Source organism: Sinohyriopsis cumingii, chromosome 8, assembly GCF_028554795.1.
Source record: "Sinohyriopsis cumingii isolate HCF-2022 chromosome 8, ASM2855479v2, whole genome shotgun sequence".
Lineage (NCBI taxonomy): Eukaryota > Metazoa > Mollusca > Bivalvia > Unionida > Unionidae > Sinohyriopsis > Sinohyriopsis cumingii.
The window spans coordinates 120,114,649-120,186,737 of NC_142968.1; the positions used below are offsets into that span (position 1 = coordinate 120,114,649).

The following is a 72,089-nucleotide window of genomic DNA, read 5'->3' on the forward strand; positions in this document are numbered from 1 at the left end:
TCGGCTGGTAAACGAAATCCCAGAAAACAAGTCACTAAGACACACACCACTTGTCGACCCAAATTGAATGGATACAGTTCTTGTAATAATCGATGGTAATGATCCACGGTTTGAATATGGTCATTGAGTTTCTTCCACGGAATCTGTTCAATCACTTGTGACATAAGCCGTGGCATGGATTCCTGTTTTTATGCTCTCTTTTTTTCGGAAGCAATACACGTACATTCTACCCAGACATCTTCGTTCTCCAGTAGGAAATCTAGATACTGTAACCTACAGTTCAAACTTCGATTAGAAGTTTTCTCTTCTACTAAGCAGATTCCACGTAACATATGTTGGTAATCCTTTAACTCGTCTTCCTCAATGCGTTGCTCTAGGTGAATCTCGAAGTAACCAAAATGATGAACATTTCGTTCATTCACTAACTCACTAACAAGGTCTGACCACTGAAACAATTTCTGACGAATCAGTTCTCTTATACCATTCAGGTACCAGTGGTTAAAGATCTGGTGACGTAACGGATGCAATTGTTCTTTACGTTTAACTTGTATTTTCACCAGCTCTCGGTAAATCCTTTCTCTCAACTCCTCAGGCAAGCCCAAAATGTTCTCTTGTAAAGTATCCATAAGTATATACACTGTTTTTGGAATCCTTGGGTGGTGGCCAATAGCCTCGTTTACCTTTGTGCCTGATGTAATATCCACTCATAATCAGTCTTCTTATACTTTGGAACAGAGCATAATTTAAAAACGGTTCAATAACTTTGCGTTTGCGTTTCACTTGTATTTTGATCAGTTCTCGGTAAATGCGTTCTCTCAACTCCACAGGCAAAGCACGAATGTTCTCGTGTAAAGTATCCATGAACAGATTATGGTAAGTTACTTCAGTGTCTCGGTCCCACTAAGGGTAAGTAATGACAATTCGGTGACCATCGAGCATGTTCTACGTAGGCCGAATCTTGCGATTCCCAGTGGTGAAGTGACACACCGCAACTGAAGCACTTGACTTTATCTCCTTCGCCCAAGTAGAAAAATCCGGCTCTGGCTAATTCTTCGGGGGTCGGTCCTCCCAGATACTTAGGCCATTTTCCTTTGAACGATTGAAGACGATTTTCAAAGTCGCAGTATTCCGACAAACGCACAGGAAACGAATATTTGTCTTTCACAGGTTCGTTTCGATGAGGGTTGGGTGACATGAACAGGAGTTTGCTCAGGGCTGGATGACATCCGTAGGGGGGTAGACGTGAAGGTGAACATTCCCCTTTAAAACGAAACCCAGCAAAATGTCCAAGAGGACGAGCGGCATCACTTTCGCATCCCTCCGGTTTGACACGCACAGCATCACTTTCCATGATAGGGGTAGTGACACTAAAGTTCCCATGATGCTTTACGGCATCGCTAAGGTCACAACGTACAGCATCGTACCCATCGCAAGGCTCACAATCGCATTCCACTTCAGAAGCCCCACACTTGAATTGTGCCTTTCTAAACAACTTGTTTTGTGTTTCTCTGAAAATATTCATCTTGTTCGCTCGGTCTTGGTAGTCACAATGAACTATCAATCTTGTCTAGGGTTCCTTTTTATATACAGACCAATACCGACGTGTCCATACGATAAGGTGAAATGATTGGGAAGTCGAACTCGCTTCTGGTACACAATTTGATAGACTTTTTCCAAGGGCCGACTGACGATGTGGTGAGTGGGTAAACGTACAATCTTGTTCGGTTGATAGGTGGTCACTTTAAAGTTTCCATCCTCTCCCGATTGCAAGGCTTCTTTCAATACCCCAAAGTTCACCACACGACTGGTACGATAATTCAGAGTCAATCCTTTCACTTTACACTTAGTGTGCACTTCTCCTTGTTTGTCCCGGTATTCGTAGCCGTAATTTTTGGGACCGCCACTGACGAAACTTAGAATCTTGTCGTCGGGATGCTCGTCTGTCCAGGCTCCTAAACGGTCTCCTTCGATGTCAGGGTGATGTTGACTCGGGTGATGGATGTAAATGCAACTGTCCGTGTCAAAGTACAGGACGCGTTCCCTTAACAGTTCTAAAGCTTCGTACAATTTTAAGCGAGCATGAGCTGTCACGTAAGCCGCAATGATGACATTTCCAAAAGGGTCGTCTTGTACAAAGTCCAGATCTTCTTCTTAATTGACCAAGATCAAATCCTCGCGAACGACGTGCACGTGTTTCATGTATTTGGTTTTGTTGTGAATCATCTGAAAGTAGCGGGAAGGTTCTGTCAAATATTCCGTCTTGGGTACACACGGTCGTTGTGCCATTTTACCCCACAAGCAATTTAACATCACTTTGGCAAACGATCGCCTGCCTTCGTTTTTCTCGATGTGGTCTAAAGACATGCCTTCTTGTTCATAGTAGTTCTCTTTGAATTGTATTTGGTCTTCGGGAGTGTGACACCAGGAAGGATAGCCGCTGGCTTCTTGCTTCAGTTTCAAAAAGGCATCCACGTAGTCGGCGAAAATGCCTTTCTGACTGAGGTCACCCTTGTGGTATTGTTCTGTCTTGGGAAAGTGGCAAATTTCGTACACTTCTAACAGCTGGTATCCCATGTGCAGAGCTTTGAACAATTCTACGCTGACCCAGGTTCCCGTCAAGGCACGTTCTTCTTGGCTGTGCTGACAAGGCTGGTCTTGGTTGCACGTTTCGGCACAAGTACGGCACAATGGAAACATCAGTTTGCCTTGACAATGTTGAGGTAAGACGGGATGGTACAAGTTCGTGGGAGGCAAAACTTTACACTTGATCAAGCCTTCGTAATGTCGAATGTTTTTCAGGTCGATGTGTTCCGTGAACAATTGCGGGTGCCCTACAGGAAAGCGACAATATTTGCACACGTAGGGATACAGCGAACACACGTCCAAGTATTTGATTTCTTCTCCTTTCTCTTCGTCGGCTTGGTACAGCAAACAGGTGGCATTGGTCCTTCCTCCGTACAAACTATCCCTCGGGTTCAGTGGGTCCATGAACTGGTAACTTTCCACGAGGCGTTTAAACTCGGGATCGGTTTTCATACGGTGATCGTACTCGTGTTCCCACATTTCCACCACTTGGTATCCTTGCTGTTCTAACTTTAGGCGTCGCTGACAAGTGTCCTGGTACAAGTCTTACATGGTTCGTTGTAAAAACTGATTTTTAGTGCCACGGTCAGGGTAACAGACGGGACATCCGTGAAATAAGCAACCGTTAAACTCGTACACGATCTTGGGGTTTTCTAAGTCCCAGCCATCTACCGAATACGTTCCGATGGTCTTTTCACCCCCTCCGTTGCGGGCATGCTGAATCCACTTGTCTTCCTTGTCGCACAAGTAATGTAGCCAACGTAGGGCTTTCACCGAGTATTGACGTTTGACATAGTGGGTCGTTTGATGGCTGATGACAGCCATGGTGTTTTCAGGCATGAATCGTTGTCGATACACTAAGGAACACGCTTTGGCAATGGTGCAAGCTTCTTTCAAAGGATCGACCCCTCCGTGTTCCATGAACAGTTCTCGAAATTTTTCACAGCAACGTTGTAAAATGTCCACGTCGGAACGACAATACTTTAGCATTTCTTCCTGAAAGTCGAAAGGGTCCGAGGCGTGAGCCTGGTACCAAGCGTAGAAAGCTTCTCGTTGTTCGGTACGCATGTTGTCGGGGTCGTAATAGTGAGCCTCAGGTAAATGGGGTAGAACAGCGTGTTGATTGGCTTCCGTATTGAAAAAGTGTGGAAAGTACCCTTTAGCCATTTCTGTCATTCCAAACGTTTTAGGCATTCGACTCAAAGGCATGGCCAAGTAACTCATCGAATCTTTAAACTGTACTTGTCCCACTTGCATGAAAATGATTTTGGCTCCGTTCAAAGTCACTTTAGGACGCTCGGTGCCTTGTTCCGTATAGTATCTGAGAAGAGCCTGTCCATCGTATCCGGAGAAATTGTGAGCCATCACCGTGGCGTGACGATGACAATCTCCGTAACGTTCGATGTCCTCTTGGTTCCACGTCTTGTCGACGGGGTCTAAGACCCATTGGGCAAAATCGGCTAACGTGTTCGGTCCCCGAAAGATTTTTTCACGCCCTCCAGGAATCTTGCTGAAGTGAGGGCAATGACTGAAGATAGGTTCTTGAATGCACTTCTCGCACGCTCGATGAGCCATGCAGAAATTAGGAATGTGAATACCGGTCTCTTGCATGCATTCGAAATCGAAAAAGATGAAATTGCCTTTCTTCTTGTGACCGTCCTCTTTCTCTGGTGGAGGTTGGTATTTTTGCACGTAGCATTGGTGTTTCAAGTCCACGATGTGGTGACAAATGTGACATTTTTTCTTTCCTGAACATACGTGTGCCTTGGTACTATTGGTACGCATGCCTTGTCCACAGGTAGGGCACAATCTCAGGAGTTGACAAGCACATTTCTTCTGCGAACCTTGTGTTTTCAAATGTTGTTGGTAACAGGTAGGGCTGACAAACGTGCGCAAACAAGTTGAACAAGGCACTGGTTCTTCGCTCAGACAGGGTGGAGAGGCCAAACATCCTGGGCATTTCATTCCACAATGCTTATGTTGCTCTCGATTGTTATAACCATAATCACATTTCTCACAATAATAACCGTATCCCAGGAATCCGGTGATAGTGGTAATGGTATCGAAATGGTCATCGTGATAATAAACATGAATGTATTTTCCGTCCTTAAAATCTTGGCCTCGAAACAACAGAGGCCCACGCTTTTCTTGAGGGTGCACTTTCAAGGTGTAGCGTGGAGCTAGGACATCTTGCAATTTTTGCATCTCAGGAATGCCACAGGGTGTGTCTTTGGACAGGCCAGCTTGTTGCAACAGGAGTTCTGCTTCGTTTCGTTGTTTGGCTCGATAGGAACGTTGAATAGTGTTCCAGGCTCTTTTCCATTCTGTCGTGTCGTTCTTGTTGGCATAGGTTCGTCCCACCACGATGGCACGGGCTAAACACATCTGGTCTTGAGGGTTGTGAATTTGGACGAGGCTACGCTTAATGCTGCGAAGCTCGTTCACCAATAACATCTTTCTGCGTCCAGTCCCTTGAGGAGGAGAGACGTGGGTCATGTCCAGTGTGGCTTTTCCATCGGTGATGTCAAACTGATCATTAGATTGTTGTACGTGTTGAATTTTGTCCATGACTTTGGAAGTGGTCAATTCTGCAGGGGTGCTAAACTCGATACAAACAGGGGATTTCAAACCGTCATGTTGTATGGAAAGTCTCAAGCGATCGTCTTCTTTGGGTTGACATTGTCGCTTGAGTGTGGTGAGCAAAGAATCCCAAACTCCGGTGATGAACCCTTCTGCTTTCTCTAATGGTACTTCAGCCATGAAATCTTTAGACTTCACCGTGTATTTGTAAGCCGTGGTTCTAAATTTTCTAGAGGAGCACTTTTCCATCTCTCGAATGGAATAGTATTTTTCAGGGTTGACTAAGGGTGGCGAACTTGGTTTAGATGGTTCGGATTCTGGTTCACTCATATCCTCTTCAAAATCACTGGCATGAATCTGTGCCAAGACTTCAGCTATGGTACGAGGCGATAGATCACGTTTCTGCCTCTTACTTTCTTCTTCTTTCTTCTCAAATGAATAGGATCGTTTCATCTTGAGTGCAAAACGTCAAATGACTCAAGTTTAAACACCATAGACTAATTTATAGTCATGACAGACCAGCGTATATAAAAGGATGTGTGTCTTGTCCTTTCACTATTCATTTCACTCTCAAACCGAGCACAACGATGGAAGAGACTACCCAGATGGAACGTTTCATCAGAGCTTTGCGAGGGGTCATTAGAAAATTCTCTTCAGACCAGCCGACGGACTACTCTCCTTCCTTTCGAGATAAAAGTCAAGATACTTGCTATATCTGTCAGAAGAAAGGGCATTGGTCTTCAGAGTGTCCAAACCGTCAAAAAAGAAAAACAACAGGGGCTAAAAAAGACAAAAGTCAAGATACCTGTTATTATTGTCGAGAAAAAGGACATTGGTCTCCAGATTGCCCAAAAAAGAAACAAGAGGAGTCAGAAGAAAAGATGGATTCTTCAGAAGAAGAGAGAGATTCTTCAGAAGAAGAGAGGGATTCTTCAGACGAAGAAAGCAGACAGGTGAAGAAAAAGAAACAGGAGAAAAAAAGAAGAAGGGAAGAAAGTGAGGAGGAAGAAGAGGAAAAGCCTGTGACGGTGAAGAAATTTAAAAAACAGAGAGACTAAACAAGGAGACAGAAGAAGTCTATGAACTTTTTAAAGTGCTCAGTTGTAAATTGTGAATTGGATTGTAACTATGGATAAAAGAATAAATTAATTATATAAGGTAAGTGTCTTTGAGTTTTGATTTTAAAATAAGAAGCTACACTCACGCACTCATATACACGTCCTATAGGGGTAAAATGTTTTTTTTTTGTTGATTTTTGAGTTATTGGCAAATTGAAAGGCTATTTCTTTTCGAGAAATGTGGGTGGCCCTGACAAGGGCCTTTTTTTGATGTAGGCGTGAGTTTAAGCAATCAACTTTAACTACCTTAAGCCTTTGCCACGGCCGAGGCCTACTTCTGATGATGATGATTGGGTTGAAATCACTAAGGGTGGTACGATAGGCTTAGTCACAGGGTTGGCGTGTTTAGCTCGGGAAGGTCGTATTCTCTTCGGTCGTGATACAGAAGTCTGATACATTTGTTTCAGACTCCTTAACTCCGCTAAAATGTCCAACAGTACCGTGACCGTTTGATTTTCACCCTCTTGTTTCTTTGCTGCTACTTCTTCTTGTTGTTGTTTTTTTCTTACCTCTTCTTCTTGCTGCTGTTGCTGTAAGAGAAAAGCTTGTTCCGCTTCCTTTTGTCGTTGTATAAATTTCTCCAATTCTTCTTTCTGTCTCTGTCTAAAATTCTCCACTTGCGGTAATGAAGAAGGTAACGAAGGTTCCGGAACAAATTCTTGCGAGGTAAGAAAATCCACAAAATCCCAATTTACCTCTTCTGAAAGTAATTCCGGGTTCCCTTGGGCGGTCTCCACTGCTGGTGCACCCCAATGGATCGTTTTCTGAGTTTCCGACATGTTGAATCACTGTCGCATAGATTGACTGCACACAGGCGCTAGCGAATCTATATAGACCACGTGACGTCACAGACTGCTCTCTTCGGATTGGATGCGGGCTGACTGAATTTTGTAACGCGTGTTCGGATTGGTGAATGAACTCAATCCGTTTCAATCCTTCCTCTACCTATAAATAAGCGCAGTTCACTGCATTGATTCACCTGTTCTCGTCGCTTCACGATGTGGACCACAGTTGAATCATCCACCCTTGTGTCTTCAATGATGTTCAGGACGGACATGCTCATGTATGTCCCGTCCAAGTGGACTGTTGTTGATAGGATAGATACTAGTCTATGGATGAGAAGAGTTTACATAGAAAGACAAGGATGTCTGAAGAGGGTACTTGTGTATGGACCTGCAGTTTGAAGGAGTTTAAGAAGAAGAAGATGTGACAGATGCCATCTATGTTAATATTAACATAAACCCAAAGGCCCTTTTTAGGGCCACCCACATTTTTCGAAAAGAGAATGACTTTCCATTGCCTACCCTTTTTTTTAAAAAAATTTAAAAAAAAAAAACCCCATTTTCAATTTCCCTTGACACTATACAGTCCCACCCTGTTTAAATTCCTTTGACGCTACACAGTCCCTATTCCCATGTTCAATTCCCCTTGACTCTCAACAGTCCCACGATTTTTCTCCATGTTAATTTCCCTTGACGCTATATGTTCCCACGATTTTTCTCCAAGGTAAATTTCCCTTGACGCTATATGTTCCCAGGGGGTGTTTTTAATGCTAAGTCCCATTGACGCTCTAGTATCCCCATATACTACTGTCGCACCGCCCGCACCCCAGCCATAACACACCTACCACAGTGGCGGCATAACAACCCGGAACGTCACACACACACACACACACACACACACACACACACACACACACACACGCCCATTTGTTGTTGTTGTTGTTGTTGTAGGGTTTAACGCCATTTTTCAGCGCACTATAGACTGTACATGGCGGCCAGGATTAATGGTGGAGGAAGAACCCGGGAAAACCACAGAAAGAACCACCGACCCACGAGAAGCTACTGGGAAGCTTTCTCACATACCCACGCCCATTTTGTAGACACCAAATCTTTCTTCCATGACCTAGGCGAGATCCCTTCTTTCTTATTAACTCCAGACATTTGGGGGTCTTCTCCAAATCTGTTCCCGCCACTCTTCTATTGGGGTTGTGATGTAACGGGTGGTGGGTGAGACGTGGTGTTCGACATAATTCCTTGTATTAGAATTGAAGAAGAGAAACTATACCTGGAATTGTAATTATCAACAATACTGAATCGGCTGGTTTTTTTTTTACTCTTTATTATAGACTTGTGTACCAAATGCACCATTAACCAACCAGTTACAAAGCAGAGATGACGATGGTGAAATTTCATACGTTTTGTCTTGGCTAAATATCAGTTCGGTGTAGGGTAGATTAAATCATTTTGTTTGTTGTTTATTTGGTCCAGTAAAGCGTAGGAATGGCTGAGTCTTAATATAGGTGTGTCTTTCTTTTATATATATTACATCCATATCGTTTCAGCGCGAATTCATTTTGAGAATCCTGCCCTAAAATTCTGAAGTGAGTTTGTGTACTGATGTTAATATTTACACATTCATTCTATATCCGTCTATAGCATGTCAACAGAAAATCAGAACGTTTTAATACTTTTGTATGTTCTTTATGTAGGTGCGTTAAATATTTTACTTTTAAAATACGATGGACCTAAACGAACAGCATTCATACGGTGATGCGAAAGCAATAACATAAAGAAGAAGAGTGTGAACAAATAAATTAAATATAAATTCAGTATACGGTCCGACACATGGATTTTAAATTAAACAAAAATAATATATACCCGGGGTATATGTTATAGGTATTTGCATTTACGCCTCCGTTCATGGTCTTGTTAGATTTGTTTGATTATTTGAGTATTTGATCAGTATTACGTTTTGGCGTTAAGAAGATATTCATAAGACCAAGTTATTAGCCGGTTAATAGGAGGTTACGTCATAATGTACAGTATTGACGAAAATGCTACCATGCACTGGTTTCGGAATGTGGACCCTAGCTAAGTTCGTATCTTCAGGAGTCATAGGGATGTCAAAAGTTAAGGTGTTCTGTAAGTTAGAAATAATTCTTGTATTATGTGTGTGGTGCTTTGTGTAAAATACCAATCGGCTTGGAAAGGCTTACAGATGAATCATACACACATGAACCAAGGAAAACATGAAAGTGTAAGATCTGTGTTTCTTTTTGACACTAGGTCATTGGACGAAAATTAATGTGTAACATTTGCGTGTTTAAAAACCTTTTATTTGATAAAGTATATAGTCTTGAGGGCATTGGAAATAGGTGCGTTGGTTGATGTGCTACGTAGTGAAACACCACACACACACACACACACACACACACACACACACACACATAGTGACTTGCAAAGGTGCGTACATAAAGTAATATTGATAGTTTGGCGACGCATCATCATATTTGCTTTTCATGCTTCTGTTTTGTGTGTATCTTTTACGAAAGATTTTCCGCCAGCTTTTATGAGAAGGCAGAGAGAGAGAAGAGAAAAAAGGAAGAGAAGTTCAAGTCACTTGATGGAGGTGTCACTCGATGATGAAGATGTGGCTACATTCTTGGGGAATTGAAGGTACTCGGGATCGAGCTGCAAAGACAAAAGTCTGTTTGAGCTTCTGGCCAGCAAAAACTTTATTGAAATACTCAACATATAAACTTACATTTCACTATCAAACTACAACAAGCTCAGTTTTCGGATATAAGAAATACATATAAAACTACGATATTCTTTCACTTACCAACATCATACTTGTACAACAACTGCCGTTTTAGAATGTAATACAGATAATTAAATATCGAATAAATTCACGATAGCAAAAGAATCTAAAATTCAATATTTCAGACTAATACCGTAATTGAAATATATTTTACTGAATTTATTCTAAAAAGTCAGCATATTAAACTCTATTATTTAAAGAGTATTTTATTTCTAAATTAACTATTACTGAGTATGAAGTTGGTAGCGAACGTTGCTTTTACTATAATCAATAATATAGTTATAAGTAAATATAAGTTCTTCAAACAATTAAACTTTCCGATACATTATATTAAAGAATAGCAAGAAAATATTAACATAATCTAATGTTTAAACATACTGATGTTAGGTCAACATCTTAACACTAAAAATTCTTATGCTATGAAAAATTGTACACAGATCATAATCTTACCTGTAAAGACAAAAGTCTGTTTGAGCTTCTGGCCAGCAAAACTGGTGTCGGCCCGTGGCTGGGGCTTTTATACCAGTTTCTTAAGACAACACCAAATATGGCGCGCTCCTAGCTCTTTGCCATGGCCAGAACCTCAAGTGAAGCTTCGTAGTCTCTTACAGGCTATCGTCTGGATCTATGTACGCCATTAGACAGATAATTCTACAACGTCAGCGCGATTAGTAATAGCTTATTGTTTATAGACGGTTCGTACTTGATCATAAGGGCGCAATCTGTATTAAGTAGTATATAATTGTAATACCGAAATAAATGGATTCAATCTCAATATATTTTAATAGAAATTTACTTTCAATATAATTTATCAACTTACTTTTAATGCCATTTAGAGAAAATTTCAATCTTGTTACTTGTACTAAAAAATTCTGTCCTAATATATCTACGCCCTATAAATCTGGCGCATACCTATAAGAAAAATGGGAAACAAAGATCCCCTTTATGACATAAAGCATAGTTAGAGAATGACAAAGCCTTGTCAGGGACTTTACCCATAGCCTACCTACGTTGTCGCTTTTCTCTACACTTTTTGCTCAGAGGATAATATGCATCAGAATCCCAAATCAGTTCAAATTTGGCCTTTGTGTAAGCACCAACTACCACGTGACATGTCACGGTAGTCGACGAGTTTATTTATAACAGGACCATCTGAATCTCAATACGGGCATACAAACCAAAACAGTTGAGTTAAGAAGGTGGAGATACTCTTACAGTCCCAACGCGTTCCCCATTTAAACACGGACAGTATCATAAAGAAACAGCATTTACTTATGAGAATAAATCGACCAACAAATCATCAGTTGATCTGAACGTTTGAGCACGATGCATACATTTACAATGATTCGACACTTACTAGAACAACTCATTTACAGTTTGGTTTTAATGTAGGACAGTTACTTTACTCGGTAAAACACATGTCAGGAATACCGTTGATTCATCAACTTTTATAAATATCATTCATTATTCTCCTGTTCCACTTTCCGCCGTGTTTCCAAGGTCTCTAAGTTGTCTGAGCTCTTCTAAACCATCGCTGTTTTGCTGGCTCCATTATGGTCGTACGCAGTCTGCATGCCTATCTCCATACAGTGATCTTTTGAGCGCAGAGTAGCTACACTATGTTGTATGGTAGATAATTTGTCAAGTTTTGTTTATTGTTTTGTACGTACCAAAAAAGAAAAGCGAAAGATTTCTTTATGAGCAATATTTTCCCGTAAGTAGCAGATAAAGTTTACTGCTAAGATTTTCAATATATTCTTTTTCATGCTATTTCAGAATTTAGGACGAACTTTCAGCGTGCAATAGGCGCAACAGTTAGGTCACTGTAAATATGATGTCGATGATTGCAACTGGAACTTCTGCTTCACACACAATGAGATTAAGGGATCTGGACGAGCTACCTTGGCCAGCATATGCCACCATATACATCGACCGCTAGAAGGTAATTCAGCTTTTATGATAGGTTCCAAGGAAGTTACAAAGGTTGTATAGAACCAAGCATTTAGATTCTTATCCTATCATATTATAGTTTTATTTAAAAGGAAATGTTGGGTGCGATTCAAATCATGCATTTGAGGCATGATCAGTGTGTACAAGGTAAACAGTCATTTGTGCCATGACAGGCGCTCATGAAAGACCGACAGAGTGTGGGAAGCATTGTAAGCCTCATTTAGATTCAGATAGGTGTCAAGATCGCAGAAACGCCTAATTGTGCTTGTGAAAATAATGGGGTCCTCTTAAAACAGAATGTCATCATTTACTGATTGTTACAAATCTTTCAATCAAAACAATATAATGCAGGCGCATTGCCAAGTGTGTCGACCTAATTCAGATGGTACGGATAGTTACATTCTCTGTTAGGGTCAGTTGGTAATTCAGAACTCTGTGTTCGGTATCTTGATCGCATTTTCTCTTTCACTAATGTATGTACAGTACATTTGAAATATATTTCCTACCGTTCTGGTGTATCATGAACACATTTCATTCCTGACAAATTTGAATACGATAAAGCAGTGAAATTGTATTTATAGAAGATTCTCACTTAGATACGTCATAAAATTGTCTAACATAAGTTAAAATCTTGATAAAAACTCATTGGTTTTATGAACTCTCAGTGAGGTGTTAGTTTTAAAAAATCAAATTTATGTTTTCCATAGATACTGTGCATATAGTGTAGAAATTCCTTTTACACTTTTTACATGAATATTATTTCTGTAAAATATATAACTGGGTAACTGTATCTTGCCATCCAGTACTTTTGTTTACGTATAGCATGTTGTGATACTAGCATTGGAACTCTGTGCGATAGGTTTGACATTTGCTGTTTTGCAAACTGTACTAAATTTAGCTAGACCCTTTGACTACCATTTCACAACGAAAATAAAAACTTTGATGTTTGAAAGTTTAGAAGAGGTAATAAATTACAAACCACTGTTGCTTGATTTACCACCTCCGTTACGCAAGTCTCCACGTTAAAGCTAACACATACCATCCTGTATTTAGTACGGACTGTTCTAGAACATTGTAACAGAGCACAGTCTCAGTCTGACGCTTTTTTGGGGGGCAATTGTACATGGTAGCTGTATGCATGCATATTGACCAGGCGCAAATTTGCCATAATTTCGATTTTTAAAAAGCATTTTGGCATTTCAGATAAATGTGTGTGATGACTGTGTGTTCATCACATTGGACCTGACTATCACTAAATGTTAACCACGGTCTTTTTGGTGAAATTGTGTTGTTTTCTGCCCACTGGTGATCAAGTGCTTCTTTAATAGTTTGTTTTTACTCTTTGTTCCTCTGAATGGATCACAAACCCTTTTTAATTCCAGATTTTGATTGTTCATATAGAAATTCTTTTTCAGAAAATATTTCCATAAGTTTTCTCATTTAAAACCAATGTCCCGGGGGGGGGGGGCATAAGATGGGCCCCTATGGAATCTCAGACCACATGCTGAGCATGCACTGCATGCGCGCGCACGGATGGATAATATATCTGTTCTCTTTGGAGCGACGAATTGTGGGACCTGGCAGAATGTTTCTGTACATACATGGAAAGGGAGAAAGGCCCTTGTATCTCTTCGTCTTCTTTGCACGACACCATAAGGGAGAACAATTAAGATGTGTGATGTGATTTGGATTTTTAACGTAGCTTTAACAATTGTTCAGTCATATCGCTACGATGTCTGCAATGTGGCAGTTTATAGTGATGTCTAGCACTGGGGCATCATGCCATAGACATGTAGCATGATGTCCCACCCAGTCACATTATCCTGACACCGGGCCGACCAGTCCTAACACTAACCTCTTAATGCTGAGCGCCAATCGAGGCAGCTGTTAGTACCGTTTATGTAAGTCTTTGGTATGACTCGGCCGGGGATCGAACCCACGACCTCCCGCATCCGAGGCGGACGCTCTAACCACTAGGCCACCGGAGCGGTCGAACAATTAAGATAATAATAATAATAATAATAATAATAATAATGCTTCAGTGGTTCGGAGATTTTATAAGGCCGAATGGCCTCTGACGCCAATTAGGGTTCGATCCTTAGTGGGACCTGACAGAATGTTTTTGTACATATATGGAAAGGGAGAAAGGCCGTTGTATCTTTTCGTCTTCTTTGCACGACACCATAAGGGAGAACAATTAAGATAATAATAATAATAATAATAATAATAAACGCCAATTAGGTTTCGATCCTTAGTCCTTCCCAAGGGAGAAAGAATGTTAAAGAATGAATCGCTCTCCCTCTCTTTTCCCCTTCCTACTTTTAGAGAAGATCAATGGCAATTTACTGATATTTATGTAAGAGTTGCGTCTTCCTGGGAAAAGAGTGCGAAGCTTTTACTCACATATATCTAAAATGAAGTGGACATCAGACTGTTTTTACAGAATCTGCCTTAATCTGGTAACCGGTCACTGTCTTCGAGATCAGGCAACCAATTACTGGTGTTCCATTGTTAGTCCAAAACAGAGATCTTGTCAATAACTCCCCTGTATCCAAGCTTCCAACCAACACTGACTCTTCCTACTAGGAAAGGGAATCGGATGGACCCCATCCATCTCTATCTTTCTTTTCCGTTCCTTCAGAATGGCGGACACCCCGTTCCAGGAAGTAACTCTTCCTTCGTTTTCATTGCACCATGGATGTCATTGCATTCGCTATCTCAAGCAAAACAAATGTGGTGTCTATTTTTTTCACCTAGATCAGTGCTGTCCAACCAGCGGCCCGCCAGAGCTCGAGCAGCTATATAGTCTTTGCTTTTCAGTTTTCTGCTGCGGCCCTAGCCTTCAAGAAAAAAACAGTTTTCAGTGGCCAGTGGTGTCAACAAGGTTGGACAGCACTGACCTAGATGATCTTGAAATGATGAATGTTTTTCTCATTCTTCTGGAAGGCCTCCTAGTAAGAAGATTTCTTTTTTCCCCCTATGAAAAGCTGCGAAACAGGACTATCCCGTTGCTTCCGTCTCTCCGCAGTAGAGCGACAATGAGAGGAGAACCTCCGCCCTTCTTTAGGTGCGAGTTTAGGACTAAAGCGTTAATTCTGTGTTGGTGGAGAAACGGACGGAGACTGGTCCTCCTTCTCCCTTTGGCACCCCAGTCTCCTCCCCCATGTCGGACAATATCTTTGAAGAGGAAGTGTGTACGTTTGATACGATTGTGAACACAACTTCTCTACTAATTACTCCTTTCCCTGGCGTCTTGTAGGGGTGAGGGTCATGCCTTATCAGCGCAGACAGGTTATTTAATATTCAAAATTATGACTCGATTTGTATTCTTTGCCAACCTGTGTTGCCTGCTGGGAACTTCCATGGTGACATTCCCAGTCTCAGTTGAATCTATATTGATGATGATCAAGACACGCTACTATGCTCAGTTAGGGCTTTAAGATTGTAATTGACTATTCTGAAGGATGAACAAAAGTGCAGGATTTGTCTCCTCCTAATAATGAAGCATCCCCCCTAACGATAATTCTGCATCCATCATTTCAAAGCAGATTGTTATCACTATAAAGACAGCTTATCAGTTCTTCGCCGACAGATCTTTCCGTCAGCAGAATCAAAGCCCGCCAAGAGTGAAGACATTTTTTGCTGGACCCTCTAGAAACGGCACAAAAAGTGGCCCATCTCTCTACCAGCTGACAATAGTGAACACTCCTACCGCAAGTTCGATATTTGTTACTTGCATGCCAGTTTTTTGAGTCCTTTAGCCTTCATCAAAACAGGTAATTCAGCAATGGAATAGTGGTAGGTAATGCATTACTGCTTTAAAATATAATTTCTCGGGTGGGGTGGGGTTGAAACTAATTTAAAATATGAAATACTTAACCTGTACCTATTGCAGAGATTGCCCTCCCCCTCAACTCTGCTGTCCTAAGAGTACTCGAGGTCCAAATAGAAGTAGAAGAGTATTACATGCATTATATACTCATTATTCCCACTACAAAAACGAATTCATATGGATAGCGTTCTTTTGCATATCAGGGCCCAGCAACGTGGAATGAACTGCCACTGAACTTACACACAAAAACACAGCGATCCCATTCAAGAGTGCTCTTAAAACTCACTTATTTCGACTGCAAGAACAAACTTAAAGACCTAATAATGTTCCCTACTTTAAATATTTTCAGCATGTTTTTTTATGTTTTCTAATTTCATGGTGTTTGTTTTTGTAATAATATCATCGTATATGTTTTTTTTATGTTATATGTGTTGTCTAATGTTTTAAAGCGCTTACAGCTTCTAAAGATTAGGCGCCATACAAAGTCCTCATTATTATTATTATTATTATTATTATACAGGCTTATGACGTAAGAGTCAGACGATGATTCTGTTCCGTTAGTTCTATTGTGCTAGACTATTTGGTACTAATTGGAGGACGGATTCTATTTTGCTTTTTCGGATTTAATGCTGCTCGTGGTATATGTGATGTATTAGTGTGTTGGATTAAATGTATTTAACTCCATGTGATATTTGTTCCTGCTTACGAGGAGTTATGTTTATGCTGTACATAAACGTAGGAGATTTTTGACACCAAGGGCGAGGTTGTCCAGGGAACAACCTAAGCATATTGTAGCCAATGTACATCGACACTTATATCTATTACACATGTAATGGAAATTTATTCGTAATTCGCTTGATTATCAGAAAAGTTGTTTAATATTATAAAGTACATGTACTTCTCTAATGGAATTCCTTCTCTAATGTTATCTAATCCTCAATCATTTGATTTCCAATTCTAATTTCATCTAGCACTCATCTATTTTATTTGGAATTCTAATTATATCTAGCATTTTCCTATTGGAATTCCATCTCTAATTTTATCGTCAATAACTCCATAAAGATCTAACAAATTGAACTGATGGATGCTTCCAGTATTTTACATAATGGTCTTTGGAAGTCTCTCGCACTGAGTTTACTGAAATTTAGAAAAAGATCGCTAACGTGTTTGGAAACGTCGTCTAATAGGTTTGTGTTGGTCGTCACAGCTTCCCCAATCCTGATGTTTTTGTACTGTTGGCTGAAGCTCTATGTAAGGAAAACAGAAAAATATCGGTATTCATGATAATTTGATTCATAAAAGCGGCCCGTCATTCGTAATAAATAGTGAGTCCTTATCAAGGAAATTGGCTGTTTCCTCCTGTTAGTCACTGCAAATAGTAGAACACGGTGGGTGATTTTCTCTGCCATAATTTTCTTAGACCAGAACGTGTACCCATCTTTCGCTTTGGACGCTAGGTTCATTAACACAGGCTTTGCGTTTATTGCTTGATAATTCTTAAATTCAAGGGGCTGTAGAATCATGAAAATGTATATCGATGTACCATTTTTGTTTTTTTGAAAAGTCCTAAATATTCCTCTTACTAAATGTCTTTGTCACAAATATTAATACTATTTGCGTGAAGACACTTCATCTTTCAATTATTGTAACGTGATTAACTTTATTACTAGATTCACTAGACATGCCATACACGAAGTTACACAGACACCTCTGCCTTGAAGAATAACAGGATATTTTAGGAAGGCTGAATGAGTACACTCTGCTGAATATTGTACGGTATATGTATGTTGTTACAGTTACCATTTGTATCATCCAGCATGCACTCCAAATTTATGAGGACCTATGTGGCTGCAGCGGTGTTGGCGTTCGCAAATGTACGCCTGTTGTGTGTATTTTAATACATATACAAGCAAACCTTTCTGTGTTATTACAGCTATATTTCTTGCGACCCATAATTTTGTTTAAGAAAAGCATTGGAAATATGAGTATGGCTATTTGTGTTCAATATAAATACTTCATTCCAGCATGTAAGAAATAGAACTAGAGAGGTAAATGTACAAACAAGACCCCAAACTATAGAAATTCAGACTCGTGGATAATAAAGACAATTCAGACTCGTGGATAATAAACACAAACACATATTTTCATGCACACACACACACACACACACACACACACACACACACATAATTATCAACTTAATGATAATGGGATTTAACACAGTAGTCGGTATATTTTGTATCATTCATGGTAAGTCTTACCGTATTTAACGGGAGATAATCCAATTTGACAGTTAGTCTACCTCACAACAGTTGTTGCGCTGTATATTCATGTGCTTAGATGACCTTGGTAAGATAGATGAGTGTGTGTGTAGGATTTTTAACGTAGCTTTAACAGTTTTTCAGTCTGTGGTAGTTTATATTGATGTCTAGCACTGGGACATCATGCCGCAGACATGTAGCATGATGTCCCACCCAGTCACATTATTCTGACACCAGGCCGACCAGTCCTAACACTAACCTCTTAATGCTGAGCGCCAAGCGAGGCAGCTGCTAGTACCATTTTTGTAAATCATTTGGTATGACTCAGCCGGGGATTGAACCCACGACCTCTCGCTTCGGAGGAGGACGCTCTATCCACTAGACCACCGGAGCGGTAGGATATATGAAATAATCAGCATAGCGATATAGAAGGTATATAATGTACATATAATGCACATTTAATTCCTGTACCTATCTATTTCAATACAGATTTGCAACATACAGATATGTATATATTTATTATTGTTGCATAACACCCACTTCTACATACATCGTGGCATTAGTGCCCGCAGCATAGGTCAAGGGCGTCAAGTGCCCCACCCCAAATCATGCTGCATATGCATATATATATATATATATATATATATATATATATATATATATATATATATATATATATATATATATATTCCGACAAGTTTAATCATGCAAATGAAGCTGAAAATATGTCACAAGATTATGTTCAAAACGCTTAGTAAATATTAGCTCTGTGTTTCAGATTACTTACGCACGGAATTACGCAACTAACTCTCCTGGCCGTGACTGAATGACACCCCACCACCACCACCTGCAAAAAATCCTGCGGGCGCCCATGCATCGTGGTGTCATATGATAAAATAAAATGACGCTACGCTATAACGTAACACATTGTTGCATCACACGGCAACCTCATGGATTGAAGTAATGAATAGAATCATACAATATGTTCGTCTGACATAGCATGTTCTAATCCTGTATAATATGTCACACTGTGTAGCAGTTCGAGATAATATTATTCCACTCAGGAACATGCATTCAAGCCTCATTCTATCTATATCCCTACACAGCTCCACAAGTGAATAGACATGTATTGCGAATTCATCCGTAACGAGATTATTTATGCAGCGCCGCTAGTCATACCGGTTACTATTCAGGGCTCGACCGGAGGGGTGGGGGTGGGGGTGGGTGGCAACCGGGGATATAGCCCGGGGCCCGAAAAGTGGCCCAGTCCGAACAATACTTTTTAATTTTGTAAAAGAAAATTTTCTGGTTGAACAATAACTTGGAAAGGTCCGAGTGTTTCTTACCCCAGGGCCCGTGATCGCTCTCTACGGTAATCTCCCTTTCCACTGGTGAGCTTATAATAGGTGATGTGGTTATAATTGCAGCTATACCCAGGTCAGTGCCTGGTGCTGCGGCTATTCCGCAAAAAGAGCATCTGCAACTACACACATGCATTTGAATTCTACGAGTAGCGCGTTTCTTTCGATGATTTCATCTCCCATCTTTTGTTCCACTTTGATTATTTCGTTACCTCGTTATATTGGAGGGTATGCTACAGTTCTTCTGTTAGTAATGTGATCGAAAATTGTAAACTGCTCGATAGGTTGCTGTTCTTCAGGTGCCACGTGCTGCACGTCTGACTAATTGTTCATATGTACTGGTACAGCTGTCATACAATCATGGAAAATCTCATTTGGGGTTATCTGTAATTTCCGACGACTGTGTGCTGTTCGGGCCTGATATTAGGTTCATATATAACGATAATGCATAGTTTTTGAACTGATAGTTATCCTTTCCTCCCAAAACTGTTATACGGATAGGTGCGTCCTTTTTTGTGGTTGAGTCAATGTTGGTGCAACATAATCAACGGGTAATGCATCCGGGGTGGACTTGTGGGTAAACTCAACCTCTTTGCTGAAACAATCCCTTAGTGTTTTTATGCCTGGATATATGGTCAGCAATTGGGTGTTTTCTCGTTCTAATGCAAAGATTCCAAGCTGACTTTCTGTTAGTAACGGTACATCAGTGTGGTCCCGTCGTCAAGTGGAACGAAATTTTTATAATGTTAGCAATCAGCTCTGTCCGAATCCATCACGTATATGTAATGATAAATTTAATTTTAAATTACAAACGTCCAAAGCGGTTAAATACCAAGTGGACAGATGCTAAGTCGGTCAAACTAAATTTTATCTCTGAGAACCAACTATACATGCATCGTGTATGTAAAATTTCAAGCAAGCTTGATGGGGCGTGAGGGTGGGGATGGGGTGGGGGTGGGGTGGTGGTGGCGGTAACGATACATCTGTGTGGTCCCAATTTTTGATTTCTATTTTGCCATTAATAAAATTACATTTGAGGGTCTTTTAATGCCATAATTTTAAAGCAGATATTCGTCGTGGAACGAAATTGATATTAGTGTTAGCGATCAGCCCTGTCCGACTCCATCACGTATTTGTAATGAATCATTTAATCTTAAATTACAAACCTCCAAAAGTACCCAACATGAAAGATGCTTAGTCATTCGAGCTCGATTTAGTCTTCGAGAACAAACTATAATAACATCGCATATGTAAAATATCTTGCAACTTTAGGGGAGCGGGCACATATTAATAATTCACAAGAATGTAGTTCATTATTTCATATTGCTATTGAATCACACCCACCAAAAAATGCCTGATAAGATTAATTAATGCGATTCAGGCTCGCGCACCTTTAAGATGTGAACATTAGGATTATGAAGACCATCCACATTAGAGAAAATAAAAATAAATTCCTATGTACGCTCCAAATGAAGCTACTACGCCTGGTTGGGGAGAACCTCGACCATCTTTTCATCCACATATTCGACGTTTTATAGCATCATTAGTATCGACATATTTCTTTATGTACACCACCGACAAGCCAGCATATCTGATTCTTCTGATTTAATTGATTGCAAAGAATTGCTTTTTAGGACGGCGACCCGCAACTTCAAAACATCCTGAATGTCTACATTAGACGATTCCAGTTGTTCATTTTGATCACCGAATATCACAAGCTCGCCTTGGTAAACACAGTCTGATCGATTTGGTTGTAAATCTTGTCAGATCTACACCAGGGCCGAGTCCTCTGCTGGTGAGCATATGTAAGTATCAGAAGGTATTTAGTATACTATTCAGCATACTTTCTAACACGGTCACATCAGAACGTGTTTGCTGGGTAGGTGAAAGTAAGAGAGCACGAAACGCTTGAGCAACAAGATGCCCGTATATCGGGCCATACAACTGAGCTTGCAACTGCAGCGTTGAATAAAAACAGCGGTTGTCATCCTCCCTGTGTTAAATAATCAACAACTTCAAGTGGCGATGGAAGCTCACGCGAGTCAAAATATAAAAGATGTCCAGGCGATAAGACAAATGCGATCCAGTGAGTTACAGATCCTGTTGTTGAATTCAAGTTAACAATGTCGGTTTCCCTTGTGTGTGGGATCATGGTTCCTATGTCATTCCGCATAAAGATATATCGGCAATTTTTGACAGATTTCACTATCGCGGGGAAATCAAAATTATTCACCGGATGCATGAAAGAATTGAATGGGGAGGCAACAATCGAAGACAAAAAATTGTCTCTATGAGGCCGTGTGAAGTCGAAAACCTTTTTCTTTTCATTTGCTCTACATCCATATGGTCATCTTCTCGTTTTTCGTTTCAAAGGGCATTGTTCATTAGCATGTAAAAGTTATTTTTTTAACTCGTTACTGGCGGTACGGTGGTTTATATTCGTTTGTATGCAGTGCGCCATCCATGTGATATGGCGAGACCTGCGCACCCGATGGATTTGGTGTATATTCATTCCCAGTCGCAACAGCAGTTGAAGATTACCCACACATATGAGTACTTCAGGGCGACTTAATAAAAGTACCTGATATTTCTGTTATTCTCGTAATCGTGTACGTGTTTGCGACATCCATGTGTACATGCTCGATCTACGTAAACTCACTCAAAAACTTGAGACAAGCCATAAAGATTGTTGCAATTAATATCTAATGTAATGTTTCGGGAATGTGGAGTGTTATCCTTCAATACCTGGGTTGTTGGCCCCCCGTATCGGCGAGTCGCTATCGAAATTCCATGCAAATTCTTACTTTAATAAAAAAAGTGCTTAGCTATGTCTTGGAGAAGCTTTCGTTTTACTTATGTCTTTGATAGAGAAGCATTGTATGCCATTCACTAAATAGTGAGAAGGATCTAATTTACACACCTGCATGTTTGAGACTCAGAAATTTTAAAAGACGTCAACGAGCAGCAATACATCCGTACGCAAATAAAAGTTATGATAGTCCTCCCCGTATTTTGCATTCAGATCGACTAGACCTTCTTTGAGTGTTCATTGTCTTGAGTGCTAATACCTTTCAGAGTCAGAGATGAGGTAATGCCTTTGATCACTGGTAATTGGGATTCATTAAATTTAACCAAATCACACATGTACTCCAGTGTGTACACCCCTTATATACTTATCAACGTCAACTTGTCAAGTTTAGCGAAACCATTTTGACTCATGATTTTGAATCGTTTCTGGGCTCCGCCACAAGATTACTAACTAGCTCGACAAGACTGAAAAATCTGAATCAATAAACTGGAGAAAACCCAGTCGAAACGTTATATATTTTTCACTTTTATTTGGAATCACACTTATTGCCAATTGTGGTGATAAGGCAACTCTTTAAATTATTAAACGCATACCATGCCCACTCATGTTATGAAGGACAGACGTAATTCTTATGATGCCAGGATAAATCCGCAGCTGAAGATTACATGTACTATGCTGTGCACCCGGGTACACTCCAGTGATGTAACAATGATCAGGAACTTTGGCAACAGTCCCAAACTGACTATTACAAATTCAACAATGTGTTGCCTCGGAAAATTATGTCTACGGGTGAGGCAAGTTATTCCTGGGCCAATGTCGAAGTAACTTCGAACAATTTAATGAACAGCACAACCAAGTCCTAAGATGCAACATTGGTAACTCAGACGTTTCGTTACATGTGACCACATTGTAACAAGACCCGGATGGAACTTGTTGAGCAACCTACGGAGTTATTTCTTTGGTTGCTGCTGGACAGAACATATTCCACAGGAACATTCACAGACTTGAAGTACACGTTAAACATATCCGGAAGTTTCATCTTCCGTTACATCCGTGTAAATTTCCAATCGTTACGCCATGTTCTAGCACGATCGTATACAGCAGTTATTCATTGATCCACAGCAGTATAGATCAAGCTGCTGTTGAATGGTATATAAATGCTGGCAACCTCGACACGGAACCTTTACTCTCTCCGACTTGCTTTTCCGGTAAAACAACCGGGAAATACCTTTTTATCCTTACACAATGGTATAGATCATTTTCAGATACTATTTTTAGCTGGAAAAACCTATCCCATAGCCGCATCCGGTACGGTCATGTGCATTTGACGTAGGGCAACTCGAGTGACCTACACTTCTCACATGAATAGAACATTTAGTATAGATAGCCGCATATAGTAGTAAACAATAATATGCCAGCACACAAGTATAAGAGTTGAAATGTACGTTTTCATCAAGTATTTTTAACAATAAATGAGTATCTATTGCTTTATGTTACTGCATTGTGACTCTCATCTAAACTCCGCCCCCCCCCCCCCATAACTGCATGGTAATGAATAATCCTAAAATAAACAAGTTAACTTGTCTTATTAGCAGCAAACAATGAACACCAAAGGCAGCACATCACATATTAAGCAGATTCCTCAAACGTTTGTCATTTAGTTAATAAATTAAATGGGAATGAATGTGAAATAAAACTGCTTATAATACATTGGATTGGCTAAGAAATTTTATCTCTCCTTCTCTCTGTCTCCATATTTTGCTAACTCCATGAAAAAATATGGATAACAATGATGATTTAACTCATCCTGCGATACATTGGCAATGGCCAGTTGCTATAGTACTATCAGCTATGTGTAATTCGTGTGACGTCTCAGATTGGGCTTGGGATCTGATTACGTTGGTATTGATGATGCTGTGTTCACCTGTATGCATCCATCCACTATGCAATTAATTATATGCAACAAAGAGATTGTAAGTCCTCATGTTTTCAAGAATATATAGTCTTGAAGAGTCATCTAAATACATGTAGGTTTGTACAAATTGTAATTCTGGTTACATACGAAAATCGTCCACCCGCCCCTTTCCTTTCAGAAATGGATCATACAACTTTGTAAGTCCTATCCAGGACCACGGACAGAGTAGGACAAATTCCACAACGGTCAAAGGTTCCACCGTTGTTTCAATTTGTGATTCATTGGGGCCTATTGGATAATGTTTCCTAGGGCCCACAAATTCTGTTTGCTGCCCTGGTCCTCTATGAAGCTTTTTGTGCTCATTCTACTTTTCTGTTTTAGGCAGGCTACTGAACTATTTACTCATGATTTTTAAACACACTAGTTCTGTGAAGGGTGTACTAATGTCAAACCTTTAAAAATTTGTTTGAAACTTTCTTCACGAACAATACACTATGTTCATGACTATCGCTTAAAAGTTGCCCTTCGTTGATTGCGCATGCGTTAAATATTGGCGTGGAAATCCCCAGATTCGACTTCCTGACAAAGGTCTATTGCGCAATATGCCTTGCATCAAAAGCAAAACATTCCGGGTCGGTCCATATGAATTTTTGTTTTGCATATGTAGGATTCTTCAAACGCATACAATCTTCGTTCCAAGCATGCACGTCAACTGCGATAGAAGCCTCAGTTAACCGAAAACTTCTCCAAAAAGATATGAAAGATGAATGAAGACGAGCGGACATTTCAAATGACAGGTTATAATTTCATAGAGTCGACCACGGAACACACTTTATTTTTGTGTATATAAGTCGATATTGCAAATATTTCAAATATGGCTTATGCAAATAAACAGGGTTGTTCTTGTTAGAAGCATCACCAAATTCTTTAGCAAGCTTGGATAGAATTTTTCAGCACAAGTGACCCATTAATGAGTGTGTGTGTGTGTGTGTGTGTGTGTGTCTGTGTGTGTGTATGTGTGATTTGGATTTTTAACGTAGCTTTAACAATTGCTCAGTCTTACCGCTACGATGTCTGCAGTGTGATAGTTTATTGTGATCTTTAGCACTACGGCATCATGCCGCAGACATGTTGCATGATGTCCCACCCAGTCACGTTATCCTGACACCAGGCCGACTAGTCCTAACGCTAACCTCTTAATGCTGAGCGCCTAGCGAGGCAGCTGTAAGTACCATTTTTATAAGCCTATGTTATGACTCGGGTTCAAACCCACTACCTCCCGCATCCAAGGCGGACCTCATTTATGAGAGATGCACCTACCAAAAACAAAAGCCTGGCTTCGAACGTTCAAATACAACAAAAATAAACTTGGTGGATTGGTTGTAAATTTCATCGATAGTGTTTGCTCCATTACTGTTTGTAACAAATTCTGAGAATTTATCCAATTGCTTGTGTGTGTTGCTCTGTTTCGGCGGCGTTATACATGAATTCGTAACACATCTGAAGGTTGGTGAGTGCGAATGTCGTTGCTAATTTATTACTGAATGTATATTTATAATCGATGTGCTCATGAATACTTTCAGTTTCACAGTTTTCACATTTGTCGGAGCTTGGTTCACTTACTGGCGTTCGCGATGTGAAGTTTTCTTGCACTGTATCAAACCGTGACTTTTAACGCTTTTATCAGTAGTTTGACCAAGCCTGCGTCTTTCTGCTTCCAAAAGAATCCATAAACCAGTTAATGTATCAATACGACGGATATTTAGTTGAACATTATGTATGATCTTCAAAGCTTCTGTGACAAATATATATGTATCATTAAACGAAATAGCGATTTCATATTTTCTGGAATGTTTAGAAACACTCCTTTGCTCGGGCATTATATCTCCAGCATTATATATGTTCATACATTATTTTAAAGTACTATACATATGATTCTGTGAACGATTCACCTGTATATGCCACATTCAGTATAAAGCATATTCACACAAATTAATAAATATTTTATACACACTTCAGCAGAGATCAATAGTATTATTTCTGCATAAGATTTTAGTCTCACATAAAAGGAATCTTCACATTTATAGTATAGTCACATTCAATAATATTCACCCTACCGAACACTTTACTTGTTTGCTTAGGTTGTATGTTTAATAGCTGTCAATTAGTTCATCAAGCGAGCGTTGAAACAAACGATACATATTCGAGTATATCTTATTGTATGTTTTAGCGTATGTATTTGTGCATATGCTTGTCACATCCACGAAGCTTACCTTAAGTCTCAGAGACATGTAAGTAGTATAACAATGGCTATTTTGTCACATTACGTTCCTCTAACATGGGCATCTCGTAGTAAAGTTTGCACGTCTGATCCCACGCGTTAGTGCGTGATCTGAGGATACTGTCATGAGTAGTAGACCTAACGAATGCCAGGAACATAAATCCAAAACTGCTTTTGTAATACTACTATATGCATACCTTTTTAAAATAGATTTCGGTATGAACTGAAAAGCAAACACAAAAGGGTTTCCCGATGCCTGGTACTGTTTTTCGAACAGTACACAGCACGTCATGGGTACATAAAATGTCAGACTTATATGATACCATATTTGTTCACATTTTCATCGAGCAACGATTATTGGATTACTGATCCTATATATTTTAAAAGTGTTGTGAATGATAAAATACAACCCTGAGCGAAATTCACCTGAAATGTGGAGCTGAAAAAGTGAAAAAGTGATCTATAAAATTTAAAAAATAAATGCTGGAGAGAGAGAGAGAGAGAGAGAGAGAGAGATGCATGCAAGCGAACGTTTTAAACATTTACTGAAATGACTCAGTTATATTTCATAAATGCTGGCCCGAAATATACTTGGCCTCGTACGATAATAAATCGTCAAGTTAGCCGTGATTTACATTTTGAAAATCAGCTATTTCTACCCTTTTTAAAGAAAGTGTTCCTTATTGCTTTTGTGATAGTAGTAACAAGCATTCCTCATTGTTTGCATCTACAGGGTCCTTTGATAGGCCTTTATCAGTATATTCATTTCCAACATGTTTAGTAGGTCGCGCTTTTGATGAGATCTATACATTCAGGGTAGCTATTCTTTATGTAGAGGTGTGTAGACTGTCATCTTGTTAAGTGTATATCATTCATATATATATATATATATATATATATATATATATATATATATATATATATATATATATATATATATATATATAATTGTTTAAATTCAAAACTCGTTCTTATAAGCGAACTTTGAAGTGGAGTTTGAGTTAATCTCAAATTTCAAGATTGGGGTATGTAAGCAACCGAATTCAAGAGCAAATTGCCGTGGCATTTTAGTAATATGTTTATCTATCCACTATGAAAGTTTGCTTTGTTTAAAGCATCTTTAGTGTTCGAATAATGTTGTACGTAAAATAATTTGACTTAAGGGGGTCAATATGCGACAGACTGCCAGGAAACTGCTGTTTGCAGAGCCACTGTATATAGAAATTGATCGCGTTTCGAAAGGATTCAGAACAGATAAAAAGATAATGAGAAGAAAATATTTTGATAGACATTCTGACATAATGTTTCTTTTTTTATAGTCTTTATGGGTGGACAATTAAATTATTAGGCTTGGCAGATTTTTTAAACAACTCCTTGAAGTATGAACCGGGAATATGCTGTGCAAACAATATGATCCGCACACAGATAATACAGTATGCACAACAACCGCGCAGTTCTAGCTCCTGGCGTCATTGAATTTTATAACTTGAACGTTTTCAATTTTTAAGAGTCATTATGGGGAATGTCAATCAGTCCCTTTTTTGTCGTACATACATATGAATGATCCACAGAAGTATTAACTATTTTGTATGATTGGTTGAAATAAAAAAGATATTAGTTTACTTGTATATTGTTAAAAGATAAGAGTGTTTACATAAAAAAGGACATAATGAACTTGTTGCTGTATTGACGTATTTACTCTGTGATAACTGCAATTGTGTTTATATCCACTTTCACCTCATAGCGTCGGTCTTAGGGTATTGAAGTCTAATCGGCTAGCATTGGCATACTGGATGAGTTGTTCTATAATAATAATAATGATAATAATAATAATAATAATAATAATAATAATAATAATGATAATAATAATGATAATAATAATAATGATAATAATGATAATAATAATAACAAGAAAAATAAATATATTATTGTTAATAATAAACACATGCCATTGAATATTTGTGTTGTTTATAATTTTACTATCCTATAGTAGTTAATAACATTTTTTAAACGCAAGAGATTTATTGATTTGATGTTAGTATATATACTCCTACCATTATCCCTATTATTGCTGCTGCTACTAGTATTAACGCAATTACTAATATCGAAACATTATAGCAAAGAACTTAAATTAGGATTTTTCTGACAGAAAAATGTAAAGAAGAATACAACGATGATGACAACGATGATGATAATCATGATAATGATAATGCCGATGATGATGAAAAGAGAAAGAGATGGACGAGATAGAGGATGTGGGTAATGATGATGAATAAATCTATATGTGACCATGCCTAGAACCAAGTTGTAATCAATATGCAAATTACATCAATTAATTATTTACATTTTGCACCGATATGAAGTCTCATAATACAGTTATTACTTTTGTCTAATATACAAACATCCGACCATCAACACACACACACACACACACACACACACACACACACACACACATATATATATATATATATATATATATATATATATATATATATATATATATATATATATATATATATATATATATATCTATCTATCTATCTATCTATCTATCTATCTATCTTCCCATCACACCATGCATTAATATTTGCGGAGTACTGCTCTACTGCCCATGTTCTTATTAAGATAGACATTTCAGTCTTTAATATATGGTTGGAGGTTAACTGTACATGTGCCAACTGTTGAAAAATTCTCCTGAATAGTTTTGGGGAAGGAGCTTTTACACTTTTGTAATGAAGTAACCATTCTTTTCAAGTTAACATTTAAACAATCTCTGTACTTACCTCTTACAATATTGCACTCATCATTGTTACAATAATTATCTCCGCAGCAAACGTCGCAAAGGACTGACTGTCTTTTTCTGCCCACACCATTTGATAATCCAAAGTTAATTGACGCTGGACCATACTGTATAATTGCTGTTTTTGTAAGCAATTGACAGTTCTGAAATTAGCCATTCAGAACATACAGGGAAATAACCTCATACAGTCTTGTATTTTCTTTCTAACACTTCATTTTACATCATGTAAAAGCGCACAATGCTAAATCATGTTACGTCAGTTACACCAAATTTAATATAACCATGGCGTGATCCAGTAATATTCGTACAGTCATTGCATTTCAAAATGTATCTTCGCCAAATATTCTTGCTCATTTGTGATAATATTTCATAAGGGGCGTTTAACAATAAAGATATTTCTGTGGATTTGTATTCGAATAAAACATTGCTTTAGAAGTCAAGGAACATATTTCAAATTATTTATCAAGCGGTTTAGAACCCTTTTTGACAAACATGCCTAGACATCAAAACGACAGTTGTGGTAATGTTACAAATCTTTTATAAAAAGGGACAGCTGTTCTTAAATATAATAACACTTTGTCCACTCTTATTCGGTTCAGAATCTTAACATGTGTATCTAATGCTTATCTGCTATGAAATATAACCACCATTCCAGAAATGAGAAATAAAAGCATACCTATTTATTTCAAAACATTGTGGCGAACAAATTTGATTGAGAACATTTTAATATCGAAGATTTATTATGCAAGAATTATTTCGATGCAATATAAACAACATGCGGCTTTTTATTGTGGAATATACATTATAACATATTAAAAATTATCTTTCAAACTAGATTACGCTAGAAAAGGCATCCTTGAATGTAACATTTTAAAAGTGTTCAAATGGTAATCCCGTATAAAATCGGGCTACATATACAATGTATAAAATTCCGTAAAAGCTTAATCGTCATAACTGATTAAAAAAATTCACATCGTAATGAGGAATTTTAGCTTAACGCGCACCTAACTCGTGTAAGTGTTGAATGTTTTTGCCGTTAAGTGTGATCACTCTGACAAACAAATATCCCCTCCAATAAAAACAACACGAAGACAATTAAAAATAAACAAAATATATAAAATAAAAGCAATCAAAACAAAAAAGAAACCCCAGCAGACAAAAAAAAAAAAAAACAAAAAAAAAAAAAAAACAACCCCCCCCCAAAAAAAACCAAAAACAAAACAACAACAAAAATAAACAAACAAACAAATAATGAACATGTCTGAACGAAATGATTTCAAAATTCATCTTAACAATTTTGAAATGATTTGGATACCAGTGTATCTTTACATTCACTTGTAAAATTGCAGATATGCTAGAATAAATAGTTTCCTAAACTGAAACGTAAATAATTATAATCATTGAGCCCTGCATCCTAGAGAACCACAGTTCTTTGTGCTTTGAAATGAGAGATGTGTGCTATTTCCATCTCCATTTACCAGGTGTTTCATGTCTTTTTTATTCAGAGCTTGTGTGTGTGTGTGTGTATGTGTGTTTTGAATTTTTTACGCATTTTTAACAATGCTTCAGCCATATCGCTACTATGTATGCAGTATGGCAGTTTATAGTGACGTCTAGCACTGGGGCATCATGTTGCAGACATGTAGCATGATGTCCCACCCAGTCACATTATCCAGACACCAGGCCGACCAGTTCTGACACTAACCTCTTATAATGTTGAGCGCCTAGCGAGACAGCCATACGTACCATTTTGAAAAGTCTTTGGTATGACTCAGTCGGGGTTCGAACAAGCGACCTACCGCATCCGAGGTGGACGCTGTAACCACTTAAGCCACTGGAGCGGTCAAAACTTGAGACGAATCATCTTGCAATTATACATTTTTTCGCACACGCCTCTACAACTATAAATACTCTACTGACATGGAAACTAAAATTTGTTTTCTTTGTAGTTGAGATTTGCTAATTAAAGATTGATTTTCCTTGTTTAATTAGATTTATTATATTTTTATTAGTTTAAATGTATTTTAGTCTCAACTTCAATGGTCCTTTATTACAGCCATACGTCATCGATATTCATATGGTTTTGAATATATAAAACAGAATACTTATATTATTGAAAATGCTAAGATATTTCCCTTAAGAGATAACTGCTTTTTGTTATGACTGAATGTGCTGGAACATTTCATTAAACCTAACTTATATTGTTACGACTCATACTTTTATAATTTTCATAAAAGCAGAATATGTGTAGTAGCGTAACGCTACGATACGTTTTACATTACATTATATTTTACAGTCATCATTCATATATTATACGTTGGTCATTAAAGTAACACTATACAGTAAGATGCTACGTCCTGGGACACATACAGCTGAGTTATTTTCGCTTATGTTAGCAAATTATTTTCTTGCCTCGTCAGCAAGCTAACACGTATATTGGTTATGGAATGTCATTTTTCTGAAGTCAGGAGATGGGAGCATCGTCTGTCTGCTGATTGTGTTTGATCATGGAATGCAATCTAGGAGTTCCATTGCGAAAAGTTCAATCTATTTACTCTGGCCTGTTCTCTTCACTGGAGTGGGGATGGACACACTCAAAACCTCAGGTTCTTTATATGTAGCCGACGAGACGCTTAGAGAGGCAAGACCATACTTGCGCACTTTAAAGTTCTGACGTTCATTACAGGTAATTACTTTTATTACATTTTAAGTTTTCTTTCTTCCCATACTGTAAAGCAATAAACTGATGTTGAAGACTTTGGAGAAATTGTCTCAATTTTAACTTTAGATAAATTGCATTCTGTTTTATTCAATAGTGTGACAAGTAAATGATAATGTATTATCAAATGCGAGAACTGTTATGATAATTCCTGTGTCATGTGTAGTTGTAATGTTAGATTATTGTTGAAAACGATCTCCATGTCAGCTTCATACTCTCTGATAATTACTAATAGATATAATATATCTTCAGTGTTACATATCTATTTATTTATCAAAGGAACACACAATGATCTTTAAGTATTTGTTGGAAAACGTTCACACTATAGTATTTCCTATTAAACGATTTAACATTAATTGTTATATTTTGACTATATTTGGGTCATTCAGGTTTAAGTTATATACACAGTTAATCAAGAACAGGTATTTGCGAATTGTATGAAGCTGGTAATCCTGAATGAGTATAATAATTTTAATGTCATGCCTAGCAAGTATAACTTGACTCGTGTAATATTTTACGTGGTGTTGTTTAATTAAATTTCACAGACAGTACCTGCATAGTTTAGAATTATGTCTCTTCCTTACCGTTCCAACCTGGTAAACCTTCGCATCCCATTGATGCTAAACCATTGAGCATGGCAATGGAATGGGATACCCTAAGTGGGGACTTAATTATTTGTTTTGTTTTTTCGATCCGATAGTTCCACGTCAATAAATGCTTGCAGGTTTTATGGTGAAATCACCACCTTCATAACTAGGCTACAGCTAAAGTTTAATACAACCAATGGTGGAAATCGCTAGGTCATAGTCGTGTAGAAAGATCCCATCATGATATAACATTTAGAAATATCATTACCGTAAAATGAAACGGTCCAGTCTATGGACCATATAAGACAAAAATGAAACTAACATGAAATATTTATGATATTTGACTTCAGTCTTTTAGTAGGGGAATATAGGATTCTTTCTAATCACTTACTGGGGAAAACCTCATTTATTAAATTAAGAATAACATTAGTATTTCCATCCAAGTCATTGTCTCTTATGTTGACATGGAAGTGCAATATTGTTCCATTGTTTTCTGCATTTGTTTGAATGTTGACAACATGTTAAGATTGTTGAAAGACGCGCAAATCCGAAGAGTTACAACAAAAGTATTACTCAATGGATTTGATAAGATTTAGGACATAATATGATCGTCAATATTTCGCTGTTAATCAGTGGTGACATGCACAGGCCTGTAATGCTTGCCTAGCAATTGTACATTCACAACGAGCGCATGGCAAATTTTATTTAACATATGTAATAAGTTTAGATTGCAGTCCAGTCTTTTTTCCTCAACTTGTTGCAATATACACATGTTTAAAAGAAAGAAGATATAAACTTTAAAGTGATATTAGCAAATAGTCAGAAAATAAAAATATGTATACCAGAGTTCACAAGAACTGCTCAACACAGAAGTCTTTCGAAATTTTGATATTTCAGCGTTATTTCAATTTTATGGCTCGGTAAAACCAAATATTACATGATATTCAATGCAGACGAAAATCAGATAACAATACAACAATCATTCTTAGACTGGTTGTTGACCATATACCTTTCACAACGCCTGTTTATGTAAAGGTAGTTATTTTAGGACCTTCATTTCATTGAGTCTATCTGAATTTTAAGAACACCATCTTAATGTTGTGATGCGTGGTAAGCTGAAGGAATTTGGCCATAATGTATTATGAAATATTTCTTTTTCATAAATTTACAAGCTACGATACAACACCTGCTATATTCTTAAAACATCGATTTATTATTGCTATACGTTGAAGATCTATTTTAAGTAAATCCACATTCATGAGCAAATATGATCAGCAGACTTGCCGTTAATAAGTTGCAGTAAGAATATTAATACAATATTTTAAATATACCGCTTGTTAATAGCAAACTGACAATATCCAAAACAATATTTGCCAGCGTCCCTCGAAAGCTTGATTCAGTTTCGTCAAGACGCTTCATATATAAATTCATCAGATGTTAATTAAAAATTTCCAAGTTATAGTTAGAAAATGACAAACCTGCGAATATTTGACGCATTATGGTACATCTACTCACCAATTTATTGTAACAACCAAAGCTGTACATCGTATTCCCGGCCACGCTAGAGGTTGTCGTACGACAAAACTGCAATACAACAAAGCTGATGTTAGGCTGTATGATTACATGTCAGATCTGTACATATAAAACCCGATGACTTTAGAGTATATTTCATTTTAAAATTTGATATCCAGTAAAAATCACCGACACAGAGCTGAGAATGGGAGCAGTTAATGATAATTAATTTTTGCTTAAAGACTTCTCCGATGATGAAATAACATCGAACTCAAATGTTCATAAACGATAGAAAGCTCAGCAAGGAAACATCAGTATGTCCTTATGTTGAGGCTTTTGTGTAATTATGTATTTAAGTTAATTCCGAACGAATCACTGCAAAATACGAAACACCGCAAATGTAAAGCCCTATGCTTAAACTAAACCCGCTAGCCCCATTTTATTTTGAATTGCATAACTTTTTCACCTCCGATATCACGACAACAGAGCCAGTATGAAATAAGTCTGTTATAAACAAATATCTACGCTTCGGAAAAGTAAATCATATAAGCCGAGACGGAAGCAAAATATTTTCATGTGCAAAAACAAATACCTCATGTGGAAAAATTATAGCGATTTGAAAAAAAATTGTGATTACTGTATCACACTTAGCCTATAAACTCTGCAAATATTTAAATTACTGTGGGTAAATATTTTCATTTCATACAGATACATATTTCATGTCCATGAATTTTAGATCAGCAAGGTATCATCTTAACAAATTTAGAGAGCGGATAATGATAAATATACATAGTGTTATTTGAGATCAAATATAATCTGGAATATATATATATATATATATATATATATATATATATATATATATATATATATATGTTTTCGTCTCTTCGCAGGACATGCCTTTATCTATGTTTATATGTCGATGGGAATGTAGTATTTGATTCGTCAAAAATGTTTACGCGAGACGATGAGCTTTTATTTTCTTTGAAAGCGGTATCTACCAACGTACAATATGACGATTCTTGTAACATAATGTCATACAGAATTATCATTTGTAACAATTAATTTGTACACATACTTTTTAAATGCTTTATAACTAATAAAAGAGTTGTGTTTCAGTTGTAAGTGTTTGGTATTTTATTATTTTTTTTTCTGTTCTAATAGTGAATGGTCAGTAATTACACATTTTGCGACGTAAAACTATCACCAATGTCCTAAAGCATGCTGCATAGTTGTAAAGGAGATATTAATCAGTTAGAAAATAAGACCTCGCTATACAAAATGCGTATCGATAGCTCTTGTTAATAAACACATCATTATAAATTTAGTTTTGCTTGTGGGTAGTATACATTTTGATACTATGTTGCAGAGGAAAGTCACCAAACGTTCTTAAAATTTCACTACGCACAAAACAAAGAGAATGGAGTTGACATATCGTGACAACATGCAAGTGAACACTGGCAGTAATGAGTATAAATATATCAAGTTACTTGGCCAATCAATTGAATACAAATTGCATGAGTGAAATCCTACAGAAAGAGTATTATTTTTTTCAGTGCTAAGACAGATTATATGCAAGATCTCTTGCTTGACCCGATTTGTCTTTCGTTTCAATGTTGGCTGCAGTTTTGTTTTCGAAAATAATCCTCTCATCTGTGCTGGGGATGAGAAACGTATTTACCCTTCATGAGTTCGACTAAAATATATATGTGTCAATGCATAAAACATTATTTTGATGCTATGGTTGGTATTGATAAGTAACACTGGATTCATGTCCAGGCAAAAGAAAATGTCTAAGTTAAAACGAGGAGGGCAGTAGTATAACGAAAACACCTCATTAAGGACTTGCGAACTGAAGATATACGAAAAGAGAAGTAAATATGTCTTAATCTAACATCTGGTTTACTTCTTGTATTTTCTTAAATATTTAATTTATAAGAATGGTGACATTATTTTGAACTTCTTCAACCGGTGGAAATTCACACAGACTATAAAATTGTTGCAAATTCACGATAGGGTGAGGATATTCACATCAAGTAGAGACATGTTGAAGAGACATGATTCAATGAAGAAATTCACAAAGACCATACTCGCGAGGAATAGACGCAATACGAATCAGTTTGTTTAGAGCTATTGTTACGAATACTGACTGAAACCAAGAATGCAGAATATGCGTAATCCGGAATACTCGAAAAGCCACAAATCTGACATTTTAAAGTCATAAAATCGTATAACTAGACGGAAGAGGAAATAATAATGTTCACGTTATCCTTCTGAAATCGAATTCAAGTACGGATATTACCCAGTTACTCGCCTCCCAAATCGTATCATTTTCTCTAAACACACATTTTCTTGGAACCAGGTACAGGATTTGGAGGCTACTTTTATTGTTTATATGAACATCATACAAAGCGAAACAGATTTTCACTCCGACAAAAGGGAATTATGCGCTACAGACGCTATCAACTGGGTATGCATGTGCACAAAAGCTCACAGTGATGACATTTATTCCACATATGTCCGTGTAATTTATGTCAAGAACTAACTATCCACTAGGTATGTGAATCGTATTTACCCATGCAAAATTATAATACTTATTCAAGAGTATTTACATTGCATAATGTTCATGTAACTGGAAATATGTAAATGGTGCGAGTCATAGAATTGGTTCTGCAACTTGAAATATCTGTTAAGAAATGGCCTTATAGCTTCGTTCATTCACATAAGGTTTTGAAAATGTAGTAGCCACTTTTTAAAAACCAATACTGTATAAGCTACGAACCTCATTCACTTTGCAGTTTTCCTCTCCAGTACAGTTATTAAGGGTAGCAGCGTTGTGACAACTTCGACAGGTCAGCGTGGAGTTACCTGTTTTATGTGGTACCTCATCATAAGTGATGAATTATATATATATATATATATATATATATATATATATATATATATATATATATATATATATATATATATATATATATGATTGTATTTATGGGTGAGGATTTATTTTACTTTACTCTAAGGGATCGGTGCAGATGCACCTTATCATGACAGTAGCATTTATAGAAACACGGCAAATTAACGCAGACGATTAAGAAATATGCAGGTGCTTCGATCTCTAATTTGTTGACTATTAAAGATAACCGCAACATTTGAAAAAAAGCCACATATTAAGTTGATTATAAATGATTTGTCTCTTGAGGTTATCTTACTTTTGAGATCGACATATCTTTGAGTAAACTTTGGGGTATGCTCGGTGAGAAATATAAGCTATAAAGCGTTTAAAATCATACATACACATACCAATAACGTCTCCGGATTTCATAAATGATCTTTTCAAATTAAAGTGACAAATGTTTGTGTTATTTTATTTTCATATACAATTTACAATTAAAGTCTACAATAAGCTATATCTTCTATGAAGAGATGAGGCATAACAATATAAATGTATTTTATTATACAGTTTCTTTAGAGACTGATAGTATGTCGAAAGAGTAGAAATAGGACCGATTATTTTCCTGTTAGATATAAAATCAAGAACTGCTTAATTTATAACTTTACCATAGTTTCCACTGTCTCGGTAAGAGATATAGTCATCAGCTAATAACACAGGAGTTGACATATACCACTTAAAATTTGTTGCATGTACTATAAATACACATATCCAATACTAACTTGTTTTGTTTTAGTCACCTTTGAAACATAGGTGTAAAATTATATTAATACAGAATATTTATTACAGATAGAAGCTTAACGTTGTTAAATAAGAAAATATGTGTCGTGTATGATAAAAACAGTAACAAGACGCCACTATGAAACCTAAAGTCACAATTTCCATATAATTAAATAAATTCGTCAATGACGTCTTAAAGAATATCATGGTAATGTACATTGTGGGATAACTAGCGATAAGCAATGCATCCACAATCAGATGTTTCTGAGCTCATTAACATCACGATTGACTAAGATTATGCATTTACTAGAATTTTTTGTTGTTGAAGTTTTATGTTGGGGAACATGCAAATATCTAGATAATTTCAAAATCTATCTGAAACTTGTGTATAAGCGCAGCAAAATATAATTTCCTTTTTCTTTACGATTATTTCTTTTCCTTTGACATCTTTTAGGTAATGATAGCTGGTCGGGTCAATGCCCTATTTACAACCCAGGACTGTTCAGGTACCTCTAAGTGGAACAATGTTTCATTTACCACCCAGAGTTGTTCCGATACATGTAGATGGAGTGAACCAATGTTCCATTTACATCTCTGAGTTGTTCAGATCATATTTCATATTGCAAAACGCCATTCCCTTGGTGCGGTGGATCAGTATATCAATTACACGTAAAAGAAATATTGTCGGATTAAAACTCTCTAAATGCAGCTAAACGTGACATTGCCTCAATAATGATTACTGAATTAGATGCTTTTATGAAATTATGTACCACGGTGTAGAAAAGCAAGGGTAAATTTATTTTAGAACTCAGACATTTATTTAAAGAACTGCGTTCCTTTCCTATAATTTAGTTCAAAATTTGTCATAATATTACCACTGCTTTTTAAAATTGGACAAATATTCATATTTTTAAAATAATTGAACCGGAATAAATTTAGAGCTTTATTTCAACATGAACAGATTATCCTGATTGTAACCGGTGAATGTTTCCTCTATTCCACTGTTGTTGTTGCAAACATGGTTTTTCCTATTGTACCTAGCGGCATGTTTCGCATCATGATGTATGAAAGGACGTTTACAAGATAAACGTTCTGCCCTAATATGCTTTCGTACCAATAGTAAAAAGGAGCTGTAATAGCAAAGCACACCTAAAAACAACAGGCGCTAATAAGCTACGGATGAAATCCAAACTTAATCGTACCTGATCTGATTCCACAGAGCCTGGCGTTGCATTCCACATCAAAATTCGATAGGCTTGAGGTTTGATGTGTAGTGCTGCAGCACTGTGAACATGCTAATGCATTACCGACTACCGTTCTCTTGCCAGAGCCGAGTACTGACCCAATGCACTCCTTGAAACGTATATACAAAATGACTGTTAAAAGTGATGCCATTTTGTAGGAATTCCAGTTTCGGCTTACTGTACAAACATATGACAAGGAAAGCCTTAGAATATGCGTATGTCTGCTAAAATGTGAAAAACAGTTTTATTGCATCCTATAAGAACAAGAACAAAAATGTATCACTGTCTGCACGTTTACATTTTGCCTTTGTATGTCCCTCTGTTTTCATGAGGAAGAGTTAGAACATCTTGGCAAGTAGAGTGTGATTAATAAACATACACTATATGACTGTCTGTCTGTCTGTCGGTCTGTATCTATCTATCTATCTAAAGTTTATATTTTGGTTTGAAATATTTCTCTCAGATCGAGGACGAAATAATATCGTGAATATAAGTTTCTCACCGTTGTTGATCGACAACCGCCATTGTAAATTACCCGATTATGTGGTGTGATAAATGCATCCATGTAACATTGCTGTAAAATAATAAGAACATGAAACTTATCACATGAAGTGAAATTTAATTGCAGCATTTTTGATACATGAAATAACGAACTATTTTAATGTTGGCTTATATATGCATTATACTGAACTTTTATTATGATCAATGTTGTCTTTATGTAAATGATTTTTAGGTGATAGATAGTGTTCCGTTTGATCTGATGTATGCAGCAGTCTTATAATAAGCAACATACATTCATGCATTCTAAATACGTTACGGTTCCGTTCACAATCTTCTGGGAACATGGGAATGTAACGTAGTATGTGGTGGTCAAAAGTGATCAATTGAGACGATGGAGTATAATATATACTTAGAAAGCGCTGGCGTCCATCCTACAATATGTCGGTTTTGTAACATAACGTAATACAGAATTACCATTTCTAACAAACAATTTATACATATACTTTAAAACACTTCATAACTGAAATCAAAGTTGTGTGTCTGAAGCCTGAAGACGCTAAAAGTACGTTTCAGTCATGTTTTCGGAGTTGATATATTTAGTTTCTTGTCTAAAGGAGAAGCGGCGGTAATTCTTAATTTGAAATAGAACGCTATCGCCATTGACGTATATGATATGCTCTATAACTGCGATGGAGGCTTTATTCATACAATAAATAGAAATATTGTTAAAGAAAACTTTTTTTTAGGAAATATTTGTAATAAACATGTCATTATCGTTCATTTGCTTTTGTGTGTGGCTTAAAAGATGATACCATTTAGCAGAGGAAAGTAACCAAACATTTGTATAATTTCACTAAGCACAAAGCCAAAGTAATTGGTATGATGTATTGTGTTAACCTATAACTGAATATGTTGTATGACATAATGGTGTGTAAATATATCACATTACTTGACCAATTAACTGGATACAAATTGTTCTACGTTTTCATATTCGTGATATCCTCCTGCAAGAGCGTTATTGTCCCAATGCTATCATAGGCAAAATGCAAGCTCGTTTACTCGACCCAATGTTTTGTTCGGTCGTTCAACTCGTCAGGTGCATTTTTGTTTCGGAAAAAATTCATATCGTCAGTGGTGGGACTCAGAAACGGATTTACCTTTCTACTGAGCGACTGAAGTACACATAATACAATGCGTAAACATGTTCTTGTGATGTTAGGATGAGTACTACTGAGTCACGTTGAATCTAGTTTCAGGCAGCAGAGAAAATCAAAGCGGAACTGATAAGGTCAGTGAAACGTAATATAACCATAACACCTCATTAAGTACTTATAATCTGAAGATATATCAATAGGTAAGAAGGTTTACTTAATTTGACACCTGGCTTTCTTCCTGACTTTTCTCAAAATTAAATTTCTATAAATTGTGAGATTAGAGCAAGTTATTCAATCGGAGGAAAGTCACAGAGACTAGAGTCTTGTTGAAGATAGATGATACTATATCGAAATTCATATAGATTATAGTTTTGTGGAACATACATGACACGATGTAGAACTTCTAATTCACAATAGTCTTGTGGGAGTTACGTGCTACTATACAAAATTCACAAAACTACAGTCTTGTGGAAGATGTATGACACGATGAAGAAATTCAAACAGGCTGGAGTCTTGTGGAATATGCATGATACAATGAAGAAATTCACAGATACTATAGTCTTGTGGACAAAATATGAAAAGGAATACACATAGTCTGGAGTCTTTTGGAAGATTCACGATATGATGCTGCTTGGTCAGAGATATTGAGACCGATACTAATTGAAAACGCGGATATCAGACTATGTGTAATCCTACTTTCCCGAAAGTAACACATTTAACATTTTAAAGTGGGGAACTCTTATAACTGAACATAAGAACATCTGATGATGCTGACTTTATCCCCAAAAATTCAAGTTTAGATGCATGAAATGTTGCGCTTGCATTTATTTGCTTCTAGCGTACCCTGTTTCTGTCCCACCCATAAGCATATCACTTTCTCTAAATGCACTCATCCTTACATATAGGCACAAGAGTTGGAAACTATCGTATTTGTTTATATCATTATCATACAGATCAAGACAACAAAGAATACATTTTAACTCAGAACACCGAATGACACGCTAAAAGCAGGATCTCTTGCTTTGGTATGCAAGTGCAAATAGTTCATATTCATACCATTTATTCCACATATATTCGTTTAGTTAACCTATCTTTAGAATTAACTACCCACTCCATATGCAAACATTATTATCCCCTTGTTTGCGTATTATATACTCGTTAGTCAAGTACATAAGACAGCAAATGCAAATTACTGTGAATGCATTGAGATAATTGTACACATCTCATGAGTATTTACATGGCATAATTCATATATAACTGTAAAGAAACCAATGTGCGAGACTTATAAAAGGCATAGTTTAATTTTAAAGTAATCTCTGTTAAAGATTATGCCTTATTAATTTGTATAAGGTTCTAAAACTGTACTAGCTAATTTTAAAAACTAATGTATAGTACACAAACCTCGTTGTTTCTGCAGGTTACCTTTCCTATGCAGTCATTAAGAGTGGCAGCATTGTGACAACTCCGACATGTCAACGTTGACGTAGTTTTACCTGAAGTACCTGCTGTCCCTTTTTACGCAATAAATTAAACATTTGGCACTTATATATATATATATATATATATATATATATATATATATATATATATATATATATATATATATATATATATATATATATATATTCGACAAAGAAAACTTGTAAATTTGGAGAGATGAACACTTTCATGCACCAAATAGGATGTCAATATCAACAATATAGCCGAAGGATTAAAGATATGACACATATTATATTAGTCTTAAATTATTTCTCTCTGGTGTGCGTTTGCGATGGCCTTAATTTGAGACAAATAATTTTTTTGGGTGATCTCGTTTAGAACATACTGTCTTACCCTTTTCATATAATATATGTACATAATGTAATCGAGTTTCATACATGTAACGTTTAAATTAAAATTTGGCATACATCACATTGATGTTAGTTTTTAAAAAAATGATACATAGTTTAACATTAAAGTCTAACATAAGCTTCATATAGGAACACACGATATAAATGCAATATATTAGACAGTTTCTACGCAATCTGATTGTATATCAAAAGAGTAGAAAAGGACCGATTAGTTTTCCGTTAGATAGAAGAGCAAGGTCTGCTTACTTTATAACTTTACCATAGTTTCCCCGTCTCAACAAGAGAGATAACGTTCAGTTAATGGACTTCAGTTTTTTTTCCACGATCATCAATAGCTTGATAAGCATTGATAATACACATAGTAGAAAATAATATTGACTGCAGTTTCACATTGGTGAACTTTCAAAAAGTAGCTGATTTTCAAAATCGATTTTGAAACTTGAGTATAGGAGCAGCACAATATTATTTCATTTTTCATTACACTGATTCCGTTTCATTAACCATCTTTTCAGATTCCTGTAATGGTGGGATTAAAACTCACCAGATGCGTAAAAGTTAGTGACGTGGCTCCATTATATATATATATATATATATATATATATATATATATATATATATATATATATATATATATATATATATATATATATATAAGTAGATGATTTTATGAAACTGCCTACCACAGCGTAGCAAAGCAAATGTATGCTTGTTAATACTCGCAGACCATTCCTTTAAGAATGACGTTCCTTTCCTAAAATTTATTTGAATGTTTGTCATAATATTATCACTGCATTTTATAATAGGATAAACATCGGGATTTGTGTCAATTTAGCGTGAACGGATTTTCCTGTTGGACATATGAGAAAGTTTTGTGTGGACCATTTGGTTTCACAAACATTTACCGTACTTATAGGTATGATTTTCATCTTGAAATAGGATTGCTTAAATAAGAGTTATAAGATGAACCCTTTACTCGTAAAGTTTTTGTGTCAGGCAGCATAAAAGAAAGAAGAAATAAAACAAACAACAAAACAGAACATGTGCTAGTCAGTTACTGAAGAAATCCAAACTTAATCGTACCTGGTTTGATTCCACAGAGATTGGCATTGCATTCCATGTCCAAAACTGATAGGCCTGAGTTTTGCAGTTCATTACCGCAGCAACGTGAACATGCTAATACATTATAGAATTCCAATCTCTTGCCGGAGCTGTGCACCGATCCAAAGCACTCCTTTTAAAAGTATGTACAACTGACTGTTAAAAACTGATGACTTTTGTGGATTTCCAGTTTCAGGATACCTCACAATAGATGTCATTAATGAAGAGATTAGAAAAGCACAAGTGTGTGAGTTTGTTTTAAGACGTGAAAATAGCTGACGGCGTTTGACTTACTATACACATCAAACACAATTTACACTGTGTGTATCTTCCCATGAACGATAGTTAAGGCAGGAACATTTTCTTCCTAAATGACATTTCTCATTCCAAAGTATAAATCTTTACTGCATAGATTTAGTCATATTTCATATTTCTTGCATTCATTTTTTTCGAAAGCCGTTTCAGTTCCTAGGACTTTATAAATCCTTTTCCCCAGTTTGTCTATGTTTGTCCCTCATTATTTATCATGGTCACTGCAAGTAGCGCGTCATTAGTAAGGAAATATTCTACCCCCTCTCTCTCTGTCTCTGTCTGTCTGTCTGTCTGTCTGTCTCTCTTTTTTTCTCTCTCTCTCTCTCTCTCTCTATATATATATATATATGTATATATATATATATATATATATATATATATATATATATATATATATATATATATATATATATGAAATCCATTTTATCATTATGGTTAGTGAGATATTGCAGTTCATATTTTCTTTCAAACTTTGGCTATTTCTTTCAGATTGACTCAGCAATAATATCTCTAGAATACTTTTCTCACCGATGACGTTCTGCAACCGCCGTTGTAAAGTATCCGTAGTTCTGGGGTGATTACTGCATCCAGGTAGCATTGCTGTAAAGCAATTAGTAGATTATAAATTTGTTTTCAAACCTGCAATGTTTTCATATTTAATCTATGTTCTCTTTAAGTTTTTCCATGTTGTTTTGATCTTTACATGCTTAATATTATTCTCAATTTGCGACAGAAAACCAGTGTTCTAAAGACATGTTATACAGTTGTACAAGAGACATCGATCTGGTAGGAAAATAAGATTTTGTTATAAACAACTGCTATTTAGTAACTCTTTGTAATACACATGTCATTATCATTCATTTGATTTTGTGGGTCGCTTAAAATACGCTAGCATTTTGCAGTGGAAAGTCATCAAGCGTGGGATTTTTTTTTCACTACGTAGATAACACAGGCTGTTTGTTAATTGTGTTTTATTTGCGTGAAACCTTCTCGTAAGAGTAATATTTATTTCAATACTAACATGCATATACAATCGTTTGTTTGATCCGATGTTTGGTTCGATGGTTTAATCATTGGCTGCAGTATTATTTTCGCAAAGAATTATGTCATCAGTACTGATAACCTGATTTACCTTTCAAGAGTCCGACTGTAGTATAAATGTTTTAGTGCATACAACATTATTTTGATGTTATACTTAGTACTGATGTATCTCGATCCAAACAACATAAAAAATCAACGCGGAAATGAGGAGAACAATAACACTTCCTATGGCCATAACATCTCATCGAGTAATACGAGCTGGAGACATATTAATCTGACAAATAACATGCTTCTTGACTTGTTTAGTACCGAATTTCTGAGTTTCTGTAAATGCTGACATCGTTGTAAATTACTCAGCAGAAAGAAATTCACACAGATAAGGGTCTTGTGGAACAGACCTTAAACGATCAAGACAATCACATATATTAGAGTCCTCTGGAAGATTTATGACACGATAATGCTTGTTCAGAGATATTTTAACGGTTACTGCCTGCTGAGATATTGTAACGGACACTGCCTGCTGAAATATTATAACGGATACTAGCTGCCAGAGATATTGTAACGGATACAGCCTGGTAGAGATATTGTAACGGATACAGCCTGGTAGAGATATTGCAATGGATACAGCCTGGTAGAGCTTTTGTACCAGATACAGCCTCCTAGAGATTTTGTACTAGATACAGCCTGTTAGAGATTTTGTGCCAGATACAGCCTGGTAGAGATTTTGTGCCATATACAGCCTGGTAGAGATTTTGTGCCAGATACTACCCTCTGGAAATACTTTAATGGCTGCTGCCTGATAACACGGATAGCAGGATATGCGTAATCATGAATACACTGAATGCCACAAATATTACTTTGTAAAGTGAGGAATGATATGTGATGATGCACAATTCAGCGTTGTGAATTTGAGTCCAAGTTTGGATGAATAAAATATATAGATGTAAATAGCGCTTTCCCTTGCAAATGTGTGAAATATTCGGTACAATATTATCACGTGCGACTGTGTTATATATTCGACATTCAAATTAACAAAGACATCGATGTCAAATTCTTGTGTATGGAAATAACTAATTATTAAAGTTATTCAAGCTGATTTACATGGTACAATTTTCCTTTCACAATGTAGGCGACCCGTATATTTCGCAGTGCCACTCTAAGTTAATATCTATTAGGGAAAGGTTTTATTGCCTCCTTCATTCTTATGCGTTTCTACAAAATTTATAACCCACTATCAATGCCTAATATTGTGTAAGCTACGAACCTCATTCTGTCTGCAGGTTTCCTTTCCTATGCAGTCGTTAAGGGTAGCAGCGTTGTGACAACTCCGACATGTCAGCGTGATGTTTCTTGCTGTACCTGATTATACGCATTGAATTATTGATTTGGTAAATTTTGGTAAATTAAAGCAACAGAGAAAGGTATATACAAGTGTTTAGATCTATAATTTGTTGACTATTGAAGCTTGTAAAGAGAACACGATGAACCATTGTATGTAACTAATATGATATCGGTATCAATAAGATAAGGGAAGGATTTGAAAAGCCGCTTACTGCTTTAATCATGGATCATTAATTTCAGGTTTTATTCTCGAGGATGTCATAATACTAAGATAACTGTATTTTAGAGGAAAATATTAGTAATGCTCTGTGAGAAATCTAATTTGCAACGCAATTCATTCGTCGAAGGGTGATCTAATGCCTGCTATATATATTCATTCATTATTGCTAAGGAGTACTCCTACAAGAGAAAATACATATGTTGTTAGCAATGAAAATATTTCTTATTAGTATACTGGGATGAGAAACACTCGCTCTTATTATTTCAGTAACAAATGTTTTACGAATTGTATTACATTGGAGGAGGGAAAGGGTCCTGAAAAATATATATTAAGGAAGTATAACTTAGCTTTCCAACAACTTGAATGAAACCTTCTAGCATAGTTGCATTCGGAGAAATTACTTTCATGCTTTTATTAGCATGCTTCAGTGATGGAATCTCGATAGTCGTTATAATATAATATAAATCGTCCGTTAACAATAAACTCATGAAAGAAATATGAGGACCGCTCCGGTGGCTTAGTTGTTAGGAGCGTCCGCCTTGGATGCGGAATATCGCGGGTTCCAACCCCGGCCGAGTCATACCAACGACTTATAAAAATGGTACTATCAACTGCCTCGCTAGACGCTCAGCATTAAGGGGTTAGTGTCAGGACTGGTCGGCCTGGTGTCAGTATAATGTGACTGGGTGGGACTTGACGATACGTGTCTGCGGTATGATGACTTATTACTAGACATCACTATAAATTGTTACAATGCTGACATCGTGGCGATATGATTGAACCGTTGTTAATGCTTCGTTAAAAATCCAAATCGCACAACACACACACACACACACACACAGAGCAATATGAAGCTTGTATACATTGCATTGACATATTTCTTACAAATCTCTGAGAGAGAAAGTGAGTGCTTTATTCAGCCTGTCAGAGTGATTTCCCTTACTTTTCATAATCTACCGAGTAGCTACCGATCTTTCTACTAACCTTGGGCTCCAGCTGATGTAAACCCATATGCAAGAAGAATATCTAAAAAAACAAATGGACACAGAATTAATATATGTAAACAAACATACGAATATGTAACATGTATTAAATACAATTTATGACTGCCAAAAAGAGTATACATATATATAACCCAGACAAGAATTTCACATAATTATAGCGATTGTCATTTCTTTTGTGTGTTATATAATGAAACATTCCACCGTCTTAGATAAACTTTATCCAAGCGTGCCTGAAATATACAACTTGATGTCAAACTATCCTTTCGAAAAATGTGATAACATTGCTGAATTCTGCTCAGAACGGGTATCATACGTTCTATGATAGTACCAATTGTGTTATGCTTTAAATAAGCAGAACAAATATTTGCTTACAGACGCGACTTGCAATAATGTCGGATGTTTTTAGTAGAAACGTATGTAGACAAAACCAAGCTATACTTTCTTATCAGACTGGTTCTATGTATCTAAATAATATTCACTGACGTTCAAGTATTTGACAAGCTCTTTAAATCAGATGGGTTTGTACAAGACCTAATATCACAGTTAAGACACAAGGCATGGGCATTATTCTTTATGACTTTGCAGTAATGGTTCATTTCATTTGAACAGATGCATTTCTTACGTGACCCAATGTCGAGAGAAAGAACAGGCTTTGCGCCTTTATTTATTTTAAAACCAAATTATGATGGAGAAAGAAAAGACTATGGCGAAAAGTATTACAATGTGGACTGACTGCAAAAAGGTAAAAAATAATAAGACGTATTGATGGCTCAGTCTAGTCATGTGTAAAGCACTTATACTCACACTCAGTGTTTCTATTGTTAACTTCAAGGCGATACCTTTCCATTTATATTTTCTAATTATAGTAATGATCTGGAAATTGCATTACAATGAGAGATAGAGGCGGGACTCATTGTACAATTCCATGATAAGTAGATATATACTTTAGAAAATGGAATTTATTTCTTAATATTGCAACATAAACAAAGGATATGCTTTTAATATGACACTTTACCTTTTATTTGAATAAAACACATTGATGCACAGTTTCAGGATTTTCGAAAGCTGAACATTAAAGGAAGGGTACTTAAACATATTGAAAGTGGTTACTAGTTGCTAAAGAGGTCTCTCGTTACTGCATTGCCTAAAGCGCTCGCATTTAGCGATCACTGCCGTTTCAACTCCGTCTGCATGCAGTCGACTTTTGGGCTGGGCCTGTTTGTGTATGCGAGAAAGCTTGTCAATAGCTTCCTAAGAAATTTATTGATAATCTATCATCTAGGAAGAAAACCACACACTGCTACTATGCATCGAAAGCGTCTTTTGTCCATTTTGTACGCATTTTAAGGCAGCGAATAACTATATAAGACGTTTTCTTTGCTATATTTTGCCATTTTCTCCAGATTTAGTTTCTGTACGTAACAATCACCCGTAGGAGGAGTAATTATAGCAATAATCTCAAACTATTTCAAACACATGGCAAAAGAACTCGTGTTGCTACTGTTTCAAATTTAATATTGATACTTTAAAACTAGATAGCACATGTTCTCGCACATGGTATATGACTGATAACATTAGGCAAATATTTAAAGGTCAGTGTTACACCAAGGTTAACAGCATCACTTGTAATATTTCTAGATATATTTATATGGTTGCACTTAATTGTGTGTTCCATTTTGTAAGCAAATTTGCTGTCAGGGCAGATCCCATTTACCCTGTAATTTTGATTCTTTGCTTTGTCTCAAAATCACTTTAGTCAGTAAAAACAAATATAAAAAATAGTGGCTAAATTAGAGTCTGGTTGGTAAATTAAAAAAATAATTGATGAAGAGAATTTTTAAAATTATTTTTATGGATGTTATTATATACTTTGAAACGGTAAATCAAACGTACGCGTATGCACGCTTTAGTAATTTTTACTGCTATCCACCACCAGAAGCTCACACAAATATAAGCCATTGGTGCGCATAACTTACTTCGAAACAAACAATTAATGGAGGTTTAATTGAGCAATAAACCGTCACATTAAAGAAGCAGGTGAAACAAATTATTTTCCTGCATAAAGAGTTTGTGATAGGCGCTATCGAGACGGAAGGTAAAGAGGCATCATTCCCCATGCAAACATATGAAAACTATACCATCGGGTATAAACACAACATGACAGTCCTCTGTATCTTTACAGAATACGTTTCAGCTGCAACAGTGAAGAGAACAAACATGGAGACTACAATCGCGTTGAAATATGATAACTATTTAGAAAAGGAGAGCCTACTAAGATACGTTTTCATAAAGGAGACGATTTATACAACAGGAAGGTTAAGGATTTATTGGAAAATGAGTCCAACAAATTCTTCTGATCTTAGACAATATGAATAAGTAGAGTAATGGCGCTGCCGATACTTAAAATCCAGAATGTTGAATTATTTCTCGCTGGAAGGAACCAGGTATAAACATGACTCAGGTAGACGCAAATCAGAATATGTATAAAACGTATAGATTTATCCATGCTATTTTGTAACAATGATAAATTTAGAACTGCTAAACGTAAAATCCGCTAATTGTCAGACTTCTGAAGCACCAAACAAGTTGGTTAAGTGAGCTAACTTGGTATGTTTAGAGGGGAAGTATTTTATATGTTACACGTAAGTTTAGGTGTGTAATTTGTTTTCAATGAACACGACTTGAACCGAGAATTTGCATGGGTCTGGATTGTTACTGATTATTTTAAACTAGTATAGAATTATATACATTCATATGAATGCATCATTGCATCATGAACTCCTGGAACAACATTAAACCTACCAACAAAATCTTTATAAATTTCAAACCAAAGCGATGTTCCAATATTTTAAATGCATCATGAAGTATTAAATTCTCGGAGATGACTGATAAATATATGCTCGTCTTGGTCATTAGTATTTCCGATTTACCATAGCGCTTGCGCAAGCCTGTGAAGCTATATCAGGTGGATCAAAACTTCGATGTGGGAAACACTGGCACAGTCAGTACATGACAGTTACAGTACGGAATATCTTTAGTTAATGGCTGCATCATTAGGGACAGAAACACATACCAACAAATACAATTATAGCATAAAAAATAACATGATGCATTCTCATGGTTTGGAAATGAGTCAAAGCGTTTGATGAACATCAAAAGCAAGTAGAGCTATGTAACACAAATATAACTAATTATGTCATATGTTTGGTTTGACAAGTTGAATTGATAATAATTATCATGGCACTTGTCTTAAATTATCTACGTTTAAAAATGCTATTAAATTTTAAATCAATAAAAACGAAATTGTAGTATAAAGAAAAGTGTGAATGAAACTTGAAAATATCTTATCATTTTGACGTGTTCCTGACATAAATGTATATATACTGTGAAGCAGAATAACAGTCTACATCATTCTGGATGTAACGTGCACCTTAGGCTACTGTTTATATCCTCCTGGAAGAGGAAATCAACTCAAAGCCATCTTCGAATCTTATTTTGTTAAGTACAACACTGTCCTATGCTGTGATGTAGTCTGCACTGTATATTGTTTGTAACCTTTACAATTGTTCTTACGTTAATTTGCATTCCGGTTGAATAAGATATAAAAACATTTTGGAATGGAAATAAACCGCAGATTACATAATTAAAACTTTTAGCATCTTACGATTCATCAAGCCTGGCGACTGAGATCTTTCTATTTCACGGATATTAGTGATAGACAGTAAAAGATCAAACCAGCGCTATCTTTGCTATACAGATTTGTATTGTGTTGATATATTCCCACTAGAAGGATTGGTGCCAAATAAAAATGATACTTGCTACAGTGGTCTTTATAATCTTGTTTGTAGCTATTATATCTACCATATAACATATCGATTTAAACAAACGTACTAGTCGCTATAACAGTGAACATCATCTTATTAACTAGTGCATGGATATTACAACTAAACGTTATCTCATTAATGTTTAATTATCGTACCCATGCACTAGCGCTTGTCTTATACCAGTATATTAAAATAAAAATGGCGTCGATATATCTTGTTTTAAACTGTTGGCATCTCTTCACAATTTTGAATAGTATTATAGAAATTGAAAAATATATTTTATGCAATTCTTATTTCACAAAATAGAATCAGATATAATTTAAACCAAGGTCCATTATTAGTATTTTCTTCAGCAATATGTTAAGACTGTATGGTCAGAAACTAAATAACAGAAAAGAATGATAATCAATAGGGTTTTTAAAATTCAAAAACGGATGTATTTCCCTAGACAAAAAAAGGCACAATGTAAAAACAAATAACATTTTTGTAAATTAAGGCCCATATAATTCTAAATGTTTTATCACAAGTTCAAAACTTCCAAATGAATTTCTGTGGTGTTCAAAAGGAATTCTCAAAATAAATGTGCCGACGTACCTACATTTTCGAGTGTGCTAAGGTGCCAATAGCCTGGAATGTCGGATTTGTTGCTGTTGTTGTTGTTCTTGTGTGTGTGTGTGTGTGTGTGTGTGTGTGTGTGATTTGGATTTTTAAAGTAGCTTGAACACTTTGTCAGTCATATTGCAACGATGACTGCAGTGTGGAAGTTTACAGTGATGTCTAGCATTAGGGCATCATACCGCAGATACATAGCATGACGTCTCACCCAATCACATTATCCTGACACCAGGCCAACCAGTCCTAACACTAACCTCTTAATGCTGAGCGCCTAGCGAGGCCAGTACTAGTACCAATATCATAAGTCTTTGGTATGACTCGGCCGGGGTTCAAACCCGGGCGATATGTTAATAATCATTATGTAGCATAATGCTTTTATCCTAAAGATCCTTGAATGAATTAACAATAATTGGAAAATAATGATTTAGTCCGAATTAATTTTGAGCATTTAGTAATTCCAGTGAATAGTAATTTAAATAAATAAACCGATCATAGAGACAAATTCCGCTTCGGATGTTAAGGTAGGAAAGAGTAATTTTAAAGTAAACAACATTAATATAAAAGCCTAAGACACACCAATGCAGCCCGAATGGAGGACAGGTGCCTTTCTAAAACATGCTATATTGTCAAAGCGATCAGAAATTCCCAAGTGAAAAACTAATGTCCTATGGTCAGATACAAGGAAATATGTTTGCCTCCATTAATAAGGATATGAAAATCTAATATATTGCCATATAGATATAATAAATATATATTATGCTGCTTACAACATCAATGTCGCTAGTCAGGTAGACTTTTAACGTAAGTTTTGAGAAGGGTCAGTTATGAAAAACAGATATACATAACATAAAATTAAGGTGAAAAACCAGTAAACAAAAATCTCACATTAGATATACATAATAATAGATATAAATATAGTTCACAATATATTGTTATATATATTTTTATTTTTTTTCTATATTTTTGGAACTCCTGATATGATTTTGTCTAATTTTTATTAATGCTTGTAAATTCTAAAGAATTGCTTTAGTTAAAGGTTGCATACGTGACCCGAGTATTAAAAGCGTGTAATATTACATAGGAGTTATAAACAGATGTTTTAGTACGTGTCGAGGATTATTAATAATAATCTTAATAATCAGACTTAAATGGCGCTCATGGCTTAATTCCTTAGGGGCTGATGGGTTGAATACTGTTCTATAACAGTTCTGTAACTTCCCATTGGTTGGGTTAGGTGACATGAATAGGACAATTCGACTCAGTATGAGTAGTGTACTCTGTCACATGTGGTCCATTGCAAACTACGGTGACAATGGAGAGTGTATATAAAGAGAGAATGAACAATCAGCTTCATGCTGATTTTTGGAGTCATTCACATTTCTTCCGATCCTGTTGTAAGTCTGCAGACGTTATTTTATGTTGTACTTAGATTTTATTTGAGAGGAAAACATTTGGTTGGACTGTTCAGTGGAAATACAAAGTGCTCAATATTTGGACAATATTATTATAATATAACTGTTATAAATTATGTGAAGAAGAAATTATGCACAACGCCATATTAACAAGGCAACGGTTCTTCAAGGACCAGTGCATTTTGAAATTTATAAGGAACTATTGATTCATTTAGGACTTTCGTAGACCTTTATAAGGATTACATTAAATTCACTTGATAATATTTTAAGCATATGTCGTTTTTTTTTTGCTTTCCTGTTACTTAGTTTGTGACCACTGAGTCATGCCAATATACTAATCTATATATTTCAAAACTTTATAACTATGTTTCCTTTTATCTTTATTCGTAAGTACTCAAATGTACAAATGTACGCATATGTACTTATGAGTACCTACATGAAAATTGTTTAATCTATTAAGCGTTTTTGTATATCTATGTATATATTAAAATGTGAGCGTATGCATGCATGTAGGCAGGTATTTGTACGAGTGTGCAGAGTGGCTTTTGTTGACCTGACGTTAACATTTTCATGTAGCTATCGATATGCGAAAATATAATACTTGCCAAAAACTAAGAGAGTCAGATCCATCAGTACCCTTGAAGGAAAAGAAATATTCCGTGATTTAAAATACACCATTTATAGGTCAAACATAGTCAAACTTAGTGATAGTTACAGATGACCATCAAACAGACAATTAATCGTCGTTTTCGCTGCCGCTATGATGATAATGATGATGATAAAACTTGGCATATATGCCAGAATATGTAGATTAGTCTTTTCACATCTGTCTCCACGTCTACAAGTTTAGTACAAAGCGATCATTTCATCCTGAAAATATGAATCGAGACATAATAACAAACAAAATACTTGACGAAAGAATAAATGGACAAGATATACGTATGTCATACAAATAGCTTACACGTCTGTTAAATACCCTTTATACTACTACCACAACCGTTGTTGATAATTCTTCCATGATTGCTATAATTGAAAAGATTTTCTCTTAATTGTTTTACCTGAAAACAATAGTCATAAATATATACGTTTACTTTGTTATAACTCTTAATATATAGTCTGGAAGAATAAACATAACGAGACCTTTTCCAATATAGGAGTCAGCGAATATAAAGTAGGACCTTTCCTGTCGAAGAACAAGAATTAAACTTGATAAAGAGTTTGCTGCAAACCTTTGCCGAAAGATAACACGATCATCACACAAATCGGCAAGTTTGCGAAAAGGCTGTAGTTCAAGGCTACTATATTATGAAGCTAAATTGAATACTAAATCATAGTGTTTCATATTTTAAATTGACTATATAGATGCATTCGAATTTGTATTTGTCGTTCGCATATTTTAATTTAAAATGTTTGTTCTTATATAACAGTTATTTTAGCCAAACGTTTAAAAACGTTCAGCTAGGACCAAATGCACGCACAACATACAAATAGTTATGATAAAGTTATGATAACATAAAGTATTAAAATATTTACCTGTGTATATCCGAATTTTCTTCTATTGGTGTAAAATCCTGGACTAATCTTCTCTTCCATAATTATCTAAACGTCAGCGATAAGAGTCCAGACAGTTGTGTTCACATAGGTAGCAGCTGAAAAATACGTGTCAAGTTTTACTTCATAAAGACAATATCATTTCTGAAATCGAAAACATACTCAAGAATATGTTTAAAAATACAATTACACAAGTTATAACCTTCCCTAAAAGCATTTGTTTGAAGCAATTTGGCCGTACATTTGAATTAAATTCCAGTAGTGGCTTTATTCATATTAAGTGTCAGACATCATACATATACGGTATTTTGTTTCGATACCTTAAGTAGTAGATAACGCTAGATAACGGTACAATGAAACAAACAAAAATCCATCTAGACTAATCATTACCTCAAACCCAACATGATAGTTTTGGTACACTCATATAATTCTCACTCTTAACACCCCTCTCCACCTAACACAAACGAAACAAAGAAAGACAAAACATACGCTTATATAAACAAATTACAAGGTCATACACTATTAGCAATTTTAATGTTATAGTCATGGATGAGTTGAAGTTAATATCAAAAGGTTGTAATGGGACGATTCATTTCGGTCATTTGCTTCTCTTGTATGCATTTAGTTCTTCTCAAGTCTTACCTTTCAGTTATGCATAGGATATATTCGGACTGAAGATACATGAATCATCCCCATTTTCATTCTTCCTTAATTTAGGTTCAGCTTGTTCTGACGACCTCTAATACATAATAAAACGAATCGTCTGTCATTTTCCTGATAATTACTGGGAGGATTATGGTATGTTGTTCTATGATTGTAAACTTTTTTTGTATTGATCTAATGGCGTTCTTGTTTGAAACTATGAAAACTAGTTTGACACAAATACTATTGCTTATAAAATCCTATGCAAACCGATCTTTTAAATTTATTTTTAAGTGAAATTTAAGAAGAAACTTCGACAGCTACTTATTAAGTGACGTATTCCTTTGGAAAGCTGATTTTATTGTCTGTTACAATTGTAACACTCATAGTATAGGTTCACGTACCTAGATTAAAATTGTACCTTATCATATAGTTGTTGTTGTTGTTATTGTGGGGTTTAACGCCATTTTTCAGCACGATAAGCTATACCTGGCGGCCAGTATTAAAGGTGGAGGAAGAACCCGGAAAACCCCGGAAAGAACCACCGACTCACGAGAAGCTACTGGCAAGCTTTCTCACATGCCCACATTGGCTGAACCTTATCATATAGATTTTCATGTAGAATAACACATAGGTATACATTATGTTACAAATAACCAATGGCAATATATATATATATATATATATATATATATATATATATATATATATATATATATATATATATATATATATATATATATATGCATGTATAAAATGGGATATTATCTACAAACTTAGTCACGATCACAACTGAATAGCATATTGTCAGTTAAAACTAAAGATAAGGCACAACATATCCGAAAACCATGCACATGTTGCTATTATGTTTCAAAAATCAAATGTGTGCCATGTAACGAACTGATGTCAACTCATTCGTTAAAATGGGAGTACGACTGTAATGAGAAGAATCAGGGCGGTACAGTCATAAGAACTAAACTTTATTATGTGTTTAGAATGTGGATAAGGAGGATACGTATAATTACCAGAAAGACGACATCTAAATAGCAAGAACAAGTTTTCATCAAACGATGTTTCTTAACATTCATAGACTAAAACTTTGCATTCCCTGTTAATGGCACGTACATAATCTTTTCAAATTATCTGCAATATGTTTACGGGTTTGGCGTCTTGTATATATTTCACCAACAAATATCTGGATTACGCAGTAGTATTTTATACATAAAACACACCGTACCTATTTTTTAATTCTTCCTACAATAAAGGTGGAACAGAACTCAAGCAGTTTGACTTACTTCATCCGATCCCTTGAAAATTGTGCAAGCAAAATCAAGTGCAACAAACGCGTACACACCTGAGGGGAAAGAATATATACTTCATGTAATTTACCAGTATTAGGGGCTAAGGTCACCAGTAATTCGTGACTCAGTGAATATTGAAGTAAGGCAAGGAGAATCGTCTAACAGGGTTTATACATAAAGGGAGGAGTACAGACCAAGAAACAAACGTTGATAGTAAATAAACAAGAAACTAACAACACAAAAAGGGGAAAATAAGGGCAACCTCATCACAAATTTCGTTTTTCAAAACTAATTTATTTTTTATTTCGACAATACATAGTGCGATAATGAAACTTAATAATACCGACATAAAAGTCTTCGATGTGACAAACTACAAGTGGACATATCTCAATTCCAACTAGCTCTATTTTCTGGATAAGGAAGTTAAGGACGTCTGCAAAAACTAACTTGTACTATTCAGTATGTATGCATGCATGAATACTACGTATGTAATATTCATATCAGCAACATTCTGGTCACATTGTGCCGATTACATTAAGTGGGAAGAAAGTGTACATACTACGCCCAATACAGGCATACTTTCTGAATCACATTTTGCTTCCATGGCAAAAGCGAAAATATGTTTCTGGACTGAGTAGTACATGAAGGTAGATAAATATGGCTTAATAGTAGAGATGTTACATATAGTAAACACGTTTGGAGATACAAGGATAAAAATTAAAAGATAATTGTTAAAATTCATTTTGACAGTATATTCCCAAAAGTTAGGATCACCGTCTAATAATTATTAGAATTAAATCTGAAAGGATAAAGATTATTAGTTTTCATCACCAAAACAGTGTACTTAATTTCGTTTTAGTCTTATTTCTTTTAGAGCAGAGCAGATAGTGTAATCATTATTCAATTTTTAAAGGCAACATATCTTCGTTAGCAATGATAATAATAGAAATAATAATAATAATAATTTGTCGAGGACAAAAAATAACGAACAAAAGAAAAGACAATCATAAACACACACAAATAACGTAATATCTGTACGAGTAAATAGAGAGTTGTTGTTTTACTGTATATCATTAAGGTTTATATTAGACCTCCTCAAAGATTGTGTCGTTTGTATGTTTGTACTAGGGTTTAATAACTGAAGACATATTTGGCCTCGTATTTTCGAAATTGTCTTTGCACGAAACTCAAGGTTAAGCAGGAAACCTTCAAATCAGGTATGATAAATGAATCACAGTTAGGATGATAAAATTAGATAGTCTTGCTAAAATATTCAATAATATACCCTTCAGAAAGTGCTATGATTTAAGTGTGCTTCTAACAGAATCGACTGATATACCGGATGTTTGAACTTTCAACTTGAACATGGGATTCGTTCGCATAAAGATTCCAAAATCCCATTGTTAATCCATGGGTTAGTCATACTTTAAAAAGCCAATGTAAAGTATTTCTTGTGATTTTCGACTAATTGTTTTCTAAAGGAGGTGTTCTTTGTTTAAACCTGAGATACTTTATTTAGGTTTATTGCTGATGGATATTACTTCCCCTTAGTTCCGAATGTTTACACAGATGTTAAATGTTAGTACTGTGCTGTTTCTTGAGTGCTTTTCGGTTTTGCATTCACTCAAACACTCTCAGTGCAGATACTATACTGTAACAGTTGCATTATTACCATTTATACACGTTTTGTTTATTAACGATTCGGCTTGTATGAGCTAGTATTCGACGATCGTACGGTAAGGTTTCTGTAATTAAACATATACAAATTTCTTTTGCTATGTATATTTCGGTCCTGTTTATTTTTATTTCCCGATTTATTCCACATTGTGAGCTCCAAGGTTTATTCCTGGAGGTCACTTCCCCAGCAGTTTTTGCTGCATCTGATATTCCTACTACTACTGCTACTCTTTAATGAATGGAAATGTTAATTGATGCTAAACCAACCTTTCATTATTTAGGTGTTAATTTGAAGAAATCTTATTTTCGTGAAACGGATATTTATTAAGTATTTATAAAGTAGGAAATGGCTCATTTATTAAGCATTTATTAAGTAGGATATGTCTAATAATAATAATAATAATAATAATAATAATAATAATAATAAACTATCTTTAACGAGGATAACACATTTGGTCATGGCTGACCCATCTGCCATGTGGTCCTCAGTTTCTAGCATTAGGTACAAAGATTCATTACTCGCGATTTAGAGTTTGCACAATCAAAGTCCATATTAATTCTAACAGACATAAATTTAATGGCAGGAAGGACATAATTAGACATAACCGTGTTCCCTTGAGAGCTTCTGAGATATGGGATAGCAAAATATAGCAACAAACGATCCAAACGAAAAATTGGAGAACAATATAACAACCAAAATGAAATAATCCCATACTGAGTGAGATATGTAATCTTATAAACTAATTATATTTTACTAAAGTAGTAGTTCAATCGCGCCGAGTTATGAATTTAGTGTTTTCATTACATTTAATGTTTTAAAATTATATTCAGCACTTTTTCCTGATGCTGATTATATGTATCTCGGTTATTCCATCCACCAAAACTACAATGAACCAGCAACTACACATAACTGTATCTTCCGTCTTTTATTCTTTTCGTTTGTTCCAGCATTTCTTATTTCATATCAACATGTACTTCGCCACTCACTTTCAATCACACATAGGCTCTCGTAATTAGAAAGAAATTAATATCCAAGCATAGTGTCAATCTTCAATCCAGTTCGTTGTCTTTCCAGCGCTTTTCCGGTTTCTCCACCACAATAGATCTCTGTCCTCTATTTTTCTCGTGTGATCGTGAGCGCTTAATTAAAGTTGAGATCTGTTTTCATTACGTACGTTAAGTAAATCAAGATTTATGTTCACACTATTTGAGTGATCAAATTCAGATTATCAGTTATCAGTCTCAATCTCCTCTCACCTGTCAAGCACTATCTTGTAGGGGAAAGCGCGTACATTTAATAAGATGGTCATTACCCCATTCTTACTTCTTTCATACCTTTCGTGGCGTTTTAGAGGTGTGAGCTACATTCCGTGCCCGAGTAGAAATTAAATGCTGAAGTATTAGGTATTGTTGTATGACGCAAGAGACATACTGTGATGGTGTTTCTTCTGTTCTAGTGTTCTAGAATATTATATTCTAACTTGAGGACGGATTTATCTTGGACCTAGGAATTTGCGTCCAAGAAATGTAGGAAATGAAATATTGGTAGGTCCGTATTACATTATTCAAATTACCTGTCCCACCCGCACCGAAAAACATTAAATAAATGAATAATTAAAATTTAAAGAATGCACCAGTTTGGATCTGTGTAATTTACGTTATAATGCCGAGTTGATTAATTTCGAAGAGATTTGAAAAATTGGCCAGCCATGCAGAAGTTTGGCTTTCAGACTAGCCAGGAATATTCTTCTGATATTTAATGTCAATTTATTCTCTGTCAGCAATTTGAACATTATGTACACATGTTTGATTATGTTTTCTTCGTAAATCGATTACGTTATTCTAAACTGCCACAAGAAAGATGCGAAATTTAAGTTTGTTTTTGTTTCATTACATCAAGCCTTAACAAAGATTATTGTGCATCAAACGTATTTTGAAAACGTACAACATTGTTTTCATTATTCAAAATGGTTTAAAATTATCTATAGTAACTAAGATGAGATTATTCCGAGACAACTATTAATGAACCGATAAATTGCGTTTAATTTCTCGTTGATGATTCCATTCAATATCTATTTGAAAAGTCGCATTCAATTTTACTTTCATGATTTGCATTAAATTTTTCATTCATAATTTGCTTTCACTTTTTCATTCATAAAACCTTCTTCAATCATGTTTGTTCTAACAAACAATGCCATATCTAAATCTTTACATGTTATGAAAAGATTGTAGCTTGAAAATAAAATCGCTTCTACACGATATTAATGATGTTTTCTTCCAGGATTCTAACAATTTGTTAGCAAAGATATTGTAGAACTTACCATAAACAATCAGTATACCGCGCCTAGCTTTGTTATTGTTGTCTGTATGTTGTTTTCTGATTTAATTCTGCTCGGGGTATATGTGATAGATTGCTGTATTGGATTAAATGCGTCTAATTCCGTGTGATATTTGTTTCTGCTTACTATATGTAATATCTTTTTTCTACAACAAAACGAAAACGTTTGATCATTCGTCAGGAAAGGTAAAGCTGTCTTTGGTCCGATCAAAGATTATTGCAACCAACATAAAAAACACAAATACACATTAAATGCAATGAACTGTTAATTCACTTGATTATCATAAATTTGGTAAAACTCTGTTTTCATTGATGTAGTTTTTATCTAGTTCTCCTCCATTGAAATTTCTGGTTTAATTTAATTTTCATTTCAACTATATTCGTATCTAAAGTAGTTGTGTAGCATGATTTATGCATACAGTATATCTCGCTGAATATTTCCAGTTTATATATATCTGATAAACAGTTTCTAAATAAAATCCCCAAAGTGTATAGTGATATTTCACATAGTTATATAAACTACATTTGGGAATCTCTTTGCAGAACCAACATAGTATTTGCACAGAGCAACAGATATGACCAATGGTGAGTTTGCCATAACATACTTATCAGTGTGGATGCTAAAAAGTTGTACCATCGCTTACAAAAGAACTCTAGCTAATATCAAACATTTGAAACATTTAGTAGAAAAGTTTATTTTGTTCAAACCAAGGTTTATTATAAGCAGACGCCCGTCACCACAGTACACAGCTGGTGAGCAACGAGTGCTCCAAGTGAACAGTTACCTCGCCATAATGTCGTTGTCTTCAAGCCAGGACCTGGGTCAAATCAACAAGAAGAAAATACAAAGATATTTCAACATTTTGATCTAAGGAGGATCTATGTATCGATCAGCTCGAGGAGATACCCTGATAGAGACTTTGAGTGAGATTTCAGACCAGCAACTTTGAATGTCTCAAGAGCCATACACAATGTTGTTAAAATCAATGCAAACGTATCAAGACGCTGGTAATGGAACACACATATAACTCGATGAGTTTGCTACTAAATACCCTATTTTCCATTTTGACGTTAGTACTCACACTGAAAGAATACAAGGTTCACCTGCTGGAAGAGAGATTCATTTCACGCTCGGTACTATTCCAGGAATTCCGTTTGGTGCTTACACACTTATTATATCTGATAAATATATCACTCTTGATACACTCAAGGGCAAGATAAGCGTTAATATCTAATTTTGTGTTAACTTAATAATAGATGGTTTATCCACGCGGTGAAGTAAATTTAAGTGAATTACGAATAAGGAAATTGACCAGTGCTGTAACAAACCTAGATAAGGTTTCGTTGAAAGTTAAACTAGGGTCAACAGCTGGCACAAAGACGGCTTTGATGTTAACAAAATCAAAATGAACAAATTATCAAACGGATCTTCATTTATATTGAATATATCTGTTGCGCAAGTAAATAAAAAGAGCAAAACTGGTGGTTTCTTCCGACCAGCAATAACAACGTTAATAAAAACGATTGTACCAAAAATATTACCTGTTCTAGGAACATTACGTATAGCAGCTGCATCTGAACAGTATCTGGAGCAACAATTGACGGTGGTGCGATAAACAATTTGCATAAACCAATCAAACGGATGCCAAAGAACAGATGAAATAGTCCAAAGAAAAGAAAGTCAACAACAACCAGGAAAAAGGCGGGTAAACAAAAGATGATTGTAAATTTCATTGGACACTGCTGGCGGGAATAGCTGTGAGTCTTCTTCCAACCTTACTGGGAATAGGACGAGGTCTAACACTACCAGGTACAGTTAGCCGTTAACTAATTTTGATGTCAAAAAGAAGTTAAGTGGCGTAAATGTTTTTATTGGTGTTCTCAGCGAGGATAAATTACAAAAGCGAAGACAAGTTGTTTAATGTTGTTCATTAACATGCAAGATTACAATGATGGATTTTGGCTCATTTGAATTACCACCATCTGATAAAATAAAAGATCATGTGGAAGACACAATATATTACTTATCAAATAATTTACAACCACTTGAATAACCTGCTTGTGGTTATTAATGTGTAAGCTTTATCAAGCACATGAGCAAAAGCATTTTTATTGACTTCATAACTATGTTTAAACTTGCGCCGTCAATCAACAATGATCGTGTTATAATTATATCTAAAAACCGAATATAACATGCTCACGTATTGTTTGAATTGTAAAATGCCAACGGAAATTGTTGGTCCTAAAGAGGTAACAAAAAATAATGAAGGAAAAGAAAAGTGTGTTGGTGAAGAGAGAGCTATCACCAGCGCCAAGTGCAACATGAGAGAACATGTGATACGTAAGACAATAAAACAATAATTTTGTGACTGTAATGATGATTATCATTTGGAAAATGAAGATAACAAGATTATTATTTACTGTAAAAAGTATGACAGCAGATAAATCATTGGTGAAATAGGTCAACTTGGATCACTTGTCAAAAAAATAACTGGCGGCAAAATTCATGTTCACGATGTGATAGGTAAATTACCACGACCGAAAGGTGGTTGGACACTGCCAAAACAGAACTCTTCTGGCGCATGGTATCCACGTGATGAACAACGTGATGAAAGCGATCAACTATTACCACGAATAAAAAACCTTAGAACCAAGTTGATGCAATAGCGATGAGACTTGACATATGTTACAGAGATCATGCTGATTATTAGCATAGTTTTGATAAGGTGACTCTTGATGAGTTATTGTCGATGAAACCAAAAGGTTGTTCGTGAGAGTATTGATGGAAGACTTGTTCAACTTATAATAGGAGCAATACACAAATTTGGTGTTGGACTAACTGACCTTCGACAACTAGCGAGAGAACTCCACAAACCAAAATAAATTTTTTGTTTCTCGTCGAAGATTACATGACTAATTATAGCTTTTTCACAACATGATAGATGTTTTTTGATTTTTGATAAACAGTTTGATCAACATCGATCACCTCAGATTGTTCTGGCATGTAAAGAGTTTCTTCATCAGGAACTGTAGTTTGTTCAGTTATGATTGATTTCGTAATTGATTGATCACTCGTCTTTTTCAAATTACGAAGAAGACTGGAGAGATTCATCTTATATATATATATATAGGTAAATGAATTGTACTTTAAACTGAAAGATTTTTGAAATCGCTGACTTTATTACACCAGCACAATCCTTTCTAATTGAACGGATCTAAGTTCAATCTGATCATTTTTTGTTTTTAAATTTATTGATAGAACTTGTTTTGCTATTTTATTGTGCCTCCCTGCATTGGCTTGCAAATTAGCTTCTAAGTTAAAGAATATATTGTCTGTCTTAATTCTATTAATGTGGTCAATTACGAGACTATTTGGTATGTCATTGTTGAAGCACTCGCTAACTATTGTGTGAGAATAATAATTTATTTTTGTTTTTTATCCTAACCTGAGAGGTTTACATTTAAGTAACCACATTTATGAAGATTGCCAATCACTTTTTAATTCTGCTATTTCTAATTATACCGTCCTCATTTGCCTCATTGCTGTTGTAGATAGTATGAGTTTTATACTCATCCTCCAAAGACAAATTATTGATCTCATTATTTTTTCTGTCAGTAACGACGTGATCGATTATTTTCCTTTCTTATAGTTTTCACCGTTGAAAACCTCAAAGATAAATATACAAGATAGCATTTCAGCAAATGTATATGCCTCATTCGCTCTCTCCGTGACAACATAACCAAAAGGACTTTTTCTTTATTTTAATGTTGCTGATTTGTCCAAGGTTATTACCTGCACAAAGCAAAATATTTTCTGTGCTATTAGTTGTATCAAGCAATAATGAACAAATTTGAAGCCTATCAACAAAGTGGTTCTGCTTGGACATTTGACGGTTTTCTCAAGATCACATTTCACACTGGAATAACAGCTCCATTGAGAAGATGACCACACACTAAAGTGTCTGAATTCATTTAAGAAACGAAGTAATGTTTAAACATAAAAAATGATGATTATTGCTACTTGTGTACTTGTGTTGTGTTCTAGCGAACCTTTATTCATCAAACTGTCCCGATGCAGAACGAGTTTCCAAATACAGAGGACACATTAAGAATGTGACAATTACCGGACTTAAATTCCCACTTGATGAGAAGGATATACCAAAGTTTGAAAAGTTAAATTCTGACTTAACTGTTAATGCATTTGATGTTGAGGAGCGAACTGACTTAACTGTTAATGCATTTGATGTTGAGGAGCGAACTGACTTAGATATAAATTTGTTGTTTGCACTTGACGAATAAACAAAAATGCTGCTGAGAAGATGATAAAGTTTGTCGTTTTACAAAGATCATTATGTTTTAATGATTTTGCTAGACTAGTCGGTATGAAGTACAATAATCATATCATCGGACAGCTAATAAAAATTTTGTTTGTCGTGAAGTGCAGGCTATCACGATGCCAAAAGAAGAATGAGACATCAATATGCTTTCGAATAGTAGCATAAAATTGACAATACCTTGTGTGATTTCCGCTATTTTGGGGAAATACTCGAGACAGTAGAAGTACCGTTCAATGACCAGAGAAATTTACCACGACTATTCAAAATCGTACACCATGTTCTGCAGCTTAGATCAAAATAGACCAAAACAAATAATAAAGTTGTACAGATGACCTGATTCAGCACAGTCGTTACTAACAAATTTGTTAACGGAGTTTGATGAGATAGAAAAATAGTGAACCAGGTAAGATGATAAGAGTGACTAAAAAGGAAGTGAATGATATCAAGTCAACAGTGAACTGTCATATTTGCTCTAAGTAACTTGGTGAAAATAGAGTAAGAGATCACTGTAATACCACACGTCAATATTGTGCTGTGGCACATGATAATTGTAATCTACATTTCAAATTACCTAGTTTCATTCCAATTTGTTTCACAGTCTGAGAGATTAAGAAAGCCTCATGATCGTCAAATCACTTGTTGATGATGAAATAGTGATATTGTTGGGTAAAGGCAAGATAACCACCATACCAAATGATTTTGAGAGATATATGTCGTTCAGTATTGGCGGACTCAGATTCATTGACTCATTTCACTTTATGCCAGTTCACTTGAACGCTTAGTTAAATCATGTGATGTTTTCAAGAAATTGGAGATTAGTTTGGTGAGGCATCACATAATCTTAAACAAAAAAGGGATTTATCCATAATAGTACATTGAAAGATGGTCACGATTGAATGAAAGTAATCTACTATCAAAATAACGTTTTCACCCAAAATTATCAAATGAACATATCACAGTTGATGAGTATGAAGTTGCGAAGATGATCTGGAATAAGCTTCAGAAAATATTTTGTTGAGTATCATGTCTATTTATTTGACCTCTGATATTTTGTTGTTGGCTGATGTATTTGAAAATTTGAAAGTGGTATCTCAAACATATTACCAGCTTAATCCTGTGTTACTATTTTTCACCTGGTCTCAGGTGGAAATCGTGACTAAAGATGAGTGATTGCAAGCTGGATTCGTTCACCGATCCAGATATTTTCATGTTCATTGAGCGTCGAATATGAGGCGAAACCAGCGTTATCACAAAGAAAATGGAGAGAGCAAGCAACATATACTTGTCAAATTATGATCATCACTCACCATCAAAATACATCGTCAATCTGGAAACAAACAATCTTGACGACTATACGATGAGTCAGATGCTACCGACTGTAGAATTCAGTTGGACGAGTAATGATGAGTGCACAATGTAATAATAATAATCTAAGAGGAGATAATCCAATTTGTCAGTAAGTCTACCTAATTATAGTTGTTGCTCCTATATTCAAGTTCAATTTCCGGCAAACGAAGATAGGTTACAGACGGAATTACGTCACAATTAATACTTCCAGTTCAGTGCCCACGAATATAGTTCTAGTATATTTTTAGAACATTTTTCCTCTCTCATTTTGGTGGTCATAAAAGAGTTTTATTTATGCATTTTTGGTAAAGATTTAAAGGTAACTGTTTATCCTTGATAATATGAGCTCAGGGTGTTGTTGTCTGTGTGTATTTTGGCGACAGTGCACAGTGAGTAATAAGGACTTGGTGATGATCAGTGTTCTGGTTACATGCTGTTATGTTGACAGTCCAGGATCTCAAAAAAGAGCAGGTCAACCTTTGACAAGAACTTCACCATGAAGTCATCTTTGAAAGTATTTTAGATTAACATATGATATGCATTGATTGTCACACAGTGGAAATTGTGTTCTATGTCCAGACTAGCAGATTCACGGTCATATGTATTACTTCCGGTTAGAACATAAATGTAGCCCAAGTCTGTTTTTGGTGCCTTTGTTCGTCTTAATCTCGATGGTGATACTTAAGATAGATTCGGAAATTCTTAGCATTGATTTAAAGGAAATTGCAAATTCTTTTGAATATGAACAGTATTGTGTAGTTGTCTGTGTGTATTTCTGCGCCAGTGCAAAGTGAGTAATAAGGCCTTGATGTTGGCCAGGAAGTTTAATCTGTGACCCATTTCAGGTTGTTCTGTTTACCGTCCGGCTTCTCTGAAAAGATTGGATATTCTGGGATGAAAAGGTACTCAAAATATGGAATCCAATGACATGGTACCCGAATGGTAATTAGCTTGGAACCATATCTGATGATATCAGACCTACGGGACATGGGCCGACTGCCATCTTTGTTATCATGTATTATGTTACATTACTAGTTGGTCTCCATGGATTAATTCAACTTGTGCGAATTTGTGTCCCCATGTGTGTGTGTGTGTGTGTGTGTGTGTGTGTGTGTATGAAAAGGCCTAATAGTCTATGACAAGACGGTACTAAAATATAAGGACATAGTAATCAGTTGGGAACCATATATAATCATGTCCGAACTATGTGACCTGTGCCGATTGATTATTTTACTGATCACGTCCGGTTACACTAAATGTATGGTACCAGTTTATATCCCTGGATCAGTTGAACTTATGTGAGGGTGTGTTTGTATGAGAGAGAGAGAAAGAAAAGAGAGAGAGAGAGAGAGAGAGAGAGAGAGATAGAGAGAGAAAGAGAGAGATCAATTGTATATGTTCTGAAGTATCTACCAAGATGGTTTATTCATCATAGATGCTGTTCATCATACATCGAATTGGTCGCTCCGTGAATTACACGGCTATTAATTTTATGCTTCATCAGAAAAGATATGTGTCAAAGTCTAATCGGCTAGCGTTGGCAAACCAAATGAGTCGTCTTATAGTAATGTTGATAATGATAATATTAATAATAATAATAATTATGTGTAAATACAATATGTTATATTCTATTTAGATTCATGTTCGTAATATAAATAATGTTACACAATGTTTACATATTTAATAAAACGTGAAAGACATTGTTATTGATGTAGGAGTACTATATGTACTCCTCCCATTATTTCTAATATTGCTTATGCTGCTTCTGCTATTAATTATATTTTCAAAGACAACAACAACAGTAACGACAACAACAAGAACAATAATACTAATAATAACAGCAACACAAATAATAATAATAATAATAATAATAATAATAATAATAATAATAATAATATCAATAATACTAATACTAATGCTAATAATGATAATAATAATAATAATGATAATCATAATAATAATAATAATGATAATAAAAATTATGATAATAAAAATAATGTATAAGTACAATATATGTAATATTCCATATAGAATTATGTTCGTAATGTTAATTATATCACACTGTGCTTACAGGTTTAATGAAATGTGACAGACATGGTTATTAATGTAAGAGTACTATAATAATGACAATAATAATAATAATAATAATAATAATAATAATAATATAAATACTACTACTTCTACTACTACTACTACTAATAATAATAGTACTAATACTACAACTAATAATAATGACATTAACAATTATGTGTAAGTACAGTATATGTAATACTTCATTTAGAATTATGTTCGTAATATTAATACTACCGCATAATGCTTACATGTTTAATAAAACGGGAAAGACATTGTTATTAATGTAATAACACTATATCTACTAATCCCACTATTTCTACTATTGCTACTGCTACTTCTACTACTGCTTATATATTCAAAGACAGCAACAACAACACTTATATTAATAATAATAATAATAATATTAATAATAATAATAATAATAATTAAAAAGTTATTATTGCAAAACAGTAGAAGAAACAACGCAAATAATAATTAAAGTAAACTGTCTGCGGTAAATTGATAAAGTTATTGAAGATAAGTCGTCAAAGTATTATACAAAATCAACAAATAAGTTAAATCAGGATATCAGTAATTCAAGAAGAAGAAGAGGAGGAGGAGGAAGATTTGAGGAGGAAGAGGAGAAGAAGAAGGAGAAGAGTAATGACGGAAAGAAGGCTATATACGAACATGCTCAAAATCAAACGGTGAACTAAAAGGCAAAGAACGACAATGAATGGTTACCATTCTGCATTAATATAATGTCTTAGAAAATAACATCAGATAAGGTAATTACATATTTTGAATATACAGACAGATAGCCATGCATACATATACATTTGAATGTAACCATATATCAATCCCATATACACACATCTTCGCTAAAACATCTCTACTCAACTCGCACTGATTTTAATAGGATTCAGAAATTGTGCCATGGTTTAAAATGCACCATACATGTTCAAACAGAATACGATCCAGATACATACCTTTGAAACGCAGCTTGTCAACTATGGACACATTTTCATGTATGTTTAACAGAGATAAATAATAACCCTGACAGTCTGCGTTGCTGCCAATATATAGTTGTATATATCTTTTTATTTGTGCTTGACCGATGTCGATTCTCGCCCTAAATTTTAGTTTAAGGATATTTAATCAATCAACACTTTCACTCTCATATTTTAAGTCTCTTGTTATGTTCTTACCTCTTACTACTTTAATATCGTTACAAAAACATTCCCCACAACAAATGCCGCGACCAATTGGTTGCCTTTTCCTCCCAATAGCATTTGATAATCCAAAGGCCGATTGATATCGGACAATATTTGATTAAAGCAGTTTTAATGGGAAACAAACATCGCACGGCTTCGTACCTCATTAAATTCTTTCATTCTGCATTATATAAAATCATATTATGGTAACGTATCTAACACCACTTGCATAAGTTTCAAGCAGTGTATCAGTACAACCATATATTAATACTATAATATGAGTATAATCACTGTATTCTTGAAATGTCTTTTTATTTTAAAATGTCCAAAGTATCGTCGCCAAATATTCTTGCCTTTTTGAGACAATATTTCACAGGGATCATTGACCTTTAAATATATTTCTATGGGCCGTTCCTCGAATATAAAGAATTTTATTTAAAGGAGGGTAGGATTGTTACTCAAATGATCAAGGCGTTTATTCATTTTTTTATATAAAACGTCTCCATATATTATATGCTATATAGTCGTAACTGTTTTAAAACAATTCGTTCACAACTTAAAGAAGAAATTTAGCTTAAAGCACATCTATCTTGTACAAGTGATGACATTATTTGCGGTTCAGTTTGGTCGCTGTTAACCCTGCAACAAAATACCCCCACAAAAAAGACATAATGCAACACGCAATAACGAAAAAACAAAACAAAGGAAGAAGCCAGCAATCCAAGAAAACAACAATAGTTTCAAAATCAGCAACAAATATGAAATGATTTGGAGAAAAATATAAATATGATGCTATATGAAATCCATTACTACAATGAAAGTGAAATCATTATAGTCACAACCCAGAACACGTAAATAGATTGACCCGTAATGCTGTACGTTGGTAACTACAGTAAGATGCTACGTGTAGGAAAACTCATCTGAATTATGTTCGCTTATGTAAGCAAATTCTTTCTTGCCTCGTCAACAAGTGAAAAAGTACAATAATGTTGGACGTTAATGCATTCTGAAGTCCTGAGACAAGGACTTTACCTACTTGCCGATCGGTGTTGGTCAAGTAATGCATTATATTGTCCCCAAAGCGAAAGACTGTCAACTTGTGCTGATAATTTATTATCGACGTTCAGTATCTGTCATTTAGAGCAAACATTCAAAGTTTTGTATTTCCGTTATACATCATTTAGAAATATTTATGTTTTAAAAAATTTAATTGCATTTTGGTTAACTTTTGGTCACTCAATATTTATTCATTTATACCGTAGTTTAAAGGACAGTAATTTCAGAGGTGTATGAAGATGGTAAAACGTGACTGAATATAATACTTTTGTTTATAATTTTATTTGTATAATTATAACATTACGGACAGGATACGACACATAAGAAAACCACATATATAAGAGATTTCGCATTACTATACAGAGGCTAGAAATTTATGGTAAAACAAATCCTTTTCTAAATTAGGAACACCACATACTTTCCAGCCAACTCCATGTCTTTTGTTGATATTCCTGTACAAAATTGTCCGATTGCATTAGGTGCTTTTTAAAATTATTTGCATTATGTTATGATAGTTGAGATAAGTGCAAATCTGAATAGATACAACACAGGTGTTACTTAATAGATTTCATAACCTTTAGAACATAATGTGATCTGCCTATACCCGCATTCAATCAGTCGTCACGTAAATGTAATGCCTGTTTAGTAATTATATCGATACATTCACCTTGAATGCAAGGTAAGTTTTATTTATCTATCACAATTAAAAGAACGCCAGTTTATTTAGGTATTGTGTGAGCTGTTGAATATATGTAACCATAAAATATGGATTTACTTAAAGGAGCTCATGAAGCTACAAACTTCGGTACTACATACACCTTATATCCTTAAAACATCGATACAGAATTGCTATACATTGAAGAGCTCTTGTTAGTAAATCCACATTATTTAGAGAATAGGATCCATCTATTTGTAGCTAAAAATATCCGTTAATTTCCGTGTGAATAACTCGAAGTCACAATTCACGTTTTAAAAATGTACCGCTAGTTTAACCGTATCAAAATTGAAACATCATTCTCTAGCTAATCGATCATTCCTACAATATTATTTACTAGCGTTCCATGAATGCTGGTTTCAAATTATTGAAGAAACGCCATATAAATTCATAAATTGTTATATAACCATTTCCAGTCCCAGTGATAATGCAATTCCAGTGATAATGACGAACCTGCGAATAGATCAAATATTGTTGCACACTTCTTCATCAATTTATTGTCACAACCAAAGCTATGCGTCGAGTTCCCCGCGATGATATAAGCTGTCGCGCAACATACCCGCAATATAATAAAATTGATGTTGGGCTGTATGATTGCATTTCATATTTGTACATGTAAAACACGATGACTTTAGAGTATATTTACTTTGGGCTCGAAA

General features: G+C 35.5%; 1 protein-coding gene across 2 annotated transcripts; it reads right to left on the reverse strand.

The window, feature by feature from the left end:
• Positions 1-27,903: 27,903 nt before the first annotated feature.
• On the reverse strand, positions 27,904-54,808 carry LOC149794513 (uncharacterized). 2 transcript variants are annotated; one of them, XM_089968762.1, is made up of 13 exons: positions 54,341-54,400; positions 53,806-53,837; positions 47,330-47,371; positions 46,049-46,143; positions 44,272-44,343; positions 43,414-43,564; positions 41,885-41,994; positions 39,331-39,402; positions 38,787-38,937; positions 36,697-36,782; positions 33,918-33,986; positions 29,080-29,239; positions 27,904-28,096 (listed from the first exon to the last, which is right to left on the reverse strand). In XM_089968762.1, exons 2-13 carry the CDS (start codon positions 53,828-53,830, stop codon positions 28,032-28,034), a joined length of 1,098 nt encoding a protein of 365 aa, XP_089824888.1. In that variant the 5' UTR covers positions 53,831-53,837; positions 54,341-54,400; the 3' UTR covers positions 27,904-28,031. The 2 variants fall into 2 exon arrangements, with proteins under 2 accessions (XP_089824888.1, XP_089824887.1); XM_089968761.1 differs by lacking the exon at positions 54,341-54,400 and adding an exon at positions 54,734-54,808 and having other exon boundaries at positions 27,905-28,096.
• Positions 54,809-72,089: the final 17,281 nt, after the last annotated feature.

Excerpts from the sequence above, each read along its gene's own strand:
- LOC149794513 (XM_089968762.1), bottom strand. The coding sequence starts at position 53,830 with ATGGATCTGACTCTCTTAGTTTTTG. Across the intron at positions 33,987-36,696 it reads AAAACTGCAAAGTGAATGAG|TTTTGTCGTACGACAACCTC; the intron begins GTTCGTAGCTTA and ends GTTGTATTGCAG. Across the intron at positions 28,097-29,079 it reads TGAGTGCAATATTGTAAGAG|AACAACTCATCCAGTATGCC; the intron begins GTAAGTACAGAG and ends TTATTATTATAG.